The 54897-nt window shown below is 47.7% G+C and overlaps 6 protein-coding genes and 2 non-coding genes across 10 annotated transcripts; 4 read left to right on the top strand and 4 right to left on the bottom strand.

Annotated features, from left to right (window-relative positions):
- Positions 1-7450: 7450 nt before the first annotated feature.
- LOC112877917 (gamma-glutamyl peptidase 5-like) lies at positions 7451-11105 on the top strand. The gene is made up of 3 exons (XM_025942288.1): positions 7451-8026; positions 10331-10654; positions 10766-11105. Exons 1-3 carry the CDS (start codon positions 7598-7600, stop codon positions 10913-10915), a joined length of 903 nt encoding a protein of 300 aa, XP_025798073.1. The 5' UTR covers positions 7451-7597; the 3' UTR covers positions 10916-11105.
- A 4447-nt stretch (positions 11106-15552) lies between these two features.
- LOC112875534 (uncharacterized protein C6C3.02c) lies at positions 15553-18755 on the bottom strand. Its single transcript, XM_025939411.1, has 5 exons — positions 18599-18755; positions 17046-17105; positions 16661-16741; positions 16398-16567; positions 15553-15907 (listed from the first exon to the last, which is right to left on the bottom strand). Exons 1-5 carry the CDS (start codon positions 18615-18617, stop codon positions 15818-15820), a joined length of 420 nt encoding a protein of 139 aa, XP_025795196.1. The 5' UTR covers positions 18618-18755; the 3' UTR covers positions 15553-15817.
- Positions 17897-18011, bottom strand: LOC112878381. Its single transcript, XR_003225710.1, has one exon. It is a non-coding gene; the product is annotated as a small nucleolar RNA U19 (small nucleolar RNA).
- LOC112878392 lies at positions 18129-18273 on the bottom strand. Its single transcript, XR_003225721.1, has one exon. It is a non-coding gene; the product is annotated as a small nucleolar RNA snoR138 (small nucleolar RNA).
- A 1021-nt stretch (positions 18756-19776) lies between the features above and the next one.
- On the top strand, positions 19777-31778 carry LOC112874218 (calcineurin-binding protein 1). Of its 2 annotated transcripts, none has more exons than XM_025937423.1 (21): positions 19777-19915; positions 20025-20099; positions 21968-22087; positions 22158-22198; positions 22885-23096; positions 23196-25138; positions 26003-26227; positions 26318-26465; positions 26563-26688; positions 26864-27063; positions 27174-27409; positions 27505-27715; positions 27800-27955; positions 28066-28223; positions 28307-28499; positions 29099-29490; positions 29724-29904; positions 29985-30214; positions 30290-30935; positions 31026-31092; positions 31205-31778. In XM_025937423.1, the coding sequence occupies exons 1-21, from the start codon at positions 19913-19915 to the stop codon at positions 31429-31431; spliced, it is 5790 nt and encodes a 1929-aa protein (XP_025793208.1). In that variant the 5' UTR covers positions 19777-19912; the 3' UTR covers positions 31432-31778. The 2 variants fall into 2 exon arrangements, with proteins under 2 accessions (XP_025793208.1, XP_025793207.1); XM_025937422.1 differs by having other exon boundaries at positions 31026-31110.
- A 377-nt stretch (positions 31779-32155) lies between these two features.
- On the top strand, positions 32156-35764 carry LOC112877152. Its single transcript, XM_025941360.1, has 2 exons — positions 32156-32643; positions 35461-35764. The coding sequence occupies exon 1, from the start codon at positions 32350-32352 to the stop codon at positions 32629-32631; it is 282 nt and encodes a 93-aa protein (XP_025797145.1). The 5' UTR covers positions 32156-32349; the 3' UTR covers positions 32632-32643; positions 35461-35764.
- A 2741-nt stretch (positions 35765-38505) lies between these two features.
- Positions 38506-43894, top strand: LOC112877150 (protein FLOURY ENDOSPERM 6, chloroplastic-like). Of its 2 annotated transcripts, none has more exons than XM_025941359.1 (9): positions 38506-39369; positions 39454-39507; positions 39601-39719; positions 40709-40906; positions 40985-41223; positions 41841-41986; positions 42073-42220; positions 43313-43373; positions 43456-43894. In XM_025941359.1, exons 1-9 carry the CDS (start codon positions 38846-38848, stop codon positions 43458-43460), a joined length of 1494 nt encoding a protein of 497 aa, XP_025797144.1. In that variant the 5' UTR covers positions 38506-38845; the 3' UTR covers positions 43461-43894. The 2 variants fall into 2 exon arrangements, with proteins under 2 accessions (XP_025797144.1, XP_025797143.1); XM_025941358.1 differs by having other exon boundaries at positions 38507-39369; positions 43313-43384.
- Positions 43895-44193: 299 nt separating this feature from the next.
- LOC112877149 (protein NRT1/ PTR FAMILY 2.11-like) lies at positions 44194-49792 on the bottom strand. Its single transcript, XM_025941357.1, has 3 exons — positions 49510-49792; positions 49184-49401; positions 44194-45972 (listed from the first exon to the last, which is right to left on the bottom strand). The coding sequence occupies exons 1-3, from the start codon at positions 49658-49660 to the stop codon at positions 44572-44574; spliced, it is 1770 nt and encodes a 589-aa protein (XP_025797142.1). The 5' UTR covers positions 49661-49792; the 3' UTR covers positions 44194-44571.
- Positions 49793-54897: the final 5105 nt, after the last annotated feature.

Genomic DNA, 54897 nt, shown 5'->3' with positions numbered 1-54897 from the left:
CCGCGGCGGCCGTCGATCGGGTGCTTCGCAGCTTCTCGCCTCGATACACCGCTGCCGCCTGTCGTCGAAGCCGCAGGTTGCCACGCTTCGTGGACCATGCGTGCCATCGATGGCTAGCTAGCTTAATTGGAGCGTACGCAAACACGCGCGTTTACTTTTCCACCGTTGACTTGCCTCACCGAGTTCAAAAGGTGCCTGCCGTTGAATTCCCATGGTGACCGAAGAATGAAGCGTGAATGTAGTCTCCGGTTTAATATCTGAAAACGATGGTTGTTAGGTTATTCTATACTGCTACCTCCGCCGTGAGTCCATCACGATCACGAAAGGTAAGCTGGCCACTAATTTAATTACTCTCTGTGGACCGTCGTTGAAATACAGAAACATCGAGGCCCGGGACAGCAACTTGCAGTGCCTGGTTATTAGTACGGCTTACGAATCAGATTGATTTATTAATCCCTCCGTAAGCGCAACGCTCCACCGATCGAATTCCAGACCTGTTTAATTTGTGACACACATAACCAGTAAAAATTTCAAAAAAAAAAATCCCATGTCGAGAAAAATCTTCCACCAAAAAGGCAAAGAAAACTCCGTGATCCAAAAACAGAATTCAACAAAACGGCTGTAAAAAGGATTCTTACAAGCATAAGTACATAGGTATATATAATCAACGACGACCGTGCCAAGTTCGTGCAATGCAAATATGGGCTACGTGACATCACACCGCCGCCCTGTTCGTTGCACCCATCGTGTGAGCAGAGACTCTCACATGCTCCTCAACAGAATCAGAACCAAGCACGCATCACGACCGCGTGGCCGGCAGCTGGCCGGCCGCTCGATCACACACCTTTCGTCCAAGCAAAGCACACTGCTCTTCATCTTTTCTAAAAAAAAAACAAAAGAGCATACTGAATGCTGCTCACCAATGCTGGCCATGCAGCGCCAAACTTTTAAAAGGCGCCGCTGCCCCATCCGCTCTCCCAGCTGAATCTGCGTGTCGCTGCCACCAAAGCAAGCAAGCAATTAGCTAGGCGCGCGCAGGCACGCACCCAGCGCTGCCCGACGCTCGGACGCAACGCAGGCTATAGCTAGCTGGTGGTGGAGTTGTGGTGGTAGAGCAAGAGATCGAGGACGCACGCGAGTGCTAGGAGGTCAGTGCTCGTGAGCTGGAGCGCATCGGCCGGTCTCGATCGAGATCGATCGGCGCGCGTGTACGTCGACGAGATGGATGGCCGGTCGATATTGCTGGAGCAGACGACAAAAGGTGCGCTGCGTAGGGCGCGTATGGTTAGTTGTAGCTAGCGGCCATCGATCCGCCGTGATCCTGCCTATCGACGACGGTGATGGCTGATGAGTCAGCAGCTGGATCGATCGCGGCGTCTTTGCGTGTGACCCTGCGATTCCTTTTTATGACACCGAGCTTTCAGCTGGGAACCGACGATAGATCGCAATGCCTCGCTCGATCCCTTTTCCTGAATCAGGGATCGGAGTAACTGATCATGGTTCGACATGTGCGCATATTGAGCGAGATATTTCGCAAAGGAGGGAGGAGGAGGAGGAGAAGAAATGTTAGCCAAAAGCAGCTCATTTTGGCGTGCTACTAAACCTACTACGGAGTTCTGTAACTTGTAGGAGTATTTATTTGATACTCCATGTGAAAGAAATTAATTACAGTAATGAATATTTGGTAGCACAAAATTGCTAAAATCAACGCTCCACGATGGGGTTATTACACAGTAACGAATGCTATACAATTCAGTAGCACAAAGTTACTGAAATCTATTTATTCTGAGTACTAGGATGTGGTTATTACACGACGCTCCACTCACTAATTCCATGATAAAGAGGCGTGTGAATCTTTTCAGAAGAAGAAAAAGGAGCTGTGGGGAAATTCAGACGGCAGTACCAAGAGTGTCTTTGGATCCGAGTGCTAATACCCAAAAATACTATCTTTTTGAATCCAAATGCTAATACCCAAAAATACTAATAGCAATAGTCCATCCAAACAAAAGTGCTAATGGGGTGGGCTAAACTTTAGCCAAGATTTAAAACTTTCACAAAAGATTAAAGTGCTAATATGTGCTAAAGTTTAGCACCCAACTTTACTCTATCCAAACGGATCCTAACGTATAAAATGGTAACACAATCAACAATCCAGAAATAATCCCAGAACGCACAAATACTATCGATCTCTATTGCTCCATACAAAAAAAAATGGGCAATACTACTCCTATCGGATTTTCATTTGTCGTGGGAAACGAATATTCACCGTGGCCTGATTCTATCGGATTTGGTTGTGCATCAATTGCTTCTGCAATAACTAACATCACCAATTTGGTATATTAATGACCGGCCCCATCGGTTCGAATGGCAGCCGGATTTATTTGTATTGAAAGTTACACACAGAGCCGCTTTGAATGCTCGCCAACTTCAGCTAGCACACGCGATTTTTTTACTCTATCTGACCGATCAGAATATTCTGCGCTGGCTGATCAAGTTAATTCTGTCGGATTTGATTGTCCTAGACCTGATGTGCTTGCTGTGTTGTTCCATGGCTTGTTAGGCTATCTCCAGCGATATCCCCTAAATCTCATCCTCTATATCCATCCTCCATATCAACTTCATCCTCTATACCAAATTTAACTCCAACAACATCCCCTATTTCCATCCTCTATACCCCACAATCTCAATTTTCTATCTTTTCTTCCAACTACCATTTCCCCAGCTGCTCCCGCCGCCCCTGCTCCCCACCGCGCGCCCGCGCGCATGCTCCCGCCGCCCCTGCTCCCCCCGCGCCCCCGCGCCCCTGCTCCCGCCGCGCCGCCCCGCCCCGCCCCGCCGCGCCCCGCCCCGCCCTCCGGCTCCGCCCCGCCCCGCTCCGCGCGCCTCGCCCGCCCCTGCTCCCTCCGCCCCGCCCCGCTCCCTCCGCCCCGCCCCGCTCCGCGCGCCTCGCCCGCCCCTGCTCCCTCCGCCCCGCCCCGCTCCCTCCGCCCCGCCCCGCTCCGCGCGCCTCGCCCGCCCCTGCTCCCTCCGCCGCGCCCCGCCCCGCCCCGCCCCGCCCCTGCTCCCTCCGCCCCGCCGCGCCTCGCCCGCCCCTGCTCCCTCCGCCCCGCCCCGCTCCGCGCGCCTCGCCCGCCCCTGCTCCCTCCGCCGCGCCCCGCCCCGCCCCGCCGCGCCCCGCCCCGCCCCTGCTCCCTCCGCCCCGCCGCGCCTCGCCCGCCCCTGCTCCCTCCGCCCCGCCCCGCTCCGCGCGCCTCGCCCGCCGCCCTCCGCCCGCGCACCTCGCCCGCCCTCCGCCCGCGCCGCGCCCCGCCGCCCCTGCGCCTGCGCCGCCCCTCCGCCGCCCCTGCGCCTGCGCCGCCCCCGCGCCTGCGCCCCGCCGCCCCGCCTCCTCTGCTGCCCGCCCCGCCTCCTCTGCCGCCCGCGCCTCGCTCGCCCCTCCGCCGCCCCGCCTCCTCTGCCGCCCGCCCCGCCTCCTCCTCCGCCCGCCGCCTCTGCCGCCTCGCCCGCCCCTCCGCCGCCCCGCCTCCTCCTCCGCCCGCCCCGCCTCCTCTGCCGCCCGCCCCGCCGCCGCCTCCGCCGCCCGCCCCTCCTCCGCCCGCCCCGCCTCCTCTGCCGCCCGCCCCTCTGCCGCCTCCGCCACCCGCCCCTGCGCCACCGTCCCGAGCCGCCGCCCCTGCGCCGCCGTCCGGCGCCGGCGCCGCGCGCGCCGCCCCGCGGCGCCCCGCCGGCCGCGCGGAAGGGGCCGGTGGAGATGCGCTCGAGGGCGAGAGCGATGGAGGACGCCCGGTACTTTCTCCCTCTGTGCGGGACGCAGTCGGCTTCCTCCATTTTACCGCACGCTTTGGAGCACATCGCTGGAGCGTCCCCGTGCTACAGTATCCCCTACTGTAAGGGAACCGAACCGTTTACAGGTCGTCGTTGGAGATAGCCTTAGCCTAGCACTAGGCCGTAGCACATACTTAGGCCCTGAACTAAACAGGACCTCACTGCTCAGGCAAAATGCTATGACCTGGGAAAAGCAAAGTGTGTTCTGTATGTGTGATGCGTCCAATCAGTCCGTCGAGCTCGCTTGTGCGTCAGGTCATATCTCCAGCCAGCAGCCTAAATAGCTGCTCGTACTAAATTATTCTTTGCATAAACAGTACAGTAGTAGTAGTAGAGAAAATCATCTAAATTCCGATATTATTGTTAAATCTTAGCTTCCAACAGACGACACGTACGGCAAGGCAAAAATTAAAACGATCTTAATCTTGAACATGCACGCACGCCGCAGGAAGAGGGGGCGACAAAAAGGACTCCATTCCCTTTCTACTTCGTCTTGAAAGATTCGGTCAAAATGTACTACTAAAATTTCCATGTGCCGGCCGAGAAAATCTTTGCAAAGTACAAACTTGGAGGGAAGAAAATATGAACGGATCGAATATTTTACTGAGTTACGGTACGGAGAGCACGCTTTTGCTTCCAAATTCAGGGTGGTTTTTGTGTTTGTAAAATTCAGGAGGGGAGAGATAATAAAATCATAAGGATCCGAGTCACTGGTGTGGTGTCACATGCCAGCACATGTGGTCCGTGCCTCGGTATTCCCTCTCTCAGTGTTTGCATGTGCATGCTGCTGCTGCACGGCCTCAAGTAGTCACGTGTACGCGCCCAGCCCTGTAAGAAAATACTAGCAAAACAAAGCAATTTCTCGAGGAAATTAAACAATGCCATCCATGTCTAAGTCTGGTGCCAACGGGGGGCGGTACCGCCCCCTGTCGGCCCAGCTCAGGCGGGAGTGAGAAGAGAGGCGGGCGGGAGAGAGAGAGAAGGCGGGAGTAATCCCGCCGGGTGGGAGCGGGCGCTATCGCCCCGCTCTCGCCCACGTTGGCAGGCCGGAGCGAGACGGCGCACTGGTGTCGGGCGAGAGGGGTGGGGCGGGAGTGACGTGACGCATTTCTATTGGTCCACGTGGAGGTTGAAATAATTAAATTTGGAAAAGAAAAGCTGATGTGGAGAAGAGAGAAGTGAGAGCTGGCAATATAGCCTGTGCTTGGAGGGGTAGGGTGAAAGAGGGGTGAGAGTGAGGGTGAGAGCTAACGTGGTGGGGAAATACCTCCCCCCACTACTGAACTCAGCCTAAGACTCTAAGGGGACAAATTACCATACTACCCATCTGCCTTTTCAAAACAAAAGTCATTTAGCAAATGGTTCGGAGCGTTTCTTACATATAAATCTTTCATGCATGTAGCTAGGACTCGTATCATTCGAGAATCGAAATGGTCAAACTAATTTGCTTCCTCACAATCACAAACTTATAAGCAACCTAAGTTTGTAGGTAATATAACATATACTCCCTCTTTTCTATATGGGGTTTTGGCAGTCCAAAACCATGCTTTTACTAACAATAAATCTAATAGCATGTAAATTATAGAACGAAACTAATACCATTTGATTCGTATTTTTTTTAAAAAAAACTTTCTAAGGATCATGATTGCAATATTTTATAAGCAACCTAATAAGGCTAATATCATATGTCACTTTTAATTTTTTTTGTTATACATATAGGCAAATGGAACCGCATGCATAAGTTCCTTACGAAGGTAGAATCTCTCCATATATATGTATTAACATTTTTCAAAGATGGTGTTTCCATGACTACAACAAATCTTGATATGGTTACATTTATGTCAAATTTGGGCGAAAGATTAAAGTGAAGGCAATATACAAATGTGATATACCAAATTATGCACTTTAATTTTGTATGCGGTTCAATCATATGAGGCAGATCTTAGACAAGTGGTTCATAACAAAATATATTTCTCCAACATGTGTGCTAAAGGTCCACGCAATAAATGGGACCACAAATTATTGTCTTATTGGTTATCGGTATCGCATACGTGACTATAACAATCTTAAGAATTGACGACTAAAAACTAAGATTTTATGAACGACTGGCGAATATATAGACTCCTCCCTTAATTTATATCCTAGATACGAATGTGTACGATCGAGAATATTTGTATTTTAGTCATATAAATAGCACCATCATGTGGGTTTAGTTGAGATGGTATATACACATGGGGCTTTGATTCGTACAAAGAGTCAGATCCTATCAAATTTACTTCCAGTATGACACCAAACTATAAAAATACATGCCACGAAACTAACTTGTGGTTGTTCGTAGAACCATGACAGAGATAAAAGTAAAAGAGTATGCATAGTATGACCAGTATGGAAGAAATAAAAAGAGTATGCATTAGATCACTGTTCTTTTTTGCCATAAAACGAAATGTGACAGCCTTTCACACACTAAAACATTTGTCAAAGCTTCCATTTTCTTGACCACGACAAATCCGATTCGGTCCTCTCGGTGTCAAAATTCGGTGAGACCCGAAAGCGAAGGCAGTATATCCGAATTCCGATCGCGAAGTGTCTCCCTCGCCTCACATTCGACCAGCGTGATACTCGCACAAATCTGCAGGCCACACCGGTTCATTGAACCTGGACACTCCTCATTTTTTTTTCTTCCAAAACCACGTCCAGGTCCACTCCAAGGGATTGGGCTGGTGGTGGGAAGCAAGCGCCGGTTATACCTTTGGTGCTTTGACACGGCGCGAGGTTTTCCCGGGCCCCCAAGATAAGAAAACGAAAACCTTTGCGATGGCTGGCTGGCCGCTTCCGACACCTCGGAGCTCGCGCGGATACCGTGGTCTCCCTACTGGCAACTTGGCGTGGCGCCAGAGCAGAGTGGGCAGCGGCGAAAGGTTCCGGCAGCGCGTGAAGTGGCAGGCGGTCGCGGCCAGCTCGGGGCAGCCAAGTTCGGTGTGGATTCCGGGCGGCCAGTCCCATGGAATCACTCGCTGCAACTTGCTTGAATTGCATGCATGGCTCGTGCAGAGTGGCGCATCCCGCGAGCGATGGCGAGGCTGCCCGCCGCCATGCCGGGCTGGCCACGCGTTCGTCTACCCTCCCGGTCCGCAAGGCGATGCCCTCGCCCTGGTTCTCCGTCGCAACTGCTGACGGTTCGTGAAAGCTGGTAGTAACGGAACGGCTCTGTTGGTCAGTTACGCTAGCTAACGCATCCGCTCACGCACACCAGTGCGCTACAGCAAGAATGAGCTAGTGGTATTTGCTTGAAACAAATTAATTAAAATACTAGTAGTCTTTTTTGAACGACATAAATTACTGGTCCTACTCCTAGTAAAGTAGGCAAGGCAAGGCGTAGAAGAAAACGAGAGACGAAAAGGGAAAGGATCCAGCGGGGGGAGGCGGGCACGCAGACAAACCGGCCGGAGGGCCGGGACACGCAGTCCAAAACCACCCGCATCAGCGGCGGACCAGCAGCAGATCGCCGGTGGCCCGGCCCCGGCCGGTACCACCCTTTTACTCCACGCCCGCCCAGATTTGAAGTAATCGTAAATCGGGAGGGGCAAAGCGAAAAAAAGGCACCGCATTTGTTTTCCGAGGGAAAACCGGCGGAGTTCCTCCTTTAAATAGCGGAGCTCGCCTCAGCCATTCCCCCCCCATTCCTCTCCGCTCCAACCTCCCCGCAAGCGAATCAAGCCACCCCCGATCCCCGCCCTCCATTCCCGGGCGGGAGACAGCGCCGCCGCCAGCCATGGGAATGGGGCCGCTCGAGAACGCCGCCTCGGCCGTCGAGGCCGCGGCCGCGGTGGAGGCCGCCCTCCTCCCCTCGGCCGCCGCCGTCGCCGCGGCGGCCGCGGCCGCCCCGACCGCGCCCTCGGCGGGGTCCTACGCGGTGCTGCAGTGCGGCGAGGACTCGGAGTACGTGCGCAAGGCGTACAACGGCTACTTCCAGGTGTTCCGGGCGCTGCTGGAGGAGGACGGCGAGGCGTGGCGCGTCTACCGCGCCCCCCGCGGGGAGCTCCCCACCGACGCCGAGGCGGCCGGCTTCGACGGCTTCGTCATCTCCGGGAGCTGCGCCGACGCGCACGGCGACGAGCCCTGGATCCTCGCGCTCGTCGACCTCATCCGGCGGCTCCACGCCGCCGGCAAGCGCATCCTCGGCGTCTGCTTCGGCCACCAGGTGCCAATCCCGCCCGCCCTCTCGTCTCCCTTGGTTCCGGTTCGGTTGCGGTTGGTTGGTTGGTTGGTGTTCTCTCGGGGTCGTCTTGTTCCTCCCGCGCGTCGCTGGGGACACAGCTGCTGGTAGGAGAGGCGTTGTTCTAGCGCCTTCTCTGGGGACACAGCTGCTCGGTAAAAGCTCGAGCTTTCTGTGTTTTTTACGGCCGGTAATTAGATTAGGGAACGAGCTGGTCAAGGGAAGGAAATGGTACTTGACAGCGTGGTTAGTGGAAACGGACGGCATGAGACCATCGCACCCTAGAAAAGGGAAATGCCAAACTTTTCACGGTTTTGTACTTGAATGCCAGTCAAAGCCATCAAATTAGTTAACGTAGGAGATGCGCCATTTTATGTCGTACGAAATGGAAGACTTTAGGGCCATAAAAGTGGAGTTACAAGCTTATGTGCCTGCATTTTTCAACTTAAATAAAATAAACAACGAAAAGCAATGGCCATTTCTAGAGGAACTGACAGTGAGCCCGTGGCCGTGGGCCCCCACCATCGGCAAGGCCCGTGGTTGTGGCCAGAAACCTCCCCGCGGGGTCGCCTCACACGGGCCCCACCTGTCTGTCATGTGCGCTCTGCCATCTGTGGTCGTTTTCTTCGTTTCGTCTGACCACCCCACTTCATTTCATAAGCCCCCTGTTTGATTCGCGTCTAAGCAACCAAGCGGACACACCCGCTAATCTAGCTTAACAAGCCACCATCAGAGGAAAAAAAAGGCTAAGATTCCAGCCTGGCCTTGCCGAGTTCACGTGGGGTGACGTGGCCGTGTTAGCTCAGTTGTCGTTGCTCACACACAAACAAAAAGGTCGCCTCTTCTCTTCTTTTCTTTTCTGTTTTTTTTCCTTTTTATTTATTCTTTGCGAGATCCTCTGCGGCTCTGCCTATCATGTTGCCGGTTCGTTTTGATTTGGCGCGCAAACCCCACCTCCAATTTATAATGATCCAGGGGGGAACTCAAATGGCGTGACGCGTCTCGCCGGGGCGATTGCTTTTGAAATGACGCTGCTACTAGCGTACCGGCTCGCGATCACCCGAAGGGTGTGCGCGCCGTGCTAGCGCTAGGCGGCTTAACAATTTCCTTTCTTCAAACCAGATCATGCATCCAGAGCATGGCAAGCTACCCTTGACCACGTGACGAGGAATCCTCCTCCCCTAACCTTGTCACTCAAAAGAGAGAGTTTCTACGTACAAGAAAAAGGTTAGGTTCCATGCTGGAACTGAAATTTGGGGGGAAATTTCACGTTTTACACGCAAGGCTTCATTCAGATCGGAACAGTGCACGAGAGTGTCATCACTTGGTTACGACCAATCCTTTCTGGTGGAAGAGGGATCCAGGGCCCGGCGGCCTTCTCGTTAGGCTTGCGGCTACCGTGTGGTCCCTGTCCCTAGTTTGGTTGAAGAGCCGGAGCCGGAGCTGTTTCTTCAGGTGGAGAACCTCGAGTTGGGTTGTTCTTGGAGCCGGTCGCCGGACTCTCCCGATATCGTAGACAAACCCCCCTGATTTTTAAATCGTTCGTAAAACCTAGGATGTGTCCCCAACTGAATATGATAAGGCTTGGGTTACACTCATGCCATGCGCGAAGTCATGGGCTTCCGGAGCCGTGCGAGCACGGCCGTTGAAACAGGAGCGGCGGTAGCATGTCCGCATGCTCGTCGACGGCGAAAGCTACGAAGATCGGACAGAGAGAGCACCGTGCAGCAGAGTGCGGACACGGTTCGTGTCCGATGCTCCTCGATCGCTTGTTCCCGAAGGGAAAACGGCGCGTCGAGTTAGATCTCGCGGCGCTGTCCGGACTCCGGAGGTGCCGGTCGATGCTCCCGTCACGCCAGCCTTGTCCGCGTCCCCTTGCTCGCGCACATGGCTCTGCCGATAGAGCTCGTCCGGTCGCCGGACGGATCCGAGGAGGGAGACGGTGGGCGGACGCGACCTGTCGCCGGCCCCGGCGTTGCTAATGGCCGCCCCGGCGTCAGCGAACCCCTGATCGGAACGCGTTTAGTTAGAGCCAGCTGACTGCTTGATTATTCCCGTCACGCGCGACCGGGTCCCATCGTCCGGTACCTCTGACCCCCCATAACAGCTCGATCGATTTTACATTTCAACATTAGAGAAATTCTCTCTCTCTCTCTCTCTCTCTCTCTCTATATATATATATATATATATATATATATATATATAAAGGTTCTGCAATGTGTGTGTTTTTCTTTCAGATTATTAAACTTGACAACTTACGAAGTGCTTGTTTGTTCTTGGTACCTGCAGATCCTGTGCCGTGCGCTGGGCGGGAGGACCGGGCGGTCGGCCAAGGGGTGGGACATCGGCGTGAGCTGCATCCACCCGACGGCGGCGGCGGCGAGGCTGTTCGCGCCGCTGAAGCTGCCGGTGCACATGCCGGTGATCGAGTTCCACCAGGACGAGGTGTGGGAGCTGCCCCCCTGCGCGGAGGTGCTGGCGCGGTCGGACAAGACCCGCGTCGAGATGTTCCGCCTCGGCGACCGCGTCATGGGCGTCCAGGGCCACCCCGAGTACAGCAAGGACATCCTCATGAGCATCGCCGACCGCCTCCTCCAGCGCGACCTCATCCTGGTAAGCTTTGTTTCTCCATGCTCGAGGCTTGATTCAGGGTCAGGGACGAAGAAGAATTCTGAAACAAAAAATTGTGCAAGTGCTGATCACTTCTGGAATCTGTGTTCGCAGGACTGCCAGGTGGACGTGGCGAAGGCGAGCTTCGACGTGCGGCAGCCGGACAAGGAGCTGTGGAAGAAGGTGTGCAGGGGCTTCCTCAAGGGGAGGCTCCAGTCGCAGCAGCAGCAGCAGCAGCTGAAGCAGCAGGCGGTGGCGCTATAGCATGCTGCTACACTAGTTCATGGGGAGGGGAGGGAGCAAAGTTAAAAGGCGGGAAATTGGGGAGTATTGGGGATGCCTAGGTTAATTCATCCTTATTTTGTGCTTCAGAGCTCAGAGTTTGTACAGGAACTACTACTTATCCGAAGCATTAATAAAAGAGAAAAAAATGGTTGGTTAGTTTTTTAGTCAATCTCTCCTTGGCCCCAGTTCTTTATCAGATTGCCAGCTATGGTGTCTCCTACAGTACAGAGGTTTCTTTCATCTTTCCGTTGTGGACCCAAATTAAACGATGAAACGCCTGTCAGGTGTCGCATCCATTGCGCTGTCAAAGCTTATTATGAAGGAAAACCGGAATTCAGGGAACCCTAATTAGCAGTGCAGGATCTGCTCCGCCAGAACTCAGCTACTCACAGTTATAAGAACCTTACGATCGAAATTCATTTCTTGCATCCGAGACGAGCACAAAACCAACCCCAACAGTGCGCACCAACCTTGAGCTGTGCGCTTCTTCATCATCAGAGGTTGGTGAGCGAGACGAGCAAAGGTGGGCTCCCCCACTGACCGGACCGCCGGACGACGCACCAACTGGCCGGCCGGCGACGGGGATCCCGCGTGGTGGCCTACAGGATCCAGCCGAGGTTGCCCGCGTCCTGCTCCTCCCCTGCACGCTAGGAGATCCGGCCCGGTTCTCCGGTGGCTCTTCCAGCCACGTACGCGCCATCCTCATCTCCCCGCCCCGCCCACATCCATCCGCGCGCGGCCGCACGCCGTACGCACGCTGCTGTTCTGTCCAGTCGGCCCCATCCTCGCCGGAATATATTCCCCACGAACGTCCGAGAGCGGCGTCCGGAGTCCCGACAGACAGACGCGGGCGGTGGGCAGGCCGGCGAAGGGGGCCCGGCGTTCAGCGGCCGCGCTGGCGGGGGGACGGTCTCCGTCCGGCCGCCGGAAACCGCCGGCTCGGGAGCCCGGCTGCCGATCTAGGTCTGGTCCTGGCGTGCCCAAGGCCTTGCAGTGTTCACCATCCGTGCTCAGTTAACGAGCTAGAGGTTTGATATGGTTTGTTGGGCTGGATCGTTCTCTTTTTCTAAAATTAAAAACAAAGAATGAAAATATGCTCTCGGTTGTTGGGATGGGACTGCTGGAGTGGCAGTCACGACTCGCTGGGCCTTTGCCGTTAGCATTGCCCACATTCTGCACGAGAATATGAATATGAAAGCGGATTTAGGAAGAACACTGGTCGGAGTAGTACCGAACTTTCTGTGCTGCGCGCCTGCGCCGACAGCCAACCACACGCGCAGCCCACCGTTTGCAGATAAGGCGACGGGTGTGTCCAGGTGCGGTGAACCTCCTCGAGCCGTGCTGCTCCTTCACGGCGTGGATAGATGAGCTTGCATCGTGGACCGGCAGTTGCCAGGACCACTTCAGCGACAATTCGGCAGCACCAACTTGGGGCTTCAAGATGTGACCTGACGAGCCTAAATAAGGCTATTTTTGTTCGACATTCCAGAGGATGCCTGGACTTGGGGCGACGGAGTTGTCCTCCTGATTGTGAAGTTTAATTGCATCACGTTTGAACTCGCGCGCGCACAACCAGCAGCATCAGGCCAGCACACACGCATCAGTCATTCCAGCACGTTACCGTCCAGCTCGTACACGCGCCTTAAATCGTGTTTTTTTTCTTCTAAAACGGAAGCGCGAGCTTTCATTAACAATGGCCTCTATACAGGTCGCCAGAGACCAGCAAATGGGCTCCAAAAAGTTTGGTACATGATCGGTGTGCATCTGGGCATCCTCATCCATCCTACCAGTACCTCATACATTACTCCGAGAATGATGAAGACCAGTATTGCTGTGTCATGTAAAAAATATTGAATATGTAGAAGCCACTTCAGGGATTCATGTATGATCCTCTGCAGTATGAACATAGATTCTCACAAGGCAGCCAGTGGTCCAGAGAACACGGGATAGCTATACAATTGAGAAAGTTGATAACAAAGTCCATACAGTAGCAAATAATCAATGGTTACTTATCCGGGACGGATTCGCTGCATTAGAAGAAATATTTGACATTTTTGCGATATTAAGCAGGAAAATATTTGATATCTGCGGATAAAAATAATATAGTTCTGATACAAACATTGCGGATTCATAGATCGGTCAGGAGATAGTCTGTTCGTGGAAGGGTAGAAGAAGCATATACGGTAAAACAGTTACAATGCGATAAGTAGTTAGTAAAGTCCTGCCTTGTAGTTTTCATCTTATGAAGCAATATATACAACAAAATGTGAGCACGATCCATTGCTCTTCTAACTGGTTGGTAGTAGTTTGGCAAATTGCAAAGTCCTGAGCTAGGCAAAAGGTTGGTCAGAGCAAAAGAGTATCTTCATAGTCCTGTAAAAAATATTTTTGTGTGTTATAACGCCTTTCTAGGGTATCAGGTTATATCTTGAACATAATCTTCTAAACACGAATTCTGTAATGTAATTGTTATGGATGTAAATACATATGCAAGGTAGATTTTATAACCTTTTACTTGTGTGAGGCTTGACTAAAAATTTTCTTTTACTTCTTGTGTTGGTATTGGTCTTTATCATTGCCATCATCACTGGTATTCTGTAATGTAAATTTAAAAAAAGATGGTATTTATAGGGAGAAATATAACATTAATCTTTGTAATTACATGGCAGTAAAACTTGAAATGCAGCTCTGATTGATGCACAGACAATGAAGCATATTAATTTCTTTAAAAGATATAGATAATTTTAAAACTAAGATGAACTTAAGGCCATCACTTGACTTAAGCTGTTGGATAAGTATAATAGAGAAGTTAATTAACATCTATAATAATACTGATGTTTCTGTTTACCTGACAGGTGTGTAGATGGATAATTTTCACTTTCTAGCAACCAAAATATGGATGGGGTCACTCAGGAGCAATCTTATACTAAGATAAATACAAACAAAGAATTATTGTTGCAGATTGCTAGGCTAAAATATTTTGCAATATAGTTAAATCACTATTATTTGTTTTGACACAACTGTTTAGACATTACATAATATATGTGTTTACAACATCAGGTTAGGCTAATGTGCATAGGAGATAAACTCTGAATGCAATTAATATCTGTTTTTCAACTAATGGATGAAATGATCTGCAACTATGGAGGCTGGTTACTTGGTTTGATCAAATTAGTAGTAACCAGGTGGGCATATTGATGCATATTATTAGGGAAACTTAAAATGACTGCTGCAGAACCTTGATTATCTGCCATATTGATTATATTACTTTAAATATAGTCTACATCATCGAACAAACTTTACAGTCAAAGGTGGCAACTTAGTTTTTCTTATACATTTGCTCATCATATTGCTGCTTTTTTCTTGAGTCCCCTTGAAGAACTCTCCATGGCTATCTGTCCATTTTCTGGGTCAGAAGCAGTGGAGAGGTCATGTGAAGTAGGTTGATAGGCATGGTCTGCCTAATGGCACATTACGCAGGAGCATTGGGTTCATAAGGAAATCAAGAATACATCAGCACAGAAATTAAAATGCAAATACAATTACTCAATTAAGTTTGCCAAGAGTTAACATGAGGATTGCACATGCAAGAATCATCCTAAAGCAAACGAGAGGAGGAGGAGCAAATAATCCATAGATCAGGTTGGCCTCCTACTTGAGGAGTAGGGTGGTTAGCAGCGAGCAGAGTATATGGAGCAGGAGCAAGCCCGAGGGAGGGGAACTCACAAAGCTGTCACGGCCGGGCGGTCGACGATTGCACAGGGAAGAACAGGAGCAGCCTGGCCTCCTGGGTGATGGCTGCAGGTAGTCGCTCCCGCGGTCTCCAGCACCTACATTCGCACCGTTCTGCACGCGGGGAAACAGGGCTATTGGGAGCTGCGCCGTCGCCGCTGTTGTGGCCTCCGTCTCGATTCGATTTTAGCCTCCGGTGCTCTGCCTTCACAGCCGAGGATGTGCAGCCGGCGAGTGGCGGCGCGTTGAGGATCTAGTTGCACCCGCGCTCAGCCTCCGCGCCCGCGGCCTCGGATGCTGAGGCGGTGCGGTGGGAGGCGACGAGCGTCGCGGCCGCGAGCCTCCTCCCGATTGTGGCGGCCTCGCTACCCTCCACCTCTCTCACTGCCCTGTGTGGCTGTGTCCTCCAATGCCTCGCTTTTGCTTGGCCCTGACTCTTTTAGCAACAGCGCTACGACGGCATGCTGAGAGGTTGCGTGACAGGTGAAGGGAGGCGAAGCAGGTGGAGCGCCGCCCCTCCTCAGGCCCGCTGGCCGGCAACGGCGGTTTCTAGCTCAGGCAGGCAGCGCGAGGATAGAGACAGCAGCGCTCAGGACGAATGCTCTAGAAACGTAGCTTCCGTGCCCGCGCTGGAGCGCATGATCAAGATCTGACGGCCAAGGAAAAAAAGGCAACGTGGCCCTATAGAATCGCACGGTTTGAGAATTCATGTTTAGGAGAAAATTAATGTCTCAGTTGCTGGTGCCTTCCGTCTGTGACATCGAGCAACCCCAGCTGGCCTAACACATGCATAGCGCACAATTCGGCAAGAGCTCAACAATACACGAGGGAAACGGCCCGACGCACAGTAGCTTGAGCCCATGATTAAAACAACAAACACCCCCTTAGTCACAGGTTCACCGCTTGATTCAGATATTTATTATCATCGGTGCCATAGAAGTCTGTACCAACAATATAGGATATAGCAGAATGTACTACTCCCAGGATAACAGAACATAACCACAACCTCAACAACACGCACCAGTGATGGTGGTCACGGCACACAAAACATCAAGTTGTGGCTGTAGTTCATAGTTCACTTAGTCTTATTAATGAGATATCATGAGAGTGAAAAGAGAACCCATGAATCAACTCCAATGAAGCAGCAGCTTAGACAGTCGCACCACCCCGGCGGCACTCGTTCAGCATGTCAAGGTAGAACTGGCACTTGCTGATGTCGCTGCCATAGTGGTTGATACACTGCATCATCAATCAAGAAGCATGAGAACACATCACCAAGCAATACAACAGCCAGACAGGTTCAAGAAAAACATTAACAATGCCCCAACTCAATCTATATTAAATAGCAGGTACTTTATGAGTAGATCTCAGTAATCACCGGAACACACTAGGAGCACCAGCCAACAACACTATCTCAATGCAATAACCAAATAGATCAAGACGGTAAACACAAATAATCACACAAGTAGTGAATACCAACAGCAAATGGGAAATGACCATTTTTTCCCTTTGCAAGATCCTTTGTACCCAATACTTCAAGACAAACTTTTTAGTGACAATTAATCAAAGAGCAGAAAGGAATATGAACTTTTTAGTGACTATTAACCATGCTCAGTCAGCAAATAAAGTCAATGCAATCTTACCACCCCCATCACCCAGATAAGTAGCCAAGAGTGAATGCAGTAAACTATAAGAGTTAGGCAACACATAAGGGGGTGAGTGTTCATACGTCTTGGAAGGCCTTAGAATGGTTGCCACAAGAATCAGCATTCATGATTGGACCAGCAGGAGCAGGAGCAGCAGCCTCCGAGACAACAGTCTCATGCTGAATGGTACGGGGGCCCATTACAGCATCAACAGCTCTGTGTGCCATGGCACTGCCAGTACCAAACGCCATACCTGTATAAAATTGCATTTATTAAAATTAATACAAGGAAAAAGGGATTTTGTTTATAGATGAACATCCGAAAAGGACAAGCTTTGAATACCAACCTTGAGCAATTGTGGACCCAATTCCTCCAAGGATGGAGCCACCACCGCTCTGAGCAGGAGCTGGAGGAGGAGCCTGGCGCGCTGCAAAAAGAATTTTCAGCTGGCGCATTAGGAACAGGAATGCATTATAAACTGAAACAGTGATTCTGATTCCAATGTAAACTGAAATGAAATGAACTCAATCCCAGTGGAGTGGAATAAAAAATTTAAGAAGTGTCCTTGGTTATGGAAAAACACAACTGAAGTCGCAACTTACTTGTACCATAATATAATATTGCAATGTTTCAATCAAGATACCCAAATACAAACCATGCAACAACACCAAATTAAAATCAAATGTCAAGTCACAAGACATTCATTATATTGTTGTAAATCACAAAAGTACCTGGCTGTGGTGGGTTTCTCACTGGAGCAGCACGCGGAGCAGGGCGTGATGCTGACCTTCCTGCCAATAAAGATCAATGTAAGCATCAAAATATTTAGAAGCCAGTGGCATAGTTTATCATATGATGAGTTAACTGAAACATCATTGCAAAATGGTAACCAGATGGAAATTTGGTACATGAGTACAAAAATTTCTGGCACTATAGTTAGAAGATGACATGGAACAGCTACATGTGCAGCACACCCAACACTAGCCAACCATATCATGGCACTAACATAATGGAGAAAATAGATGTTACTGTCGGAATCAATCTAAGGAGGGATGAACAAAGAACAAGATCCCTTCCCTCAAAAGATCACATTTGTTATTTGCTCCCGTCTGAACCAAATGCAAATACACAAATCACAGCAATTGGTTATTCAAGAGGCACATCATGTGTTGCAAAGATAGTATCCCAGTCTGTAATTATTTTCATAATGCTAAAATACACTCAACAAAACCATTGTTATCCGAACCAAATAAATCAGGTAAACAATTTGCCTTAGGAGTGTTTGTTCTATATCCACATAAATTCATCCAGTCTATTACATCTGATAAGCAGAGGACAACAGAAACAAAAAAAAGCATGAAAATGATAATGTATGGCTCCTCAAAGAACACCTCTAGTAAAAGATATGCTCTAATCTGAATCAGCCAACATGACTTTGTCAACAGCATCTCTATGTGCCTCCTAACTAAACCAAGATAGTATGTACAACTATAATGGCTACTCAAAAAGGCAAATAGTATTGAATTCCAAAAACTAGCTACAAAGCAACTTCAGTTGAAATTATTAGCAGGGTAATATAATTGAATGTCTACGGCTGCTTGGGGGGCACTTCTAGGTAGAATAGATGAGGCGCCCCCTCAAAAGGCCAGAGTGAGCATCTGATGCCCATCGCTATGCGCCTCCTAACTAAACCAAAACAGTACACAGGACTGTAATGGCTACTCAAAGAGGCATTTCTCAAAAGTTAAATGGATCGGATCCACTGCATGCAGATAAGTTCCACAAGAACCCCAAACACCTCATAGTTTCAAATGATATATGTAAATCTATATGAAAACCAAACGAGAAAGGGTCAACGGAAATAACCCTTCGCTTGTAGGGATTCAGATTCGTTATATGCCCCTGTCTGAACCGCCTGCGAACGAGATATTGTCTGCAACCGGTTATTCAAGAAGCAATATGCTGCATGGCGATTGGCAGCGACCCATTTCCTATCCAACAGTTATCTAAACGGCCCAAAGACCCAGCCCATTGCCTTCCAACAGATCCGGCTATTTCTGCATCTAAGCATGTCAAACACGCGCAATCCTACCGCCACAAGAATATCATTCCGTTTCCACACAATAACAGGCAGATAACAACATCATAGGGATCGACTCGTACAAACACCCAAATCAACGCGCCCAGACCACAGATCCGGGAGGAGCCAGACACGACCCGTTCAACGCGAATAAGAACCGCATCCCGAATCGAAACCCTAGAAGGAGATCGAGGGGACAGTTACCTGAGCTGCGGCGAGCCATGGTGACGGCTGGAACGGGCGGCGGAGGAAACCCTAGCGAGGCGGCGCGCGGCGAGGTGGGGAACGAATGAACAGGAGGACACGAACGGGCAGGAAGGTGAACACGGAGAGGGGCCTGGGGTTAGGGTTCGGTTTTATAGGCGGAGACGGGACTCGGGTGATGATTTTTTTCCCCCCACGTTGTTTCGCTCCCACTTTCTTGTGACGCCCAGAGGCTGTCTTGCAAGACACGAAGATCTGACAGGTCGGGTCACGCGGGTGTGGTTGGGGGAATGACACGTGGGGTAACCTAAAGTGGGGCCAGAATGTCGGCCGCGTGAGGGGATAGTATTCCGTTTCAACCAGGAGTATATGCTTCGAATAGTCCAGAACCGTTCGTTCAAAAAAAAAAAGCCCAGAACCCACCACGCGGCAGACAGAGACAGTTTGCAGGTTTGAGGTTTCACACCTTAAAAAAAAAAATGGAGTTTTCAGGTAAAAATCAGGAACTGCGCAGTTATTCATGGTACATTTTGTAAGAAGTTGTAAATTGTAACTGAGTTTTCTGTTGTATAGTGATTTGTTTTACAAGGTCCAAAGCATCCTCGAGTTTCTATTGATTAAAGTTCTTCAAGGGCCAATCGTGAGCAAAGGATATGGATGGAGTATAATACCAACCTTTGTAGTTCGAAAGTTCATCATTACTTCAATTTCCCACATGGGGATTGAATTCATCTAGTAGCAGCCATAAGAATTAGTACACAACCAATTTTGCAATGTTTATTTTAAAATCCTCATGTAATTTATTTGGAATTTGCAGAAGAAAGTCACGTCACTTCCTCAGCGACACGATCAACTGTACAAGGGTAAGTTATTTAGAATCAGGGATCCAAATTAAGCTTGTTTGTATTTTCCCTAGACAACACGTTACGTCGCCTTTTGTGTTGTTACGAATCAAACGATGTGTGATTTTACCGTTAAAGAGATATTCATTCGACGAGTTTAGTGTCAAACAGATAGACCCAGCCTTATCATCTTTGCTGGCTGCCGTGAATAGCCGACTCTGTACTCGCAACTATTCGCAAGATTAGATTCGTTTTCGTGTGGGTTCGGGTCCACACCGACGTATTCGGATCCTCGTGTATACGACCCGACCCGACAACCGTACGCGACCCCACCCAAACACAAAACCCCAACAATTGGTGGTAATTCCGTGATTATTCGAGAGACGCTCTTTCCCGGCGGCGAGCGCCACTCGCTGCCGGAACCCTCGTCGCCGGCGATCCTACCGCGGCCCCGTCCGCGGAGCTGCCGGCCATGGTGAGCCCGACCTCACTCCCCTTCCATGCTCACCTCTTGCCCCCCTGTCTCTAATTGCTTTGCGACTTACTCGCTGCTCCCTCTCGCTCGCGTGCACGCGCGCTCGCAGTTCTCCATCGCAGCCATCAACGAGAGCGACTCCGGCGGCCAATGGGAGCCGCTCGCGCCGACCAAGGAAGCTCAGGTAGGTCTCCTCTTCCTCCCTGGTTCCTTATTACCCCGAATTTGCTAGCACCCGGTAGCGGTGTGCTAATTCAGCTTGTGGGGCGCGATGAGTTAGGGCTTCCGATTTGTCGAGTGCAATGTGTTGGGTTAGTCGTATTTCAGCTGAATAAAGTGTTTCGTAATTTCTTTGTGAAACCACCTCTCGCGAGATCATGAGCTGTGAACTAAATCGTCCTGTCAATTGGTGTAATACCGAATAGAGGAAATCCAGAAAACTTCAACACTAAAAATCCACACCTAAGCTGGAATAGCAGTTCCATGTGCATTGTTTGCCACCCTGCCTGCTGAACCATCCACCTAGGCACACCATCAAGAAGAAGAACACAACCCATTTACCAGTAGTTCAGTACTGCATGTTGGACAAGCATTGGTGAAATTCGGGTTCGCCCGTAGTGAAAAAAAAATGTTGGACAAGCATTGGTGATTTTAGGTAGTGAAGTGTAGTTCTTACTAAGAGTTCATTTTTTCGATTGGACATCATCTAGAATGGAAGCATGTAATGTTTCAACTTCAGCTTTGGACTGCAGGCGCAGGTGGGCATGGGGATTGTTAGGCCTTTCAGATTTAAGTTTGCATTCTTGATGTTGAGTTCTGTTGTAATAAAATTGCAAGATAAATTTACAGCAGTTTGGTGTGGGATTTATTCTTATAAAAATCTTGCTGTAAGCTTAGTTAACTTTTTGCCGTCTGAGATATCCACGCATCAAGAGGAAACTGGTGGTTGTAAAGAACTTTTAGCTGGACAGATTTATGTTTAATGCAGGGTATGATGCTGCAAACTGATGCCGTATACTCACGCAATTACTTACATCCCTGGCTTGTTATGCATCCTTAAAGTGGTAGTTTAATTTATCACTTTGATTTTAACTGGCCAAAAATTATGTAGGAGCCTTATGACTTAGGCGCTTAATCCAAATGGTACTTTTCTCTATTATAAGGAGATATATGCATGGAAAGACTGTTTGGTGCAAGCCTTGAGTATCTCACAGATGAGAGGGATATCTGAAGGATATGTCAAGTTATGACTCGCTGTACTCTTAGAGCACATTAACTTGAGTCAATGCGAAGATCTGGCTAATTTTGCTTTTAGTGAACAAAAAGTTCTTGTCGGGAACCTTGGATCTTTTACGAACAAATGTACTGCTTACTTCTTGTGTTCTTAAATCTTAACTACTGTAACATTAAATCTCATGTGACTATTGATATTTTAGAAGAGATTGTTTGTGGGAAATGTGAATTTATAGTTTAATGGGCTGATCAGTTGTTACTCTTTCTTGTGTTCTCTTGGATTGAAATCTGAAACTTACGGTCTTTGATCCAGAAAATGTGATGTGCACTCTGTCCATGAATTCTTTTCCAGGTGTTTTTTTAAAAGAACAGTGCACTTGTACTCTGTTGAATGGGGGGTGATTAGCCATAGTGGCACCTAAACCACAGCAACACCTTTCTGTAGCTTTTGCTTACATCAATAATCAGGAATACTTATCACATGAAAAGAGAATCCACATATATATATTATTGTTGTCCAGGGCATTTTTTCGACATATTGGTTCGTTGTCCTGAAGTGCACTGTAGACTTTTTTTTGTCTACTGGACGAACGCATTTATCAAGCATTTTCAATTGTGTGCAAGTTATTAATGGTTGTTTTTGCAATTGCTAGATTAGTGTAGGTTGATATAAGAAAATTCTGAATAACCAGTAGCATCTGAATCAGATTCTGATAACTACCTTCTCGTGGCAAGAGTGAAAATTTCAGTGTGAAGAGCTCTAAGTACTATGTCTCAGTATCTCTGTGTTACTGATATTTCCTCTTTGTATTCTGTCAGGAATTTGCGCTCTCTCAGAAGTATCACGAGGGACTCCTCAAGTTGCAACAAAAAGATTATTCAAAAGCTCGTGACCTTCTCGAGGATGTTCTGAAGGACCCGCTAATATCAAACATTCAGGCAATTTCATTACTTTTTTAATATTTATTTTGTGGTCTTCTCCGTAACGTCAATTTGTTTATTTGAACAGGTTGATAACATTGGCAGTGATCAGCATTTGCTGCAGCTAAGGTTCTTTTTCTCATACATTTTATTGTTCTCGTGGTTAAGATGTGTTTAGTTGCTGTTTGATTTAAATGCTCATATCACCGAAGAAACATACAAAATAGAAGACCATTCATGAAACAATTTAACTGCATAAAACTATGGTTCTTCTAAATTTTATGGTACCAAGAGACTTTTGTTATATTGACTTTGGAAGACCGATTTTCTCCTGTGAGTGATCAGAATTTGAATTTCTAGTCTTAAGTGCACAAACTGTTGTACTACAAAAGCATAGGAAGGCAGCAATGTAGCATTTCACAAGTTAAATGTTCATTTTATCCCTACTTTTTTTAGGGACATGCAGTAGGGGAATCACCTATTGTGGTATTGTGTATAATTTGTTACTTATTTCCTCAGTGAATTTCCAGTGATTTTAGTATGATAGTTCTCTTGCTTCTATTTTTGTTCGAAATATACCTCATTTTCAAGGTACATATGGTTCGACATATGCCATAGCAGCATCATAAGCTTACTTCTTGCCTGTCATATATGTTTTAGTTTTATTGTACAATACACGGCATAATTGCCTAGTTGGTTGGTGTCGCGGGTGTTGAATTGGATACAGCATATGGATTCCAATGGCTGATTGATCTGACATGTGTGACATTAACTTTAACTGCTAAAATGCTGACACACCTTTCTCACTTGTACAGGTTTTTAACATTGAAAAATCTTGCATCTGTTTTCCTCCAACAAGGTTTGGAGTTTTATGATAATGCTCTTCATTGTTACCTACAAGCTGTAGAACTTGATTCAAATGATTCAGTTGTCTGGAATCATCTGGGTACTCTTTCTTGTTCAATGGGTCTGCTGAGTGTATCAAGATGGGCATTTGAGCAAGGCCTTCTATGCAGCCCAAACAACTGTATGATACCCGTTTTACTCATTATAATTTATGTTCAGTTCATCTATTGCACTTATGATACCTATATTGGCTTCTTATATAGTTACTTATGTTCTGTAGGGAACTGCATGGAGAAATTATTGGAGGTGCTTATAGCAATTCGTGATGAAGTTGCATGCCTTTCTGTAGCAAATTTAATACTTAGGAGTTGGCCATCACATCATCGTGCTTTACATGTCAAGAAGACCATTGAATGTGCTGAACCGGTACCTTTCGCACCTCGGGGTATTGACATACTTGAACCCACACATGTGACACTCATCTTTTCCAACAAAAGGAAATCCATAGATGATGAAATCTATCAAGAAACAAGGACAAAGAAGAGTAAACAGTGTGCTACATTGCAATTGAATGATGCAAAATGGTTGGCCCTTTTAGATGGTATCCTATGCTTCTTAAGTGCAAACAGTGAGAAGGCTGATGAAGACAAGAGCACAAATACTGCTGATAGGTGTTCAGGCAGTGAGGATAGTGTCAAAGGGCTTGCTTATAACATGATTGATGTTGTCGTATCTACAGATACAATAAAAAGTGTGGAATCTGCTGGTGAAAATGGAAATGATTCACATCATGATGGTGAGACTGTGCCATCTCATGATTGCAAAACTACAGTTAAAGAGAAAGATGTTAATTCAGATAGAGAACATCCTCATGAAAGGCGGAGCACACGTCTTGAGAGGCTGCGAAGTCGCAAATCTGGAAAAGATGAAAATGGATCTGATGGTAAAGATATAACGCATGCTGTGACCCAGTTTCTCGATCCATTTATACTCAAGGGGCCAAGTGCTGCAGAAAAGGCTGATTTTTCTGGAAATGCTGACGCTTCCAATACTGATACTCTCACCTATACATCCGATGAAGAGGCAAACGACTTCAAGAGATTTCTATGCAAGATATCCAAAAATTTTGGCCCTCATCACATCGGTTATATGTTACTTGAGGAGATGGCTCATCTCAAAGTTCCTTTCCAAGATTATTTTGTTAAGCTCGTTGAACTGGACAAACTTACTAGAGGCTGGGCTGAAGACAGATCTGAATTGTGCAGTCTATTTCTAGCTGAGCTGTACTATGATTGGGCTTTGTGTTCTGGAAGTCCATCAACATCCTTAGATCTGTCTGATTCATCTTACCATCTTTGTAAGATCATTGAGTCAGTAGCTCTGGAACTGCCCTTCAACACATCTGTCAGAGAAATAAAATCCACTGACTTGGATTTGGAAATGGAAAGAAGTTCGGCAGATGTATCTTCAAGTGATATAACTGAGAAAAGTAATGAAAATTCTGACAAACCTGTTTCCTTTGACATGCTTAGTGATAAAAAATCTGAATGTGATTCTTCTTCAAACATGAATTGTGCGTTCTGGGTTCGCTTCTTCTGGCTGAGTGGTTGTCTGTCCCTTTCATCAGACTGCAAAGAGAAAGCTTACAAAGAGTTCAATATTGCCCTGTCCATCCTAAGAAACGGCAACAAAGACAAAAGCTGTAGAGATGTCATTCTTCTACCTCACACCAAGCTTGTAAAATCACTGACAGCAGATAGGATTCTTCGTGAAATTAACTTGATCAGGCTTGAATCTTTACTTTGGAATAATGATGAGAATATCAACAAAATAACTCATACAGAATTCATGAAATTGCTACCTCCACTTTTGCTTTCCACCAAAGATGTCTATGTTGGAAATGCATATGGTCCACAAAGAGAGAGTGAGAATGTCATTTCACTTGAGTTGTCTGCCTTGGATGTCTTAATATCTGCATGCGAAAAAGCAAAACCAATGAACATCCAGGTATATCTTGATTCCCATCGAAGAAAAATTCAAGTTCTTACTGTGGCAGCTGGCATGGTTGGAGCTGTTACACCCCCAAAGGGAAAATGTTCAAGTAACATGGACTTTGTGGAAGCAATGAACCGGAACCGCCTCGAAAATGTTGTGGAAGCAGTCAGAGATGTATCTCGAAATGCCAGTAAAGCAAAAGACTTTATCGATCAATGTGATAATTCTGTAAGTTGGATGTCCCTTTTTCATCAGATTTCCTTCTTTGCCCTTTTAAGTCAGGTCTCTTAATTGTTGGCACAATACGTAATGAGTTTTTACATTTGTGTTATTAGTGTGCCCCACGCAAAATTAATATATATGGCTATAGAGTGAGATTGAAGCTTTCCTTTTTGCAGTTTGTTACTGTTTCCCATGGATGTTACAAAACTTAAATCTTTTGAACATTTTATCATAGCCAAACTTTTTTTTATCTTTGACAACTCATAATATTTTGCATCTAGATTAGCCTTAGTTAAAAAAAGAGTCTTATTTATTGTAGAAACCATTATTAGTCTATAATCCTTAGTGTTTGCAAACATATTATGGTAAATACTCCTGTATCTTGGAGACCATGCAAAGTAAACAAAAGGAAACTGTTGTATGTTTCTATCTGGAGGGAGTAGATTGGTTGGTCGGGCAAGAAGCACAAAGTTTTGAAAACTTTCTTATTCCATGTGATTAGTGAAACTGCACTGTCTATTAACCATGCAGAAAAAAAGATCGAGCCAACATAAACAGTAGCAAGTAATCCCTTTTAAGTTTTTAAGAAATATCTATTCTCCATGTTCTGCTGATACTGTGAGAATTGCTCCAAGACATTGCCATGTTCTAGTTTAAGGCATCGTCTGAAATTTCATATATTTCTACATCACCTGTATCAATTTTCTTTAATGTAGCGGGGGCTTCCCCCGCTGTACAGTTTACAAAAATTTTCTTTAATGCATTTTGATCAAACTTATATGCTTGCTTACAAGTTAGGGAAACCCATTAGTGTATTAATTTCTCTCAACACTGCCACCTGAGTCATAGTTAAATTTTTTATGTTTGCAGGATGGGCAAGATGGCTGGAGCTCACTAGTGTCTATTGTCGGTGATATTCAATCATTGCTCCTGACAATCATGTGTGCTGCTGTGAAGATAATCCTATCAAGAAAACTCTCATGCTCTGGAACCTCCTATCAGGTTGACCAATTGGAAAGTTCCTGTCTCATAGATGCAGCTATTGCATTTTGCAAGCTCCAGCACCTTGATCCTACGATATCCATCAAAACTCAGGTATGTGCCACTTTCATATTAGCCAAAGTTATTGAGCTCTGTAGTTTTGCCCTTCCTATTCAACGTTCAGCTATTCATTCACCAATGCAGGTTGACTTAATTGTCGCAGTCCATGATTTGGTTGCTGAGTATGGGCTCTGCTGTTCCGGAAAGGATGGTGAAGGGGAGGAGGGGACATTCCTCAAGTTCGCAATCAAACATCTCATGGCACTAGACGTGAAACTAAAATCACAACTTAGTAAGTTTTCTTACCGACCCTATTATTGTAGACATGTTTCATGTTTCCTACTAACTAATAACTGACATCTGCTGGTTTTCTCTGTCGTATTGTATAGATTCAAATGGGATGGAAGAAGATGAAGTTACAAAAGATGTCAGAGCACAAGACAGTATGGTGGATGAATCATCGGTTAATGACAGCAAGCAGAACTCTGAGGATGAGGAAGATGAGGAAGAATCGGGTAAGACTGGATGGCATATACTGTTTTAGTAATTTTTTAGCTATTTTGTATTTATCTTGTGGTGAAGATAATGCATAACTTGAGATAATACTGGCTTGTTTTATCTCTATCGTAAATTATCATTTTGTAAATTCTTGGTGCTGCAGTTACCCTGATAAATGTCCTGTTCATGCAGAATTGGATGAGATACAGTCGTGTCTTGATAGTGCCTTGGACCAGGCTTTTTTCTGTTTATATGGTCTGAAGATAAATCCAGATTCTTGCAGTGAAGATGATCTTGCAGTACATAAAAATACAAGCCGTGGTGATTATCAAACAAAAGAACAATGTGCTGATGTGTTTCAATATGTTCTGCCGTATGCAAAAGCTCTTTCTGTGAGTTAATTTTTAATAACAACCTTCATGTTTCCTACTTTCAGTTAGCTATGAACTATTAGCATCAAATATAGTTTCTAATGCTTTGCCCATTCTTATTTTTGTTTTAGAAAACTGGCCTGGTTAAATTACGGAGAGTGCTGCGGGCTATACGTAAACACTTTCCGCAGCCACCTTATGACTTATTGGTTAACAACCCTATCGATAATTTCTTGGATGGACCTGACTCATGCGAAAAAGTACTCTCTGAAATTTGCGAAAGTAATGAATCTAGGGAAGCTATCCTGAATGTACTGTTTCCAGGTGAAAGAGGCTATGAAGCATTCAAAAAACTCTCCACTGCTAGGTTGGCTTGTGCATTACACCTAGAGTCCCTTCTCTATGGTTTGAAAGAGATATTGGTGGATTTATCCTAACTACATGTTCAACTATTTGATGCAGTTCGGAGCCTTACTCAGATGTTTATGGTAACCTGTATTTCTACATAGCACAAGCTGAAGATATAAGTGCCACTGACAAGCATACAGGTTTCGTTTTGAAAAAGGAAGGGGAAGAATTTGTTGAACAGAGTGCCAATATTTTCAAGTATGATTTGTTGTACAATCCATTGCGGTTTGAAAGCTGGCAGAAGCTTTCCAATCTTTATGATGAGGTGAAATCTTTTTAGATCTACCAAGATTGGATCTGCTCCCTTGTATTAATCAATTCTGTTGCATAACAAGTGCTAGTATGACAGGAAGTTGACCTGTTGCTCAATGATGGTAGTAAACATATAAGCATATTGGATTGGCGAACAAATACAGATTTAATCAGAAGGGTTGAAATGGGTCGCCGACATAGTCGACGCTGCTTATTGATGAGTTCACTACTTGCCAAAACTGCTCCTGAACAGGTGAGTTCTTCTAATCTGTTATGTATTATGATGCCTTTTGTATCAATCCGTTACTTTCCACTGTTATTGATGAAATTTTTCGGATGACATGCAATCTCATTTTCGTCTAGAGTGAGGCGCATGAATTGCTGGCTCTAGTCTACTATGATAGCCTTCAAAATGTGGTACCCTTTTATGATCAAAGAGCTACATTACCAGTGAAGGACTCAACATGGGAGACATTTTGTCAAAATTCTATGAAGCATTTCGAGAAGGCTTTTGAAATCAAGTAATCAAACATTCCTAATCTACTTTCATGTTCTGTCTGTTGTTTCTCACACATGGGATGATATAATACTTATTTACTTGTAGGGAGCAGTGGCTTCATGCATTTTACCTCGGAAAACTGTGTGAGAAACTGGGGCATTCGTTTTCGAAGTCATTTTCGTACTACAACAAAGCCATGATGTTGAATCCAACTGCAGTCGACCCTGTTTACAGGATTCACGCATCACGCTTGAAATTACTTTACACTCAAGGCAAACAGAATCTTGAAGCTACACAGGTTTGTCTAAGATGTAACTGACCAGTTTTTTAAGAGTTATTTTCCCTTGAAAAATTGATATGCAGCAAACTTCTTCATGGATTGGTTTTAAGTCTACTCTTGGCTTTCTTCGAAAAAAATTATACTCTTGCCTAAGCTATGCTTTTGCATACTGACTGACTGGTGAGTGATGACATGACCACATGAATTGTTTCACTACGAAAGCTGCGAGGACCGATAATCGAATGGACTGAGTTATCCATGCCAATCTAAAAAATTAACTCTGATTCTTGTGATTGATTCTCTCTATAAAGGACCACTTTTGAAGCATCTGTGATCCCATAGGAATCAGATGGTTGCCATTGCCTACCGCCCGCAGACCTGGCTTGACTTATTGAGAACTTGCACTAGATTAGCTCAAATTAAGATTCAAACTAGTCTTCTACCTTGATACCTAGAGCTACAATTTGAGAATTAGAAAAAAAGTGCATTTATTTATAATGATAGCATGTTATCGATAGCACAGTACTATTTCTGTCTTGTTCCTAATTGGGGCATCTGTTGTGACAGTTCTTTAGTAGAAAATTTTATGATAACTTAGTTGATTGTTTGTTTTATAGGTTGTTGCTGACTACACATACAACCACTCAACGAAGGAAAATGTCTTGAGCATGTTGGGGTCCATGACTAATGTTTCAAATTCATCTTCTGATCAGAATGAAAAATCTGCTTTAGATACTAAAGAGGAAAATAAGTTTGTTGAGCCTGATTTACTTGATAAAGTGTGGCACATCCTTTATGATGATTGTCTACTTGCCCTTGGTACTTGTGTGGAAGGGGAGCTCAAGCATTTCCACAAGGCGAGATACAAGCTTGCTCAAGGATTGTATAGAAGAGGTGAAGCAGGGGACCTGGAGCGGGCTAAGGAAGAGCTCTCATTCTGTTTCAAATCTTCTCGGTCTTCCTTTACAGTGAACATGTGGGAGATTGATGGCACTGTTAGAAAAGGAAGGTAAAGTTTAATTTCTTTCTCTGATGCAATATTATGTATCGATATAGAAGTACAATTGATATTAAAATCTATTCATGTCATTCTCATAGAACAAAACTTAATTATTTGACGTACTATAGTCATTGATGGTCAAATTCCTAAATGTTTATGTATTTTGGGAAGCTATTCACTTCAGCGCAGAGGCAGTACAAGATTAATAACTAACATGGAAATTTGTTCCATTGGTTTTCCAGGAGGAAAAATCCAAATGTTGGTGGATCCAGAAAGAATCTGGAGGTCAGTTTATCAGAAAGTTCACGAAAATTCATTACATGCATCAGGAAGTATATGATATTCTACTTAAACCTGTTGGAGAAGAATAGAGACCTGTGGACTCTTGAGAAAGCATATACATATCTGCGGACGGATAAGCGGGTACTTCCTAATTACAAAATAACTATGCAAAGCTCTACATTTCCCTTGTACACTAAAAAATATTTTCTTCTCTTTTGTAGTTTGCATTATGTTTGGGTGATATTGTTCCCCTTGGTCTTGGGAAGTACCTTCAAGTTCTAACAGCAGCAATTAATAATGCTGAGGTTCGCCGAGCTTCTGGTGATGCTTCTGTTGAACAATTACTTGAGAAAATGTTCAGTGTGTTCATGGACCATGCAAACTTGTGGGCTGATATAAGCACTATACCAGAGGTGAACAGTCCAGAATTATCAGAAAGCAATCTTTACAGGTAAATTACTCATTAATGGTGTCATAAATTGTTCTTAGGCATGATAGTTTTCCAATAGCACTTTTTTTGTGGCAGTTATATCCACCAGTACATCCATTTGCTCGAGAGTGATGTCCGACTGGATGTTCTCGAAGGACTAAACGAGAAAATAAGAAAGCGCTTCAAGACACCAAAATTGTCAAACAGCAATTTTGCTAAGATATGCAAGCATGCTTCTCTCGCGTGGTGCCGGTGTATTCTCATCAAACTGGCTTCAATCACTCCACTGCCTGAGTCCATGGATTCAACAAACCAGCCTGCTCCATTATCCAACGGCCTCCTTCTTTATGTTGATTTGCAGCCTGATGAGCTTCTTATCTCATCCCCTGATGGGCCTGCTCAGTTCAAAGGCCTTGACATGAATTGGTTTGAGACACTGAACAGAATTAAAAACATTCCCATCAAGCAAACTTCCGAAGATAACTTGGAGACTGCTGTTACGTTAATGAAGAGCACCTACAACTTTTATCGGGAGAGCTCCTGTGGAACATTTCCCTCAGGCATTAATCTGTATACAGTAACTCCATCACACGTGCCGATTGAAGGGATACCACAAGCCCCTCCTGTAATCGAGACGCTCGACCTAAGCATTCCAAGGAAGCTCCTCCTGTGGGTATATACCTTGGTTCATGGACGTTACTCCAATATATCCTCTGTTGTAAAGTACTGTGATGAGATGAAGGTATGATTTGTGTTTCTCGTGATGGGGCGTTCTCTTAGTGTAACATTCTCTCCATCCCATAGTCACGTTTCCCTTTTTTGCTGGTTGCAGTCCAGAAGTAAAAGAGGAAGCTCTGCAGCGACAGCTTCACCACAAGTTGTGCAGCCAATCCCACAGAGTACTGTTTCTTCTCAAGGTCTTCGACACATGCCTTGACATCTGGACAGGCTTAACATAGCTACCACCCTTTGGATTTACTCTGATATGTTCCTTTTTTTTTGTTTTTGTAGCTAAAGAAAAGAGTTCCCAAGTTGAATTCACTGAAGCAGCACATGATGCAAATCCTTCTACTCAGGCTGCAGCTTGTGCTCCTCCTGCACACCAAGAAGCAGGTGGTGCTAGCGCTTCGCAAACTGCCATTGATGCCCAGAAAGCCGCCAGTGCGGCATCTCAGCTCAACCGCAGTGGTTCATCGAGAGCAATGGAAAGTGCACCGGACAGCATGGAGAGGAAATAACGAAGGCAGAGCTTGTGATTCTTTGGCCGCATGTGATCCCTCCTGATGGTTTTAGGCCCTGGGCTTTGCCCGTTGTGCAATCGCTGCCATCTTTGCCAAATGTAGGTAGCATATCTGTGCCGGTGTGTAAATTAGTTTTCCTGAGCTTAGTTGTAGAATCAAAAGCAGTGGCGAAAGTTGAGCGAAATCTAAGATGGTGACAAATGCCAAATGCCGATCCTTGATTTGGTGCTCAAATCTGTGGCGATTGACTAATCATAGATTGAACTTATCCACATTTGGGGTCCAACAAATACAGTAGTTGAGCAAGTTTCAGCTTTTCCGTCTAACTTTGGTGGAGTAGCACACGCTGCTATCTACAAATCGCCGGGTTGCAGTCATGACCAGGGACTTATTACTTGCTAGTACAGCAACTAGTTAAATATAGCCAAAACATTCTTGAGCCGTATGCGACATGGCGACCTTTTCATGTATAACTACAACTGGCTATATCATGTTATGCTATTGTATAACCCATGTGATGAACTTATTAATAACGTGTTGCGTTGCAGCCTGGCATATGTCATCGAGACAGCCATCGCCTCTTTTCCCATTCACAATTTAACCCCGGTGATCCAGGATAATCAACACATGGAAGTGACTGGATTAGAACTGTCCCTTTTGAAGGCTCCGTTCCAAACCGGCCCTCTTTCTCCCTTCCCCTTTCGGGCCAACTCGGCCATCTTGCCTCCCACCGGCAAAGCTCAACCGCCAGGCCCAAGTGGGGCGGCCCCAATTGCCAACGCGTCCGCGAAGCAGACGCAGCAGGCACCAGCCGCACCACTCCCCCACCGCAGGCAGACCGCAGGAGCGACCGAGAGGGACGCGCACCAGCAGATCCCAAGCTCACCGGCGAGGAGGAGCAGACCGGCGGCGGCGATGGGTTTCATCATGGAGTTCGCGGAGAACATGATCCTCCGTATGATGGAGGACCCGGACAAGCGCGACCAGGTGCGGCGGGAGCACGTCTACCGGATGAAGGAGCGGTGCGAGCGCACCAAGGCGGCGTGGAGCCTCCCGCTCCGCCCCTACGGCTTCTGGACCTTCGACCGCTTCAACTCCCAGCTCTCCTGGGACCCCCAGATCAGCCAGGCCGCAGGCCGCCGCGACCCCTACGACGACCTCATCACCCGTCACTCCGGCAGCCCGCCGTCGTCCTGAACGCCCGTGCCGGTACGCTCCTGCCTCTGCTGGATGAATCTCGATGCTGCCCCGTTGTCTTAAGAATTTGGTCCAACAGATTGGGGATAGGCGGGTTTGGTCGGCGTTGATTGCTTGATGGATTCCTGCAGGGAGCGTTTGGTGTTCGGAGACAGTAGATTGAGATCTCTGTTGATTGATTCCTTTGCTGGTAGTTGCCTTTAGACAAATCGTGCGCTGGTTCTGGCTAGGGTTTGGTTAGCTTACTGTTGGTCGAGAGCTCTGCAGATTTTGATTCGGCCTGACGGAAATTTGTGATGGGCGCAAATCTAGTTACTGGCGGATTGACTTTGGGACCCATTGACTTTCATAATCGCTGAGCGTGCATATTTGTGGTTGCTCGGAACTCGGAAGCACGAGTTGTTTATGGCTTTTACTGAATTTCGTGAGGTTATAGTGAATTGATTGCATTCTGATTTTCTCATACCCTATCCCTTTCGGTGTGAGAGTGAGTTACACTGATACTTTTGCAGCGTTGTGCTTCCTCAACAATATGCATTGCATTGACATTGTTTTATTTTTCAGTTGCTCTTCTGTGTCATCCTCATGTAACTTCTTGGACATTGTTTATACCTGTTATTAGATTCATTGGTTTGCATGAAAAGTATGTGTTCTTTTTTATATTGTTTGCATTTTTTTCAGTAGGCTTCCCTTGTTTGCTTAAATTGTTGAGTTAAGTTTGTCCGACCCAGTTGCCTGACTGAACTGTTGTAACTCAATTGCGTGCTCCTTAGATTGAATTATTCTTAGCTAACTAAATTCCAAATTCGGTTACAGTTATAGACTTGTAGTATATTAACCGCCTCCTTTGAACTTGATTTTTTTGTATAAACATCAGAAATATGCATTTTGTTTACAAGCCACAGTTTAGCTTTAGGTTTCTGCTAAACATGTAATTGCATGCTCAAATAAGTATAGTCGGTTCTTTAGGTATACTGTTAGGAAAATCTGATTGGTTGGTTGATTCCTCTTCTGGGAGTTGTTCTCAGTCAAATTGTTAGCTAGACTGAAACGTACTCCAGGTAGGGTTTGGTTATCTTGTGTTCTCAGTCAAATTGTTAGCTAGACTGAAACTTACTCCTGGTAGGGTTTGGTTATCTTGCTGTTGGTCTGGAGCAATGCAAATTATGATTCTGCCTGATGGGAGTCAGGGAGGGGGCAAATCTGGTTTAACGAATTGGGGTGGGAGCAAGTTTTAAGTAGATACTTCTGTAGCTTTGTGTTTCCTCTGCAATATGCATTGCGTTAACATGTTAATTTTGTTTTCAGTTGTTCATCGGTGTCTTTCTCTTGTTAGCTGTTACTTCTGAGGACATGAAATTGTTTATAACTGTTGTTAGATTCCTGGTGTACATTAAATGTATGTGTTCTTTTTTTTGTATAGTTTGCATTTTGTTTCCAGTAGTCTTCCCCAGTTTGCTTAAATTGTTGGGTTTAAGTTTGTTCAGAAATCCAGTTGCCTGACTGATCAAATAGAACAATTCTAACTTAATTGTGTGTTCCTCATTGATTTGTTCTTAGCAAACTAAATTCCAAATTTGGTTACAGTTGTAGACTTGTATCATGCTTGTAGACCTTGGACCTGTTGCTGACATAGAAATGCCTGCTTTGAACTTGACTGCTATATATAAATACCAGAAATAGACATTTTGTTTACAAGCCACAGTTTAACTTCAGGTTGCCTCGAAACATGTAATTGCCTGACAAAAAAAAGTATCTTTGTTGAATTGGTGTTTTCTTTTTTGTATACTGTTAGTAGAATTAGATTGGTGCATTCAAATTTTCAGACATGTTGACAACCCTCTAGTTTGTACATGGTCCATGGGGCTTCCTTCAAGTTGTAATCAGTGTCAGAAGTTCAAAGATGAGTCTTCGGTTTTACTCTGTGTAGTGTATATTCCATGGAGTCCATGTTGTCAGTTGCGACACTTTCAAACAGGCTGAACACTGGAATTGGCCATATTCCCGTAACCAGTTTGCAATCTGTGTCAGATAATCATAATTTAGACAAAAATTGGCAAGATTGTTTCTGTCCTAAATAGGACTCCACAGAACAAGCGAACGTAAAGACAAAAACAAACAATAGAGAATAACCTTTTGGGGGAAATTAGGTTATGTGGGAGATATGGGTGAGCTAGGGTACTGTAGCATAGCCAATTGTCACTCAGAACGCGCTGATATAAAGGGAGTTTTGTCCACTAATTATGTTGTTGTTGCTCATGCATTGTTCTTTTCTTCTAACATGTAATATTTGTTTATGACCTAAAGTGGCCTCCGTTATTCTTGTGGCACACCCTGTGTTTTAGATTGCTGGACCCTGGCAGTCCTTTTTCTTTTTCTTTGTTTTACATTTTCTTAGGCTTTTATTTTTATTTTTGTATGAACTACCTTTATTCCTTCTCAATACAATGAGGGCAGCTCATCTGTCAGTTTTGAGGGGGGAAAGAGCTGTCATACTATATCCACACTAGATGGGGTGAATGTAGCCTTGGTTCAAGTGTAATTTGAGCATGACCTCTGTGCGTGTGTGCCAAAAACACTTGCGGTGATCTGCTCATGAAATTTTGCCGACCTCAGAGCATTCTGAGTTGTTCTTGTTTCTAGGATATTTGTGTGGAGTCCTGTTCATATGTGAAATAGGACCCTGCTTATATTTCTTGTATTAACTTGTAAGTCAGTGTGAGCATGCAAGCTATATGTATTTAGAAAACCTGCTTGCCCTTATGTTCTAATTTTTTTTATTTTGAAGCTTCAAGTGGCCTGATGGTTTCTTACTTTATTTTCTTATAGATATCTTTTGCCAGGAAGATCTACTTGGGCAAGCAATAAGAAACTGATTCTGATCCCTTTCTTTTCTGTTGGAAAATATTATCACCGAACCACCCTACTTTCTGTTTCAGTTTGGCATGGAAGCAGAAGATGTTGTGTGCTTCCATTCTAAAGTTGTTGTCTTTGTATTATGAATTGTTTCAATAATTTTACAAAGCACTTATTTGCCTATACTATGTGGGAAACCCTTCCAATGACTAGAGGCATCTTGTCCTATATTTGCTGGAGGGTTTTACTGTCTTTGTATTATGAAATGCTTGAGTAATCTCACTGGCCACTCATTTGCCTTTGCTATGTTGCTACCAGGCTACCAGCCCCGTGGTTACATATTTCAGTTTTTGTTTTGTGGGGCCTTGAGTGGTTTGCCAAGGGCCCCAAATGATCAGGTGAGCCTGATCAGCTGGCTGTCCAGGTTTGCATGTGTCAAAATTGAGAAGTCACTGGGCAGTTTTTGTTTGGTCTGCCACTTTTCTTGGCAGCCATGAATCGATTTCCTGCGTCTCACACCACACAGATCGTTTGCCCACGGGAAATGTAGGCCAAAGCTGCGTATCAGTATCACCGAGTGCATCATTCTCCCCTGGTTACCATCGGAGCCAACGAGAAGGACGGGATGACATTTAGATTCGCCTGCAAAGCCACTACGAGCCAAGAGAGGTACTATCTCGTATTCGCAATCTCTCCAAAAGGAGCACGGCGCTGTCGACTCCATCTCCACGTGAGCCGGTAACACTATCGTTTTGTCGGTTCGAAGCATGGCACTGTCACTGGTCGTGCGCCGTCCGTCGGGCACCACCAACAAACATTGTTTGCATGGAGATACGCTGGTCCTCTGCTCCCTCGTCCGTCCATCGGGCGCATACCAATCTACCATGACGGAACGTGACGATATTGGATGCCGCAAGTGCACGAAATTACATCTGTCTGAGCTCATATTGGATTTATGTGACATGATACGGGAGTAACAAAGAAAAGGAGGAAAGATGTGTATTCGTAGACAAAAAAATCTCACTAGTTAAGAACTGAACCACGGAGTGGTTGCTAGATCAACGCTGGGGCGTCAAGGCGGTGATGTGGCATCGCCGAGGGGCATACGGCAGATGGTTGAAAAGGAGACGTCAGACCAACTCCAACTATAGCTCTTAATTTTAAATTAGACCCCAAAATACTAAATAATTGTTGCTTTTATTTTATTTTTTAAGCTTTCAAATTTGTTTCAACTTTAATAATAACCCTCAATTCTAATTTATAATAGAGGGTTCACTAGAGACCTTTAGGAATGGAGAATAAAGGAAGGAATTTGGAGGTCTCTATTTTTTTAATAGAGGATCTACTAGAGTTGCTCTTAGGAACTAGCGGTAGATGACATGGTGCAGGAGATAGATAGATGGATAAGAACAGTTGTGCGCATTTAGAATCAAATTCCGAGATCTACAATTAGATCTTAGAGCATCTTCAGTATATTACTCATCTCTCGTATCCTATATATCTTCTCTCTCCATCACCAATAATACTTTTTGCACTTTTAGCAATGTTGTAAATAGCAGGCTATGAAGTTTTGTGGCAGTCTTATCTAAAAGCTATAGAAAGCTATAGTGATGGATTGTAGCGAAAACTAAATCATTTAGCAGAATGATAAAATAATCAATAATCACATATAAAATTATAAGCATTATTGGTCTAGCACCAAAACGTAAATTCTAACATGTCTCTTAACTGCCCAAACTGCCCAAAGATGCTCATGCTACATTATCCAGGGTCTACACTACATTCATTTAGTTGGATCGAACTGCGTCTTTGAGGGAATGACACCACTAAAATCTATCACGACTTGACATTTAGCGCTGCTAAAGCTCGCAAAAGCCACTTCAGCGGACATTTAGCATTGTTAAATCTCATAAAACCCCTTTAGCAGACGTAGCGGATAAATGTTGCATAGCGTAGCGGTAGATCTTCTAAAAAAAACTAATAGCGGGCTATAGCGAAACTATAGCGGGCTATTTTCAACATCGAATTTTTTATAACCAGTGCTATAGTAGATTACTCAAAGGCTTTGATAGGGTGGAGGAAGAAATCCCCCTACATTTGAGCAAGTGGGAGATGTGTTTTGTTGGTCATAAAAAAATATTTTGGTATTGACGATGGAATTGGTAATCTATTAGAGCACCTCTCGTTATCGAAAGGAAAGGATAATTTTTTAGTACTGGGGAGAGATGTGAGTAATTTACTGGATATACTCTTAAGATGCAAGTGGGTATCCAATATTATTTTTCGATCAACTAAGGCCCCATTTAGTTCCGGAGGGCCAAAGTTTAGCTCTGTCATATCAACGAGAATCTTACCATGGATATTAGATAAAATCTGTTTACAAAATATTTTACAAGGTCGGTGCTAATTCGTGATACGAATTTAATGAGCCTAATTAATTTATAATTTGCAACAGTGATGCTACAGTAACCATCCGCTAACTATTGATTAATATACCTCGTGAGATTCATCTCGCGAATTAGCCCAGAGGTTATGTAAATTAATTAGACTTTATTTAATACTTTTAAGATTCTCTTTGATCGTTGATATGATATGTTTGATATGTTATGGCTAAAGTTTAGCCCTCCGAAATCGAACACCCCTAATTTATTTTATAATTTATTGGATTGATCTAATGACCCAAATAATTATAGCTTGCATTTGTAATTAGATCCCAATCCCAAATCACTGATGCCTCGCCGTGCGGGCTGATGGAGCAGAAAAGCGCATCATATCCGAAGCAAAAAGCATCACGACATCACGAGATTTTCCTCCCGCAGGTGTCACCAGCAAGAGCGACGGGCCGTCGCCGTCGGCACGGCGCGTCCGCCATAACGGGCCACATCGTCCCAGATCCTGATGGTGATCCATCCCTGGCCACGAAAACTCTCGAACCGGGGCCGGCGAGAAAAGTTCCGCGGTGAAAACTTGATTAAACCCACGCGGGGCACGCGAGCGGCGCCCATGGCCATGGCCATGCCGTTGTACTACGCGGGACGAGAGCCACTCGCTCCGTCGCTCAACGGGTGGGTGAGTCAGCGGGCGCGCGGGGCCGTGGGCTGTAGCCAGCGCAGGCGCGGGGCGCGGCACAGACGACGACCAGCGCACCTGACGGCTGGGCCTGCTGAGCCTGGGCGAGCGCGCGTTCGAGTCGCACGAGGCAGGGGGGCGGGGATTGGCTCGCTCGCCAGCGCCCGGTCCCTCCTCATCTTCCTCCCGTCGCGTCGCGCTCTCGCCTCGTCTCTTCTTCTGCGCTTCAATTCTGCCCCGCCGAAGAGCCCCTCGCCGAGCCGGGAGCGCGGAGAGAAATGCGACCGCGATGCGCCCCTTCCTCCCCTCCCTGCTCCTCCCAACCCGAGCCCTAACCCTACCGCCTTCCCCGCCGCATTTCCACCGCCGCCGCCGCTTCCTGCCCGCCCCGCTCGCCGCGTCCTCCAGGCGGCCGTACCGCCGCCGCCGCGACGCCCCGACCCAGCAGACGCCGCGGGCTCCGCCGCCGCCACCGTCCCGCCAGCAGCAGCAGCAGCCGCGGCCGCAGCAGCGCGCCGCGAATGCCGCCGCGCCGGGCGCCCGGCGCCAGGAGGAGCTGGAGGAGGCGATCTACGACTTCATGCGCCGCTCCGCCAAGCCCGGGGCGTTCCCCACCCGCGAGGAGCTCGTCGCGGCCGGCCGCGCGGACCTCGCGGCCGCCGTCGCGTCCAGCGGGGGCTGGCTCTCCCTCGGCTGGTCCTCCGCGGGCGGCGCGGCGCGCTCGTCGGGCGGGGGCCACCCTGACTACCCGCCAGAGACGGGCGCGTATCACCACGATGACCTAGCACCGGCCTCGGCGGATGACTCCGAGTGGTCGGTAACTGGAATTGCTCTGCGCTCCGATGTGCCCTTGTTGTGCCAAGCCTTGCTGAATTATTTTCGGTGCGTGCGTTGCAGGGAGGAGGAGAAGGTGTCACCGTCTGGGCGGCAGCCAGAGATGGACGAGACCAAGTGGGTGCCTGCTGAAGCTCAAAGACTATCTGATCACTGCCATCGTCATCTGTTGGTTAATCATTGCCGTTGTGCTTTTCTGGTTGGTTGCAGGGAGGTCACGTTCAAAACAGGCATCGAGGGGATGCTCACCAGGCTGCAGAGGGACAGGGAGCGGGCGCGGCCACCCCCACGGAGCAGTGCCCGAGATGAAGGCCCAAGTGACAATGGTGGTATGTGGGTTTTTGAATTCTCAGAATTCTTCAGGAACATAAGTTGTTTCCAGTTGTGCAGTGGCAGTGTTATCCTAAACGCTAAATGGTAAACAGTTGGTCACCTGCTGTTTAGTCCATTATTCGGGCAAAACGGCCGTTTAAACGGTCAAAACAACCGATTAAACAAAAACGGTGTACCATTGTGTAGCGTTTAAACGGTGTGTAAACGGGCTAAACGACCATTTAGGCGAACAGTGTGCAGTGGTAGTAGTACCTTTTTAGCCAATCGTCAATGGTTGCGAAGCATTCTTCTAAGACTACATGAGAAATTTCTGTTGCATCAGGTTGATTTTTGTGTATCAAGGAGCTCATAGTTGCATAGTGGTAGTTGTTGTGGCTGGCTTATTTTAGTGCTACTCCTTGCTTTACAAAAATATGGAAAAGCACGGGAAGGAAGTTTCAGGGTATTCAGTGATTGCACTGTGAAGGGTTAACCCAAGCTGTCTGTTTTTCAGTTTGAATGGTTTTCTAAAGCAGGAGCTTCCTAATATTGTCTCTAGTAGAAAATTATATAAACAAACTGTATCTTTTACGCGTGTAACCAAATATAACGTAACAACTTGTCAGTTGGCTACACAGTAAACAGAATACCTTTTTGTCAGCTAAGAGAAAATGGAATAATGACAACAATTGTTCGTTATTCAGTGATCCATCATATCATTGGTGATCGTGTTAATATTTGCTCACACCATTGATGTGGATTGAACTTTTGTCTATTTGCAAAACACTACTGAGTTATTTTGTTTTGTTACTTTTTTCTTGGAACCATCAGCGAATTCAGAGCAGTTAGTTTCAGTCTGCCTGCAAGTGCTTTACAAAGTACAAACAACCGATTTAGCTTAGCTAGTACTATGCACAGGGTCTTCTGTCTTCACCTTTGACCACTATGTATTCTTCTTTTGTATGTTGAACTAATAAGATGACCCAACTATGTTACATATGTGCAGCGTTGGCTGGCAACAGCAGCGCTCCCAGTCCTAGCGTGGCTGGTGACAGGCATAAACGAAGTACACCTGAGAATGGAAGTGTTCATGGATCTCATCCTCAAAATGGAATGCTAGATGGAAACAATACCTTACAGAGCTCGAGGAATGATGCATGGAAAGCATGGACCCTTGGCAAGGGTGGTTTATCTGATTTTGAAGGTTGTCTGTTCATCTTATTCTTCTATAGTTTATCATAGTTGTTAGATATTTACTTGTTGATATATTTAATTACTGCAGCTGCTGAGGTCCTACCAACTGGAAGTGGAGGATTATCTCGATATGATGAACTAGACACTGCATTGGCGCAAAATGACTTTCACAGATCATCTAATGGTGTGGCTGTAAGTGATTATCCTAGTGATGGTGTAGACTCGGAAAGAGATGAGATACATTCCCGTCTTCAGAGTCTGGAATTGGACCTATCTGCTGCTCTCAAAACATTAAGATCAAGATTTGACAAAGTTTTATCAAATATGGTGTGTATACGTCTCTTCATATTATCTAGACTGTTAAAGTGTTACTTCCATTCACTTTTCTTTTCTTGTTCTTATGTTTTTAGTAGCATTTAATCACATGAATCCACTGCTTTGCTATGCTTTTTATATTACCATCAACGCCTTCTTCATACTTGCTCTAGACATAAAGAGTACCTTCAAATCCTTTGCACTGTAAATGATGACAATGACATCATCATAAGTACCTATATTTCCAATAGAAGATAGTGCAAGCAGATGTACAATGATTGCAGTAGACACTAGACGATTCTCCCTTGCCATGTTGGATGTTTTTGTTATATTCACTTCTGTTTGGAGTTGACCTTTTACAGTTTTATGAAATATATTACTGTTAGTGGTAGGCACAGTAATCAAATTGCCTGTCAGTAATAATCATGGAATTCATGTTGGTGTTTCTAGAGGCATTATCATTGTCATCTGTCACTATCAATATCCAACTTTGTTGTTTCCTTTTCCTGCCAAATGATGACAGAGGAACCATCCTGAATTATCATCACTGAGATGTTTCTCATTTTGATCTATATTATGGCATTACACTTGTCTTTTTAATAAATCAGCTTTATTGTTTCCTTTTCCAGTCAAATGATAATGGAGCAACTGTAGTGGGTGATATCTCTGACGATTGGGAATTTGAGGAAACAAAGATAATGCAAGCTCAGGAGGAGCTACGATCAATACGGGCTAAAATAGCTGTATTAGAAGGAAAGATGGCACTTGAGATAATGTATGCCCTCAACTTAATCATCTATGCTTCATATTTCATCTCATTCCCTCCAACTTACTCTATTATAATATCTGTGACATCATTAGTGAAAGGAACAAAATAATCGAAGATAAACAAAGGAGGCTTGGTGAAGTTGAGAAGGCCCTGAGTGAGCTCCGTACTGTTTGTATCATGTGGGCCAAGCCTGCGTCAGAGGTTTTATTGGTTGGGTCTTTTGATGGCTGGACAAGTCAAGTAAGTACCTTCTCCAACCTTCTGTTTTGTCTTAGAAATTAATATTATTAATAAATTACAACTCTGCTCACTGGTATTTTATTGAATTTATTCTAATAATTTAAGGTTGTCAAAGAAATGATGCAAAACTATGTTGCTTCTCTTATGGTACCATCAATGCAATTTACTGCTAGCGCCGTGTATGATGTGTGATTAATATGTTGCCAATACATCACAATATAAGCTCAGGCATGATCAGTTGTTGTTACAGACTCTTAAATGGAAATTGCATCCTGAAAACTTGTATGGCTGGCATGGTCGTATGTCAATCATAATTAATAGTAATACGTCAACTGCTAAAAAAACGAAAAAATAAACCTGCTGAATTAATAATGCAGCAAAATTAATGCGCAATGAGTTAGGTTGATTGACAATTTGGCAACGTAAGATTGATGTTAGTAGATGCATCATGAAAAGTACTTTAATCCCTTTATTTTCAATATCATATTTTCATAGAAATTGTTAGTCAAAGTTCCATCTTGTAGATTGTGTCAGTGTCCAAAACAACTTATATTTTCAATTGGAAGTTTTTTTTCCTTCTAACTATGTGGAGTGCATGCATACCTGCTTTGGGCCGTGTGCCAACAAACAGTGAGCTTGTCATGATAGCGCATAGTGGTGCTGTTTTGGTCACATTCTATAATGAAAAATGTGTGCTGTTTATTGGTGATTAGCAGTTGAATTGCTTGTTTGCATGGACGCTTATCTATATGACAATAGATCTTTATGTATAGTCGTGCTGGATTTTTAGCCTTTTCGTAATGGACTAATGGTTAGTAGGTGTGGTATAATCTTGCTGAATTCAATGAGAATGAGGTTCCCCAATCCATATTGCCATGTTCTTGCAAGGACCAAAGCATACTTTGATCCAAAAGGCATAGCTTGATTCTGTTTTCATGCAACGAATACAAAGTTGATTTTTGCAACTCATGTTAGATGTAGGATATCCACTGGCACAATATGCAACTCTTGCATGATAATATTCATATGTACAAAATCATCGCTGTATTCTCACTTCTAAGGGTTATAATCTAACTGTAAGCGTTACTGCAGAGAAAGCTGGAAAGATCATCAGAAAGAGGCATGTTCTCCTTAAACCTGAGGCTGTACCCAGGTAGATATGAGGTAATTGCCTGCCCTTTTACTCTAATCATTAGTGTCATTATGTCCATTAACTGTTTCCATTTCTGCTTCAGATTAAGTTCATTGTTGATGGTGTCTGGAAGAATGATCCTCTGCGGCCCACTGTGTACAACAATGGTCATGAAAACAACCTTCTGGTTGTCACTTGACTTGAGGCTGCGTCCTAATAGCATTTTTGTAGATTGTTGCCTAGATTGTTCTCGACATGATTTGATGCCAACTGATTAGATCCTTTCCTCCTTGTAACTAGTCATCTTTGCCTTTGGTGATTTCCTTTACTTTTAGATAGTTGTGTACAACATAAACAATGTAGGGTGTTGTCGGAATGTGTCACCCCATTGAGATAGGAGAAGAAAGTAGCCGTCCATTCTTTTCTCCCCATCGTTCTTCCTCTTCCCTGGTGCTGGTTCACCTTCATTTTGTGTAACAAATTTGTATGTACATATGCTGTGAAAAGCGGTCTGTTCCAGGTCTATTCTTGGAAGTGTTCAATTGTTGCTTGCAAGGGTTGCAGTATCGAGGTAATATATATGTATGCAGGATTCGAAACCCAACGTTAGGAGTTGCTTTGAAGTGGTCTTGCTTTTCCGTGGTAAGAGTTGTTCTTCAGCCGAGGTAAAACACATCTCGGGTTCAGTCTTATCTCTATCGGTTGTGTGTACTGTGTAATATTCTTGTTAAACTCTGATCAGGTGGACAGCATGGATGCCAATGACAACAGAACTTTGAAGGCATTTGTTTATTCAGGTCAGTGATACTGAAGGCATATGTGCTTCCAAATTGCAATCATGAGCTGGGAACCGAGCTTGAACTTTCATTTAATCTTGACATCCATTTATATTTCAGTTTAAGCACTTACAAGAAACCAACTCTTTTGTTTCTTTCTTCTCTTTCATCATCCTATAGATCCAAATGAAAGCACCAGTAACAAAATTACAATAAACAAAAAGAAGAGGCATTATCGACCAACTACTATCGTAAACACAAATTTTCACAAATTAATTATCAGGGCCTTATACTAACGCCTTTTTTTTTCTTATGCTCTCCCAAAGCCATGACATAATTACGCAACCAAGCAACCAGCCAGATATCCATCACCACATAGTTCAGAGCTCATTGATGCCTGCACTCGTGAGATGACGATGACCCGGCCCACCTCCTCAGGGCGATCAGTTGCTGGTCCCCTTGAACCTGTACCACCTGGCACAGATGACGAAGTAGATGAAGTTGAAGACGCCGATGCCGGCGATGGTCCAGTAGAAGAGGTCGAGCCGACCCTTGTTGAGGTCCTGCGCCAACCAGTTCCGCCCGGAGCCCGTCGTCCGGTGCACTATGGTCACCAGGAATCCGCTGAGGTAGTTGCCGAGCGCCAGGTTGCAGAAGGCCAGCGCCCCCGCCACGCTCCGCATGTGCTCGGGGATCTCCTTGTAGTAGAACTCGATCTGGCTGATGAGGTTGAACGCCTCCGACAGGCCCAGGACCATGAGCTGCGGCACCATCCACAGGCTGGACATGGCCGAGATGGCCCCGCCAGTGATGGTGGTGCCCAGCGTCGGGTGGCTCAGCGCGATGGCGCGGCGCCTGTCCTCGACGATGGCCGAGATGACCATGGCGACGGTGGAGAGCGCGATGCCGATGCCCTGGCGCTGGAGCAGCGTGAACCCCTCCTCCTTGCCGGTTACCTTCCGGAGCTTGGGCAGCAGCAGGCGGTCGTAGAAGGGGATCCAGAGCGTCTGCGCGAGCATGGCGAAGACGGTGAAGGACGCCGCGGGGATGTGGAAGTTGCCGAGGCGGCGGTCGGACTGCAGCGCGGAGAGCACCACGTAGGTGGACTGCTGCACCACGGCCACGTAGTAGATGATCCCCGTCGACCACACCGGCACGATGCGGATGAGGCACTTCACCTCCTCCACCTGCTGCACGCTGCAGAGCCTCCAGGGGTCCGCCGGCGCGGCGCCGCCCGGGCGCACCTCCTCGGGCGACGCCACGATGGCCGCCTTGTCGAGGCACCGGAACTGGTCCGTGTGCGCGAGCTTGGTGACCATGGCGCTGGTGTGCGGCGGGTCGAAGAGGTCCTGCTTCGGGTCCTTGGGCTGCTTCAGCGACCGCTTCTTGAGCGCGGCCGACAGCACCTGCACGACGCTGGTGAAGGGGCTCCCCTCGGGGGTGACGCGCACGTACAGCCTGGTGCCCATGAAGAAGAGCACGCAGGCGAGGAACATGAGCGCCGTGGGGATGCCGAGACCGATGGGCCAGCTGACGTTGCTCTGGACGTAGATGATGACGGTGGCCGAGATCATCATGGCGGCGGTGAAGGTGAAGTAGTACCAGTTGAAGAAGCTGTTGATGCCGCGCCGGCCGGACTCGGTGTGGGGGTTGAACTGGTCGGCGCCGAAGGGCATGCTGCAGGGGCGGATGCCCGCGGAGCCCAGCACCAGGAACGCGAAGGCCATGAAGAGCACCGCGAGCTGGTACGAGGTCGCCTTGTTCCCGCAGGGACCGTCCGCCGCGGGGCACTCCGCCGGGTGCAGGCTGTCCGCGCCGGCCGTCAGCGTCAGCAGGAACATTCCCTGGTCCATGCATGGAAGAAACAGGTGAGCAAAGCGAGTTCAAATTGGAGGGAAGGGAGCTCAACGCCAACGGGAGCTTAAAAATCTTCGAACAAAAAAACGTGTATCGCAGCAGCAGTCAAGCGGAATACATTGCAAAACATCTGTGAAGTGATGAGTTTGGGCCCAGGATTACTCCAGTCACTTTTGATGATGGGCTTGATTGACCTCATGGCCCACTGAGTCAACCTGTGTGACAGGTCTTCCTGAGCCCAGGTCTAGCACATGTAGCCCCCCAACATGCCCACACGGCACATGACCAAAACCGTGCTCTCCCGTGGCCCACTCAAATCACCCAACACGAACACGGCGGTCGGGCGGAGATGTTTTCTTTTCTTTCGGAAAGGTGTCACCGGCGAAGCAAGCAGAAGCTATGATTGGACTTGTCATTGTGGAGTGGAGATATGAATGGTGGCATCGGCTCTGCAAGGTGACCTGCACGCTCGTGTGCTGGTCTCCTGGTGTCACGGTGGTCAATCCCGGTGGCTCCGTCGTCTCCCCGCTTGTGCATCGTGCATCACTGCAGCTACAGCTACAGCTAGTTGGCGGTCACTTGGTCGATACGCCCGGATAAGGTGGCCGGATCATTTGGCCGCACATGGCAGCCTCCGTGAGGCCGTGACAACACACACGCCCACAGGCCACAGCCACTTCATTCACAGCACAGCGCCACTGCCGCACAGGGAACCTCGGTAGAGGAGGGGGTTTTTTTTTTTACATAATGAATCGAGTACTCGAGTTCGAAGCTCCGTGTGAAGCGGAACAGGCGCCCAAGGGACTACGGGAGCGCGTCGCTTGCCAACCGGACACCCGCGGCCCGCCGTCACGTGCTCCGGCGGCGTTCTGGCCGTAGCCGCCGGCCGCCCGGGTCCCGAGCCCAGACCGGGACACATTCCTTCCCCCCGTCACGCGTTCCCACTAGCCTCGAACCGCCGCCGGAGCCCCCACCGACACGCCCTGCCCCGGACCAGGAGTGCCCACCACCCACCCACCCCTGCCGTGGACGGCTCCGACGCCACCGCGCGTTCGCTCGCTCGGCACCACGCCACGCGCGTCGTGTCGGCCCTCGCCCACTTCCCACCGTTTCCTTCCGCGAGCGAGCGCGTCGCAAGCGAACAAAACCCCGGGCGGCGCGACTGCGCCCTCGCCTCGTGGCCCCGCGCCCCACGCGGCCGTGTAGCCAGCGAGTCCCCCGCTCTCCGCTTACCCCACCCCCCCCCCCCCCCCCCACAACCAAGCCACGGCCGCCCCACCCACCACCATAGCCGGCGGCCGGTGGGGGACCCGACCAGGAGCTTCACCACGCGCCACCAGCAAGCAAAGCAAACCCCCGCACCTGCGCATCATCTATCTGACCCCCGGAAGAGTGTTGCGTCTGCGATTCGATCCAGCACGAGCGCGAAAGGAGCCCCCAGATCTCACCGAGATCGCCTCGCGCGGTAGTGGCGCCACTCGTGAGTTGTGGACAAGCTTCCCAGGTGGTGGTGGTGAAGGGACGTGGGTGCGGCTGCGTTCGTGGCTGATGTGCTGCTTCCGGCATCATTGATCTGCCCACGTACCGGGGGTCGAGTCGACACCCGTCGCTTTCGGCATCGGCGAGCAGGCGATCGACGGAGATATTTGCCTCTAGCGTCCAGTGCCACCGCGCACTTCGCGCAGCACACGGCAGGCCGGGCAGCAGGCGGCCGCCACTTCGGAGAACCAGCTCCATCGACTAGCACTCCATCTCCGACGGCTCCACCTCGTGCGACTTGTGGCGAGGGGTCTGGTGCGGCTCGCTGGCGGTCGCGTCGGGGCGGATGCGCGCGCGCGCCTGTCCGGATCGGATAAGGGCGCCGCCGCCGGCGACGGGGGAAAGATCGATCAGCCGCGCGTGGTGGGTGGCAACTAGTAGAAAGCCACATGCGCGCTGAGGGGATAAAAGGTGGGGCAGTTAGGGCACTACAATACGGGGTTAGCGCGGCGCTAATCATGTGGCGCACCGCTAAAAGCAGCCCTTTAGTTTAGTTTGCCCCTGGTTGGTACCCATCGATGTGCACGCACGCATGCGCTTTCTGGCATCAAAGGGCAGAGAGCATGCATGATGGTAATGCTAGTACTGGTAAGATAAGATATTTTCATCTAAAAGGAAATGCTGGGATAGTTTGGCTCCGGCACCGTGCTGGATGTGAGAGGAATCAATGAGCTTGCTCAGTTATTGTCTTCACCTGATTTTTTTTAAAATGATAATTATCTTGCACTTATTTTTTTCAGATATTTTGCGCCCCCTTTCTTTTTTTTTTTGCAAAAGATGCGGCAAGCAGCAGGGAATGGAAGCTTCTGCAGTCTGGGCTTCTATGAAAAAGAGGCGGAATCCTAACAGCCATATATGCTGCTATGCACGGGAGATACGTATGGTCTCCTGGGCGAATAAGTAAATGTGCTAAGATGTACTACTAACAATCGGTGGGGGAAAGCCGGCGACGTGCCTCCAACACCACCGATACTCCAACCACCAATTTGACCCGTTAAGACGCATGGTGGTTTGGTGGCTGCTCCTCCGTGCACACTCCGCCTAAACGTCAGAGACAACTTCAAAGCTGGCGAAGGCGAGTGAAGTCCACAGGACACCTAGAAAAACCACTCCTAAAGTTGCACTGGAAGTAACCACTAACCGGCAGGATTCGCCGCTCGATCTGGAGCGGTGCAGCATCAAGTCTTCCGGTCAGTAAATGGCCTGAAACTTCAGCTAAAGCCCCTCGTGCTGACACCATGATTAGCGCGCTGCTAATTACTTCTTCGCCTCCCAGATCTCCCGCGTACGTGCATTACATTGGTGCTGGGAAGAGGATGGGAAGGAGAGGAAAGAAATTCTCTGGAGCTAGCAGTGATCGCGAGCCGGCCGGCGAGCGAGCGCGCACGTGGGCGCTCGGCGCATGTGCCGCCCATCATCGTCGTCTCCAGCGAAAGGGAGGGAGGTGGGGAAAAAACAAAGGAAGAACAGCTCGGCGGCTCGAGACGGAGTCCAACTCATCGCCAGAGGCCACCAACCCCACCGTCGTCCAGGCGTAAACTGAATCTGACCGCGGCGGCGAGTCCGTCAATCCAGCATGCAAACAATCGAATTCCCACCGCGAGTCCGGCGGCGAGGAGCAAAGCAAGCACGCGAAGGACAGGACAAGGCTCCACTTACGATGAGGGAGGCGACGGAGGCGATGGCGAGCGCGAGGTAGCGGCCGAGGTAGGCGTCGGAGAGGAAGGCGCCGATGATGGGGGCGAGGCTGGTGGTGCCGTTGAGCCCGTTGAGGAGGGTGGCGGCGTCCACGCTCCGCATGTGGAACACCTGCGTCAGGTACACCAGCAGGTTCGCCGACGTGCCCAGCGTCCCCAGCTTCTCGAACGTCTCGTTGCCTGCCGCCCGCCGGAATTCGATCGGTCCCATCATCAATCGTCAGTCGCCACACCATTACCACACGCACGCGACGCGGCGCGAGCAAGAGAGAGAGAGAGAGAACGCACCGATGATGAAGGGCATGGCCTTCCAGCCGTAGTACTTGACGGCGGGCCGCGGGCTCTCCTCCCCGGCGCCCCCGCCGTTCTCCGCCTTGTCCACGTCCATGCTCTTGAGCTTCCGCGACGCCTCCTCGTCCTCCCGCCCGCCGGCGCGCATTCTCGCGTGCTCGCCGCCTGCTCTCCTCCTGCTGCTTCTTCTTCCCGGGGGAGACGAGCGCGCTCCCTGGTGGCTGGTGCGCGCTTCTGGTCTCTGGCGCCTGTCAGTAATGAGAGGAGCATCATGCCTACCGGCTTATAAAAAGGCCCAGCACAACGGCTGTCGGTCACGGGGGCCAGCAGGGGATTTTTCCTCTCTCTTTTTGTTTTGTTTTCCCTACGCCACCCTGACTCATCTTTTATTACGTTCCGGCCCCTGCCGGCGATCTCGCGCACCAGCTTCTTCATGTCTGCCATGTCATCCCCAGTTTTTCGAAAGCGACGCGAGGAGGCGGGTGAGGTCGGGGCTGGGCCGATCTGAAGTTGATCATGGCTGCCTGCGCGTAGGAGTATGTATGGTGGTCACCCCGTCGCTGTTAAGTTGGCGAGGGCGCCTTTGAGTCCAACGCAAGGCGGAATTCCTTGGCCGAGTGGGTGGGCAAGTGGTGCCGCCGTCCCTGTCGTCGTCATCGTCGTCACCAGTCGCGAGTAAGTCTGCAGTTGAGTGAAGAGCATGGATCGCTTTCGTGGAGTGCTATCCGGGGTCTGGAGTTTTTGGATGCATTTGTGAGGGTTTTGAAGCAGTGCTACTTGGCAACGTGTTTGACCCTTATCATGTTTTGACATTCCGTTTTCTTGTAAGTATTTCCAAAACTACACTTTCACCCTTGGAGATCTGCAGGAGCAATTTTATTGCTATTCCCACCACTTGGTGTTCTGAAAGGCATTTCTCTAGCGGAGACAAAGAAAGAAAAATATTTTGGATGGAATAGAACTGGGCAAACCCTGATTTTTCTCTCAAACTGTCGTCCTATCTTCTGGGGAGACATTAACATGACTACAGGAGAGGGAAGAACGAAAAAAATGAGAGAAGAAGAAAAAGAAAAGAATCGGCAGAAGAGTAGAAGACCAGGAAAGCGAGAGGGAGCGATGGCATTGACCTTTCCAGCCAGATGCCCAACCGGACGCGCCAACTTGGAAGGATCATTGGAGCGGAGCCGGTTCGGTGCGTGGATCGTGGGGGCGTATTGGGAGTTGTTGGAGACTGTTCGTTCCGGAGGGAGACAGGCGGCGAGCCAGAAGTTGTTAGCACGGCTGCGTCCGGCGAGAGGGAGGGAGCTAGATAGGCCGGGCATTATTGAGGTTCCCTGGCACATGGAAACACGCAAAGCGACGCCGTCTCTTTTGGTACCACCCCCTTCACTGTCTCCCTCGGAAAAAGTTATGGGTCGAACAATACACCTTGCCTAACTCTGATCGTCGCCGCCCCTACGAAAGTTCAGGCGGACATGCTGCTGGCTGCTGCTTTTAGTCTTGCTGTAACTGACAAGGTGCTGAATCGAGGTAACAAGCAGATTCTGAATTTGCACGAACCATCCACACGGTTTACTTCCATCGCTCGTTTTCCTTGCTCATCAGTTTGCTCAAGCTGATTAGCTAGGGAGCCTTAAAATTTATGCAAATTGTTCAGACGTCTTCGTCAGTTTGCATGGATCGGCCACATGGTTGGTCACTGACTATAATAATTCAAAAGGCTCCCTCACATGATCCTCCACCTCCAGGGGGGCACTCATTTTAGGTGGCGTCGATCCCATGCATGTTGAATCTGTTTAATCATCCACCGGCGCTTTAGTCGTTAGGGATCGACCTAACAACGTGACATGATTTTTTTTCTTATTATGATATCGTAAATTAGATTAATGGGAGAGGCAATGGTGTGCTGCCTGCCTTGCCCTCCTGGATCTAGCTAGGGTGTGAGGATGGGAGAGGCAACGTTGACCGGATATGATGCAAGCCTATCAACGTCAGTGATGGTGTACTAGTATATGTGTATCTCATGCATTCATGAAGGAACAGTGCTTGGAAACGGTGCGTAATGGAAGAAGAATTGATGACAAGATAGTTTGTGGCAGGGCCCTCTCTTCTGACCTTGCGTGACACCCTTGACGTGGACTTCAACTGGATAGGGACCAATCAGGCCGGGCTAGAGGAATCTATAAGGGGTTGTTAAAGAAAAGAGTCTGAAGATTTTACAGAGACATATGAATGTGTTTGGTTCTATATATACTACTGCATACAACGGCAGGGCATGAGAAACAGTGCAGTGGAGGAATTAACAAGGCAGTTCCTCTGACAGGGGAAAGTTTTTGTTTATCTTCTAAGCTCTGGCATGGACTTTGATGGATAGGGCGAAGTCTAGGGAGCAATGACAATGAGTTCTTGTGGTTAAGGGAATCTAGATGAAGATGGTTCTGTAGTTTAGCCTGAGAGGTTTACTGAAACAGGCTAGTGTGTGTAGTAAATGAACTGGATCTCAAAATCATTAATCACTCGAAGAGTTCACTGAGGTACATTACAGTGCCTATCTTAATCCGGTCTCACCAGGCGCGCTGGAGTGACTACACAGGCTAATTACCCCACCAAACCTTATCCATCTCCATTGCAGAGAAGAATCTGTTCGCGAAAGCATCCGATGGCGGCTACTCTCTTTAAACAATCCTTGGCCCATGTCTGGAGGATGCCGCCGCCTTGTATCTGCTCAGCTCTGAATTCCGATCCAACACCCAACGACGCTCGGCGCGAGGCTGAGGCGGAAACCCGGCTCGTATTCCGGTCGGCTCCTTCCGCACGCCGGCGCAGACGCGTCCGTCCCTACTCGCTCTGATCTGACTGTGCATAGACTCTGAGAGGTTTGGTGTGGACGTGTGGTGGCCCTCATCTTCAGACAGTTTAGGCTGCTGCGATCGATGACGACCCTCCTCTCTTGACTTGAGGAAACGGCAACCTGGCAGGCCTGCCGAACCGCGGACACTCGTGCTGCTGCCTACTAGTAGTAGTAGCAGTGTGTACTTGTGATCATGATCATGCGTTGCAGCTGCAGTGCAGTGCAGAGCCGGCGTTGGATTCTTGGACCCGGTCCTTGCCGGCCGGTAGGGCCTGCCGCCTGCCCGTGCTCGCTCGCTCTTTCTCTGTGTCTTGGTTATGCAGGGTGTTTGGTCTAGTTGGACTGCACGGGCCACGGGACCAGCAGCTGCTGGTGGTGAAGGTGTCTGGGTTGCTTCGAGACCCTGCAAGCCAAGGCCATAGGCCAAGCCAAACCCGCACGCATCTGCCTGCACTTCCGTTCCCCACTCTGAGGTTGTTGGCAGATTTTTCTGGGCACGTTGCCGGGGGGAAGACTTGTGCTGACCGCTGACGAGTTGGTGGCGGCGGCGAGGCGAGCGGGCCACGGCACGGCACGGCACCATGGAATGAAGTGGTGAATGGCCGGCCAGGGGACGCCGAGCCTTTCGGTTCGTCGTAGCAGGAGGCAGGAGCACACGTACGGGCTGAGTGGCTGAAGTGGACGGGGCGAGCGGCCGGCAGGTCCGGCGTCGCCGTCGCGGCCGTTCGCTCGCCGCCTGTCGTTGCATTGATGGACGCCAAGGAAGATGGTGGTTGCTGCAGCGCTAGCTACCTCTAGGTCGGCAGAGTGGGGGATTCGCACGCGCACGTCTTGAGACTTTGAGTTGGAGGGATGGGCCGCGGCAGCAGAATATATGCGCGCGTCATGGGAACTAGGATGAACGGCGCACTACGCCGCGCCTACAGACTATATATGTTTTTTCAAACGAAGTATAGGCATTATATGTTGTGACATTAGTAGTAGTTATGTGCTTTATATTGCGACAGTAGCAGTACTTATGTACTTTTTGTTTATTAGTATAGATCGGCTAATGCGCTAATTAGATTAGAAGAGTTCTCGTGCAATTGACTTAATCGAGAACAGAGGGATAGAGAGAGGCAGGGGAGTGCATGGCATACCTTCGTGCCCTTGGGCGGTGGCTGACGCAGACGTGCCCGCCATTGGTGATGCAGTGCGGGAGCTCGAGGTGGTCCGGCCGAAGGCGTTCACGCTCGCGGTGGCCGAAGGTGAGGTCGCATCCGCTGGCTCGGGGTCGAGGCAGAGGACGTCGAGGATGACCGGAGTGAAGCTTTCCGCCGCTGACCGCGCTCAAGCTAGATCGGCTAGGTTGACTGTGGGTGGGGTGGCGGCGGCCGGTGAACTTCGTGTGTCGAGCCGCTGGCCTCCACCTCTTTTTTATAGCGCGGCGCGACGGGGGCCCACCAGCTAGGGTTGAGCTGGAGCGCCCCCGATCAGGGCGCATTTGTGAGATGGCCCATCGGCCCGTTAGGATCCGATAAGTTAGGAGATCAATCTAACAGTCTCCCCTTTGATCTCACCCTGTACTTTTCTTTTACTTTTACCCTTTTCGCGTTTCGTCATAGTTTTGTGTATAGAGCATGCCTCATCGTCACGATCATCTGTCGATGGATTTAGCAGCTACAATTCACGCTTCCATTCAGAAACGGATTCTTTAGCCTTTTGGGCCCTTATAGTCCGAAGATCACAGGCTATCCCTTAGCCCCATGCCGGCTACGTGTTCCTTGAACACGTTGGGTGGTAAGCCTTTCGTTAGCGGATCCGCAAGCATTTTCACTGTACTTATATGCTCGAGATTTATAATCTGATCTCGGACTTTATCTTTCACAACATAATACTTTATATCTATATGTTTGGCAGCACCACTTGTCCTGTTGTTGTGAGCATACATTACTGCGGGCTCATTATCGTAGTACAACTGTAATGGTTTAGATATATCATCAAGCATTCTCAGACCGGGTACGAACTTCTTTAGCCAGTTCACCTGCCCTGTAGCCTCATAACATGCAACAAACTCGGCATACATTGTGGACGATGTGGTGACGGTTTGTTTGCAACTTTTCCACGATATTGCTCCCCCGGCTAGGGTGAACACATATCCTGACGTGGATTTTCTGTCATCTCCTGCGTAATCGGAATCTGAGTATCCTACGATACGCAGAGATTCTGTTTTCCTGTACGTTAACATGAGGCCTTTTGTTCCTTGCAAATAGCGCAGAACCTTCTTTACCAATTTCCAGTGCTCTGGTCCTGGATTACTCTGAAATCTGCCAAGTAACCCGGTAACATAAGCTATATCAGGGCGTGTGCACACTTGTGCATACTGTAAGCTTCCCACAGCAGAAGCATATGGTACCATTTTCATTTGATCGATTTCATACTGAGTCTTGGGACATTGAAATTCCCCATATCTGTCGCCCTTAACTATAGGTGCAGGTGAGCCACTGCATTTTTGCATGTTGAATTTCTTTAGGACCTTTTCTATATATGTCTTT

Source organism: Panicum hallii, chromosome 9, assembly GCF_002211085.1.
Source record: "Panicum hallii strain FIL2 chromosome 9, PHallii_v3.1, whole genome shotgun sequence".
In the NCBI taxonomy this organism is placed as follows: Eukaryota; Viridiplantae; Streptophyta; class Magnoliopsida; order Poales; family Poaceae; genus Panicum; species Panicum hallii.
Note: the sequence above shows the minus strand (reverse complement) of the source record. Positions and strands in the feature narration are given on the sequence as shown.

Coding starts and splice junctions, on each gene's coding strand:
- LOC112877150 (XM_025941358.1), top strand. CDS start 38,846: ATGCGCCCCTTCCTCCCCTCCCTGCTCCTCCCAACCCGAGCCCTAACC. Junction 39,508..39,600: donor CCAGAGATGGACGAGACCAA/GTGGGTGCCTGC, acceptor GGTTGGTTGCAG/GGAGGTCACGTTCAAAACAG. Junction 39,720..40,708: donor AGGCCCAAGTGACAATGGTG/GTATGTGGGTTT, acceptor ACATATGTGCAG/CGTTGGCTGGCAACAGCAGC.
- LOC112875534 (XM_025939411.1), bottom strand. Junction 16,742..17,045: donor GAGAAACCCACCACAGCCAG/GTACTTTTGTGA, acceptor TTCTTTTTGCAG/CGCGCCAGGCTCCTCCTCCA. Junction 15,908..16,397: donor ATTCTAAGGCCTTCCAAGAC/GTATGAACACTC, acceptor TTGATGATGCAG/TGTATCAACCACTATGGCAG.
- LOC112877149 (XM_025941357.1), bottom strand. CDS start 49,660: ATGCGCGCCGGCGGGCGGGAGGACGAGGAGGCGTCGCGGAAGCTCAAG. Junction 49,402..49,509: donor GGCCATGCCCTTCATCATCG/GTGCGTTCTCTC, acceptor GGCGGGCGGCAG/GCAACGAGACGTTCGAGAAG. Junction 45,973..49,183: donor CCTCCGTCGCCTCCCTCATC/GTAAGTGGAGCC, acceptor TGCATGGACCAG/GGAATGTTCCTGCTGACGCT.
- LOC112877917 (XM_025942288.1), top strand. CDS start 7,598: ATGGGAATGGGGCCGCTCGAGAACGCCGCCTCGGCCGTCGAGGCCGCG. Junction 8,027..10,330: donor GCGTCTGCTTCGGCCACCAG/GTGCCAATCCCG, acceptor TGGTACCTGCAG/ATCCTGTGCCGTGCGCTGGG. Junction 10,655..10,765: donor TCCAGCGCGACCTCATCCTG/GTAAGCTTTGTT, acceptor CTGTGTTCGCAG/GACTGCCAGGTGGACGTGGC.
- LOC112874218 (XM_025937422.1), top strand. Junction 26,466..26,562: donor GAAACTAAAATCACAACTTA/GTAAGTTTTCTT, acceptor CGTATTGTATAG/ATTCAAATGGGATGGAAGAA. Junction 28,224..28,306: donor GAGAAGGCTTTTGAAATCAA/GTAATCAAACAT, acceptor ATTTACTTGTAG/GGAGCAGTGGCTTCATGCAT.
- LOC112877152 (XM_025941360.1), top strand. CDS start 32,350: ATGGGTTTCATCATGGAGTTCGCGGAGAACATGATCCTCCGTATGATG.